General features: G+C 39.9%; 2 protein-coding genes across 2 annotated transcripts in view; both read right to left on the bottom strand.

Annotated features, from left to right (window-relative positions):
• The window catches only part of raver2 (ribonucleoprotein, PTB-binding 2), a 78510-nt gene extending 52659 nt beyond the window's left edge, over window positions 1–25851 (bottom strand). Inside the window, exons 1-2 of the mRNA XM_079671296.1 lie at window positions 25568–25851; window positions 6340–6406 (exon numbers count right to left, since the gene is read on the bottom strand). Coding sequence (XP_079527422.1) covers window positions 6340–6406; window positions 25568–25843 — 343 coding nt within the window. The 5' untranslated portion in view covers window positions 25844–25851. The remainder of the gene's footprint in view (window positions 1–6339; window positions 6407–25567) is intronic.
• A 4992-nt stretch (window positions 25852–30843) lies between these two features.
• On the bottom strand, window positions 30844–66466 carry cachd1 (cache domain containing 1). Its single transcript, XM_079671262.1, has 24 exons — window positions 66366–66466; window positions 60224–60350; window positions 58854–58998; window positions 58307–58523; window positions 58015–58164; window positions 54601–54879; window positions 54089–54238; window positions 51774–51897; window positions 51561–51678; window positions 50286–50454; window positions 50003–50145; window positions 48934–49115; window positions 47792–47902; window positions 46405–46527; window positions 45713–45812; window positions 45480–45596; window positions 44680–44840; window positions 44329–44415; window positions 43196–43312; window positions 42736–42887; window positions 42090–42251; window positions 41129–41206; window positions 40855–40956; window positions 30844–34308 (listed from the first exon to the last, which is right to left on the bottom strand). The coding sequence occupies exons 3-24, from the start codon at window positions 58947–58949 to the stop codon at window positions 34058–34060; spliced, it is 3189 nt and encodes a 1062-aa protein (XP_079527388.1). The 5' UTR covers window positions 58950–58998; window positions 60224–60350; window positions 66366–66466; the 3' UTR covers window positions 30844–34057.
• Between the last annotated feature and the right edge of the window lie 5623 nt (window positions 66467–72089).

The raw sequence follows: 72089 nt of genomic DNA, 5'->3' as shown, positions 1-72089 counted from the left end.
AATGAGTACACATACCTCTGGACTAGTTCTCGGTTGGGACAGGGGGCGTCAAGTGGAAGCGGCTCGGACAACATGGCCGGTGGGATGGATTGAAGCCTGCTGATTCCTCACAGGCTAGCAGACAGCTTTAATCTGCCCGTCTGTGGGTTCATGTGTAATTGTAAACATCTACACATGCTGTGTGCGTGTTTATCTGCCAGCCTGTCTCACTCTATGGCTGAGGTTTCAATTTATTTCAAACTTCTTTGATATTCTGTAGTCAAAAGGTAAAGTTTGCTTAAAGGTCAATAGTCTTTCTGACCTGCATTTGAGAACACTCCAAACTCACATAAGTTAAATGTATTAGCTTATGTGAGTTTGGAGTGTTCAAAGGAGTTTGGGATCATAAATAATAATGAATTGATTAAAATTGATTGATGACACATATCGCTGCATAAGGCCACTGAACTGATGAGATAGAATCTGATAATGAGAAATTAATTATTTAAACTCATTAGGATATGAATGTGCATACAAATATTGTTTGGCTTGCTCTGTAAAAACTAAGACAGGTATCTAAGTATTACAATCAAATTGACTGTGAAACAGCAACATTTATTTGAGGACGTTTGGCTGCAGGGTTGAAAAATGTGGAAAGCCCGAAATTTTAAATCACACATCAATAGAGCTGGACACTGAACACGCCAAATGTGCAGCCAACACAGAATCTGCTCTGATAATGAGAATCCATTCAGCGCTGGCATTCTCACCACAAAGTAATGTGAGCACGGAGGCAGATAATGATGGATGCTTCACTTTTTGAACGTGGGCCAGGGGCCAACTAACAAGCTGCTGGTAAAGTGCCTTGAATTTGCTAATGGTAAGGAAAGGACGCAAGGTAGGAAAGAGGAAAGGGCATGAGGGATTGATAGGCCTGGAGGCAGTAAGATGTGGGAAGGAGGCATAGATCAAAAGGATGCGGAGAGAATTTGTTAATTTTTTAGGGGACATGTTGGCTAAAAAAAAAAGAGCTCAAGAAGAGCAGAGGTGCTCTTGTGTGTGAGTGTGCGGAGGGTGGGTGTTTAAGGAAAATCATCATTAGCCAGGGAGCTGAAGCAACAGCCCGAAGCAAAGCCGCAAATGGAAACACAGAGTCGACCACTCAAACACACACAGCAGGACACGCTTAAACACACACATTAACACAAATATGTGCACTGCAGGACACATAAACACTCCCGTCGGTATGACCTAATAAGTCCAACGGTGGAGGCTGGCTCAGTGAACTCATATGGTCATGAGGTGCAGATGCATGCCAAAGCTGTTCCGAGCAGCACTTTTTAATCAGAGCAGAGGACGGAGACGAGCCAGGAGAGGGTCCACTAACCGGTAACCACACAAACAGTAAGAACAACACCCTAGAGGATGATAAGACCGGGAGAGAATGACAGTTTATCATGGCAATATCTTTCGGCACACCCAGGAGAGTAAATCAAAGGAACAGCAGCAAGATATTGTACCAAGAGCAAAATCATGTTCAATTTCGAATGCCTCCCCACACGGGATTATCTTTGGTGTAATTGTACACCTGCTGTAAATTCCAGGAGAAGTCAGTTTAATACAACCTAAGGAAAAGCCTCATCATTGTTTGCACTACTCAACCTGTGAAAGCAGTTCTACGGCTCTGGAGTCTCTGAAAATACCCCTGATGACGTCATAGTGTTGTCATCAGGGTTATGTTTGGTCAGATTTATATACTACAAATCCATAGCAAACAGCCAGCATTACAAACTAGGGGTAGAGAGAAGGTCAATAAAAATGATGCTATTGGCTACATTATCTCTTTTGTATTCTCCAAAGTGTTGTGCAATAGAACATTTGTAATTATTGTGAAGATCATTCATTGCAGAGGCTAAGTTATTGGCTGAAATATAGCATCATGGTAATATCTGTATTGGCATAATGTTGATCAAAAAGTTCAAAAATGTGTTGAATGCAGTTTAATAAACGACGTAGCCTAGTTTTCCCACTGGAAGGCATTGAATACAGCTCCAACATCTCCTGATCTTCACCAGCTTGGTCACATTTTCTATAAAAACTCCCAAGTAAACACAAACAGAGATACTGAATCTCCAGAGTGACTATCTCGCTGAGCCTTCAGAATATTTTTGAGTCTGGTGCATGCTTGACTGTGTCTTTGGGTCTGCATGTGTGATACACTCAGCTCAGGGAATATGTGTGCATTTTATACCAATTATAAAATAATTAAACAATGTAGCCGTTTCCTCTTGTCCGGGGGAAACATGGCTTTTTTGATCCATACAAGATGCTTTTGATCTATATGAGATGCTTAAAATTAAGCTATTTTATATATCAGCTAGTTTTTTGATTTATCATTTTTTACATACGTGTGCCAAAATGAGCCCGATGACTAGCGTGTTCAAATGTCTGTAATATAATTGAAAATAAATCATCTATAAATATCCAAAGAAAAGAAACAATATTTCCATGTTGAAACCAACATCCTCTAATAAACTATTAATCTCATCAACTTTGAGACATTACAGAAATTGTATTTATCTGATGACACAGAAACATTTTAATCAAAATTCTTTCCACAAAGGTCACAGAGGAACATTTTCAATTCCTTTGAATGAAAATGTACAATGTGCGTTTATTACACAGCCCATAGAAAGATAACAAAAATATATAATAAAACTAATATGGAACCATTTTAATATTCTATGCTAATTTAACTGATCACAGCTACGTTCTGCCTCTCAATAACAAAACACAGCTTCTTTTGTGAGTATTAGGATATGAAATATGCAATAAAGCTTAATTCTTTCTCTATTAACAAAAGACCCTGTAAAACCCATTTTGGGGTTATTGAGCACAGTTTGAATTTCATGGAAGATGATCGAGCATGCTGCATGATTTGCAGGCAAATAATTCCACCTCGTAAAAAATGTAACATATACGGTTAATATTTTATAATCAACCTTGCGGGAAGTGCGAGTGAACCTGGTGACCTTTTGTTTCTGTCGCTTGCTTAAGCTGAACAAATTGCAAGAAAGTCAACTACGTCCTGCAAAACAGATGAATATATTACATAGACGGGCTAAAGCTAACTGTTGGCTAATTCTCTGGTGAGAGCTCTGCAACAATATGAGCTGAAATGGATCTAACTTCCTCTGTTCACACTAGTCTCTCGTTCTGACCTCCTGCTGATACACTGAGCTAAAGTCACTTCATGGTTAGCTTCCTTTCTTCACAAAAAACATACTGGGCTAACCTTTCTCTGCTTGAACCCTGCCCAAAGGCAATGTCTTATATCAACAACTCTTTCTCACCACTGCCAGATAGCTTATCTTAAGCTAGCGTTTATTGTATTGTATTTCCCCCTTTACAAAGTCTTTCAAGTTTCTTTTCATATTCCAGTACATCTGAGTTTCTGATCTTATTTACAGAAAAATAAATGAGGATATGTTGTCAGGGATAATAAGGTGTTTCAGAAGGAACAGGAAAAAGAAGAGCACAAAAGCTACAATGAGAAGGAATAAAATACATAAAACAATGGATATTTTGGTAGCATTCAACAATAATGACTCATGGGATATGTTATTGTTAGATAATAAGAGAATAATCATCATTTAATTCCTGTTTCTGTAAAAGGTATATCAAGTAATAGATTTTGTGTTAATTCCTGTAATGCTGTACGCTTGATCAACAACAGGGATGAGTATATTTCTAAGCCTCTAATGCAATGCTGTGAATCTGAGGAGACATTTTCTGCTTCACAGCTAAAGAAACAACAACTGAAGCAAAGCCTCAAAGACTTGAACGTACGGAAACGAACACTAAATCATAATTTCAGAAATAAACAAAACATGACAGAGCATTTTCAGCTAGAATGGCAGCTTAAAGTTAGAAGTTAAAACATAATTTCTGTATCCGCCACCGGGATGGGATCTGCTCCAAAATGTAATTAATCGGCCATTGCTAAATGCTAACCAAGTTGAGCTTACCACTTTCCATTACTTTTGCCATAATTACATTTTCCATGTTTCAGAGGATTACAATTACTGCTGAGTTAGTGTCCTCACTCAAGTGGAAATAGTCATAACAAATATTGGCATTCTTTCCTTTGATAAACAATGGAAAATATACAGACTGTACAACTAGGGTTCCCAAAAACGTCTGAGAGTCTGGACTTTAAAATATTTCAATTCTGAAGTTGTTATCACTTTAGGCTCATTTACTTAAAAGCGTTTCACAGAGGGCTTCGTTGCATGGTGGTACGGACAGAAAGAAACACAAACATCTTGATTTTGAAGCCGTACGACTTTAAAAGGCAGAAAAGGTGAACGAGACAAAAGAGAGAGGGAGGAAGGAGAGAGTGAGTCAGACTGTAAACACTTGGTCTGGGTGATGTTATACAGCTGCCATGAAAAATGATCCGATGGTGAGCAAGTTCACCACCAAATCACACACACACACACGTTATGACTAAATCAATATGAACAAACAGGCATGTATATATGAGCACAGACACACAAACACCCGGATAAATCACAGAGGTTGAGGTTGCATAGAGGTCTCTGTCTGTTTGTGATAAGTAAAGAGGCGATAAGCCAGGGGTTTACCGGATCAAGAACACACACACACACACACACACACACACACACACACACACACACACACACACACACACACACACACACACACACACACACACACACACACACACACACACACACACACACACACACACACACACACACACACACACACACACACACACACACACACACACACACACACACACACACACACACACACACACACACACACACACACACACACACACACGTTGAATTTGTTTTTAAATGATAAAGTAGAGGTATCCATATTTGATGGAGTTGGAGTCAGAAACTCAAAGGTTTTTTCCACAATGTTGCACCATCTCTTTAAATAAACCTTTCTGCCACCTCCAACTCTCTCTCTCACATGTTTTCTATCACTACACAATGGCTGATCATGCCATAGTGACGGACATCACTGCTACACAGTTGTTCCCAACTGTATCTCTAAAAGTAGAAAGTCATTACTTTAAAAGAAGGAGAAAAGGATTTACTTTACTGAATGAATTCTTTTTCTGGCACTTCAGCTTAAAAAGCAAGCTTTTGGAACATGAAGCTCTCTGTGTTGCTGCTTCTCTCTGTGATATTCAGAGTGTCCCTGTAGTCCCTTTACCCCAAAAGAGAGACATGAAGAGCATTACATAAGAGGGAACCAATGTGGTCCCATCACTATGAGTAAGGGAGGAACATTTGAACTTTCTTTCCCAAACCTTTGATGTCTGGGACGCTGGATTCTGATCCCACTCATCCCACCTCAGCACATCGGAGCCCAACACGCTACCACAGCGGGACTTATTATTAAAGTAACTTGCCTGCCAGTCTGGTGAGGACATGTGTTTCATCATTCTCTCATTTGCTCCTAAAACCCATTAACCTGTTTGACAGACTGGTGCTTTGATATCTCAGCTGTAAATCTCTCTGCTTTCTAAAAGCATTATGTTTCAGGTGCTTGGCTGACTGCACAGACTAAATATAGACAATATTTAAGATTTCCCTGGAAAGGGACACACTCCAGAGACAGGGGGTATGTGTGTGTGTGTGTTCTTGTAATTCAGGACTCATGAGGACCAAATGTACTCAGGAGGTAAGGAGAATAAGGAAAACTCAAGTAATTTAAAATAAGATGATCACTTTTATGTGACTTTTGCTTAAGGATTCAAACTATATTCAACATGTGGCAACTACGGCATAGTGCCAAGACATAACTTAAATAAATAGTGGTAAAGATTACATTTACTATATGTGTGTGTCTGTGCAAAAGTGTACTTGTAAATATGACATATTGCATTATTTGCATTATATAGTTATGAAACAGACACTCGAGTCAAAGTATCTGTCCCTCCACCAGATTGACCCCTCCACTATTTCTACAGTATGTTAAACAAGTGCTTTAGCCATGCCTCACACTTAGATCACTACCAAACTAGTTTCCAAGTAACTATAAATACATACATGTGATGACAGATATGACATAGCAATATATCTAGGCTTTGGTTTACAAGATCATCTGATCTGAACATGAGTGTATACTTGTATTTCTATCATCGTGAGGACCAGTTAGATATTTAACATGCTGGTCCTCTATGCTAGGGTTAGCATTAAGGTTAGTGTACTGTTAGGCATTTGGTTGCAAAGGTTAAAGGGTTAGGGAATTAATCATAAGGGTCCTCACAAGTATAGTAGTAGAAGCATGTATGTGTTTGTGTGTGAGTTTTACCTGTGCCCTTGTTGCGGTCCACAAAGCAGTACTTCAGCTCATATTCTTTCAGGATCTCATGGACTTCCTGGAAAGAGACAGAAAGAGAGAAACACAAGACTTGAGCTTAGAGATCAATAAATCACTGGAAAAACTAAAATTCAAAAACTTGTTAAAAGTGTACAATGGTTATGAAAACATGTTTTAATTAGTCAAGAATAGTGACAAATGACCAAAGTCATGTCTTCAAATTAAATATTTAAATGACTAGTTGGGGTTCTAGATAAGACTAGTTGGGGTTCTATCTTCACAACCTAACGGTAATTGTATGTGATTATTCTAAATTTGTTAGGTAATCTGCAGTTCATCAAGTAACCTGTTTATCAGTTAAAAAATTAGCATTTATATTTAAAGAAAATGTGCATTTAAAAATCAGCACATACCACTCTGTATTGAGTCAGGAGATAAGTCAGAATATCTCATGAGTCTCATCAGTACAACTTTTAACAACAAGACAATTATTATAAACTAACCAACTGTTTTCAATATTTGTATCAGTATGCAAATATTCCTGTGCCAACTTAAGCTTAGATACATTTTATAAAAAAGAATTTTTCTCATCTCAATGATGAAACCTTATTTTTCGTCATTTGAGAAAACTCTTTGATGGGTGACTTCCCCAATGGCAATAATTTGTCTGCAACCAGTAATTATGTTTTTTTTTAAAGTGTAATTTTAAGATGAAAAGCTTTCCGTCTCCTGACTTTTCGTCTTTTAATAAGCGTTGTCCATGATCCTGAAGACAGCTCAGCAAGAGATCCTCACATTCTCTCTCACAGAGTGACTACTGCACATAAGTAACAGACAGCACAAAGTGTTTTTTGTATACAAATATATGCTCCTGTGATATAAGCAACCTTGTGAATCCCTTTACAGTAAAAACCTGTCCAACAGTTCCAGATGTAACAGGAGCACAGTGAGTGTAGGCGCAAGGACTAAGTAATGAGTTACAAAACCCATTCAAACTGTTTTATCCTTCAGAGGGGGAGCACACACGCTACATTCACCATAATCATGTCTGTGTGATGTGGAGACACTCTGTCCCTACTTACTTTGTCTTTCCTTCTTCCGACTACTTTTTATGTTCAGTAATAAGTCAAGGTATTATTTTGTCCAAGCATCTCATGTCGTTTGATAAATAAATAATCCACCAAAGAGTACATTTTCACATTTGATTTAAATGTGATTCAGCTATTCACCCCTCTGCTCACCACACACCACTGTGTTTCTCATGTATCTTAACTGGAAAAAAGCAAAAGCAGTTGATCTCTGCACAAACACCACTTTGACACAATAAAGCACTTCCTACCACTATTTTGTTTTCTTTTGAAGTCTAGAAGCATTCTCTCTACATGTTCAAATAACTTAATCTTAATGAACTTTAATTATGTGAGTTTAGTTTTTTAAAACTTCAGTGCGGCTCATCATTTGAACTGTTAGATTTACTTGCTGCCATTTTACCAAAACATGAGTAAAACCAAGGAGGGGTAATGTAAAAATCGTTGCCAGGCGTCTATGCATAGTCAGAATGATCACCGTCACAATGATCACCGTCACAATGATCACACACACACACACACACACACACACACACACACACACACACACACACACACACACACACACACACACACACACACACACACACACACACACACACACACACACACACACACACACACACACACACACACACACACACACACACACACACACACACACACACACACACACACACACACACACACACACACACACACACACACACACACACACACACACACGGGCCTTAGTGGAGGTCTGATTGCACTTTTGGTTCCATTATGCTGCATCCAGTCTATTAAAGTTTTGAAATTGAATAGATAAATGGGAGTGATTGTCATTTTCAAGAACTGGTTCAGAGCAAATAAATTGGGTTTACAAATGGGCCTGAATGTGAATAAAATAAAATGTGAACTTATTATTATTGAAGAGGATATGGCTGTTTTGTATCCTCAGCTAATGATGCCCACATCCTGAACTTTGATTCACCATAAGCTACTGCGGGATAACCTTGTAATATTCAAATTCAAAGGACACACTGTTGCATTGTAGTTAGGATGCACTCATGGTGATGCATTGATCACCTTTCACCAGAGTGAATGAAAGTTTGACATCAAACTAATCACATATTTTCTACAAATACAAAAAGAAAGGGAAAACATTTCTTTCTTATTTATAAATGTTTCGCTTTTTCTATCTCTCTAAACACCATCATCCACAAGCCCACTCAAAAAAGTGAGCAGGCATGTTCCATATCAGTGTAGGCCATGCGAGGCAGCCCACGCAGAGGGTCAAACTCGCCCGCTCCGTAAATCGGCGCAGGGCGAGCTGCAATCGCTGAGAGGTGCAGAGAGAGAGGGAGAGAAAAAACCGAAAAGAGGTGTTCCGTTTTTGATTTAGCTTCATAACAACTATCTTGCTACAAGGGTAGAAGTAGATGAATCTAAGGAGAGAATTAAAAGAAACCGCCTGAAATCAAAACACTGAAATACAGATCTTAATTTTAAAACATTACTAGCTGAGATCACTCTTTACCATAGTCTCTTGAAAAACAATTGGTAACATATTCCTGTGCGGTCAGAATGTTTCAACCATAGACTGCATATATAAAGGTTTCAACCAATAGATATGGCAGAAATAAAGTAGGTTAGAATAGGTTTAAGAAGAGAGACTTTAAGGAATTAATGAAAATCAAACAACGATTTAGAAGGTTATAGTTTTCCCCAAGTGAGTGTTAAGGGTCTTTACAAACATTACAAAGCAAACACACTTTTGCTATTAGGGATGGAGACAATTTAACAACAAGGCAAATGCAATAAGACTAAATACGATTAAACTATTTAGACCAAAGCAAGCCTGTCCCAAATGTGTAGGGATTCAAGCAAAGTGGTTTTGAACTACATTTGCCAACTAAAGCGCCCTTTCTTCTTTTACATCTGCCTTTTCCGCTGTTACATGCTTCATTTCTATTTTCTTAATGTAAGTGTATCAAATGCACTGATTTCCGGAGGTTCAGAGCTTTACACCTGTATTAATTACAATTCTGACATAAAAGGTAACAGACCGAAAGAAAGTCTAATTTCCTACATGCAAGAAATACTGAAGGAAGAAGCAACAAAACAAGACATTGGTATAAAGTGAAGAAAAAGAAACAAAGAAATTGCTTCCAGCTTTGTTCCCCACTTAATGACAGTTATTGTTTATACTGCACAGGATACAGACACTGACATTGCAGAGTACTTTGAGACAGTCAGCCCGGGTTGAATTAGGCCACTCAGAGTTCATTCTCTCTCTGGTGGCGCTTTATCACTCGTCCCTGTGCTATTCTATACTTAAATCCAGCTGAAAGTTTGTCAGAGCACTGGCCCATTACAAGACACTCAAAGACTATTTTTAGGAATCCTGCTCTTCATCTCAGCCACACAATTTACAAGATGAGCATACCTTGCTGCACAGTTTTATTTATGTATGATAACAGTTTCACACCATTACCTTTTACCTTCCATGCTTTAATGATCTTTCACTTTCACTACGTCCCTTCATGCTGTTCTACGATGCTGCACGCCGATTCATTGACATTCCCGCTACGCTATTTCAACAGCTTCCTAATTAACACTGCCGTAATAGCTAAGCGACGCTCACAAGTGCCCTAAAGCAGCCACTGGGCTCCGTAAATAGACGGTGTGAGCAAACACTCGACTGCAAACACACACTGCAAATCATAAAACACTGATTTTATATTTGAGGGAAATCCAGCTAAATGGCTCTTAACAGAGATGATACAGTTACCATAAACCTTGACTTTAAATCATCATTTCATTAAAAAAAGATACCTGCCCCAATGCATGAGAACTAGACAGTATGTGGGCAGAAGCAGCTGGACAAGCCATTTCCTTTTCTACAGTATGTTCCTCTATGTCAAGCTGTCCTGTAATATATAAGTGTGTTGTTCTGTTCCATGCTGTGCCCTCTGCGTGTCTGAACGCCTTTTGAAGCTGACATTTTCAGCAAGACCAGTCAGTACCCCAGCACCAGCCTCAAGTCCAGGGCCGATTTCTGCACACACACCCACCCACCCACCCCCACCCACCCCCACACACACACACACACACACACACACACACACACACACACACACACACACACACACACACACACACACACACACACACACACACACACACACACACACACACACACACACACACACACACACACACACACACACACACACACACACACACACACACACACACACACACACACACACACACACACACACACACACACACACACACGTTGGTGTACAACACTGCCCTGAGAGGATGAACATGATGAGGAATGTGATAGCAGGCCGGCACCTGACACCTGGTAAGATGGAGCTCATAGGCAGAGATAGTGTAGACTACAGGATTAGGCTTAGTGTGCTTTATATGAAACTGTCTGTAAATAGCTAATAATATTTAAAAACGTGTCTATTCCAGACTGATTAGAAATGTTATAATAAAGAATCATTAAACCTTCACTGAGGATGCATTTTGTTGTGTCATCAGGCATGTTGTTAACATTGGATAGACAATGAAGTGAGACACATTAAAACCTCTTTTTCAACATGTATGCATTGTTTGAAAGAGAAAGAAAACGCAAAGGAATATGCAACCTGCCTTCCTCAGTGAGTTCTACTAGCCTTCTCATTCATTAAATCTCCATCCATCTCTTCTGCTGAGTGCTTATTTGTGGTAAACGAGACATTGAACTGAACTGAACTTTCACTGTCTTCAACAATCACCGGAAGATCTACTTCTTCAAGGAGTACTTACCCACCTAATGAGCTCTTTCTTTCCAACTCTCAGTCTATATGTTTCTCTCAAAAAAGGAATGTGTGCTGCAGCACTAGTTCCTGAAGGCTTCTCTTTGTACCTTTTTGGTACGTTGCTTGGAGGGACGCCCAGAGAAGTACTTTCTAGTCCCGACGCTGCATTGTCAGTCGAGCCATACAATCAAACTAAATTGTGTTTGCAGAAATCATAAACTATTACAACAGTGTTTGGAACAATTATGCAGCCAAGATTTAAAAGAGGAGGTGTGCGTGTTTATGTTGCAGTTTTTATCTCTTCAACTAGGGCTGCAACAAACGACTCATTTGATAATCGATAAATCTATCGATTAATGAAACGATTAATCGATTATACGGATCGTTAAGGTTTGAACTGTACTACTATACTGCTTATCGATCCGGTCCTTTAACGATAGTCTTAACGGTTCTTTTGAAAATAAATAAGGTAAATTAACTAAACAAATTGTGAACAAAATTAACATTGCTTTTTATTTAAATTAAATAAATAATATTTCACATCAAAAGAAACCACAATGTTTTAACAAATCATATTAAATAATCTGATGACAGAACTGTAAACAGAAGGGCTGAAACTTTAACAAAATAAATAACTCAGTTACCTCTAATCATTAACCCATGTTTGAATCAGCTCTGTGTGTTGCTGCTAGCATACATAATACCTGACGTGGAAACGTTATTCGTGGATGGGGCTAGAGAGCTACTAGAAAGTGGATCGCTAGTCCTGGATCATAAGTCCTGGATGGATATCCTCGTGGATTCATCTTCCTATTATACACACATGCATTTCCAAACATTTGGACTACCTATGTTGCAAATGTATTATCTTTTCAATTTACACACGGCATCTATTGCACGTCTGTCTGTCCTGGGAGAGGGATCCCTCCTCTGTTGCTCTCCCTGAGGTTTCTCCCATTTTTCCCTTTAAACTGTGGTTTTTCTCCGGAAGTTTTTCCTTGTACGATGTGAGGGTCTAAGGACAGAGGGTGTCGTATTGTCATACTGATATTCTGTACAAACTGTGAAGTCCACTGAGACAAATGTAACATTTGGGATATTGGGCTATATAAATAAAGATTGATTGATTGAAAGACAGTCGAAGACGGTGCATTTCTCCGTCTGAATGTGGTGCACTTTTGCTAAATGTTTAGACAAAATGCTCGTGTTACCGCCCTTACATGCTAAACTGTTATTGCACTTTTGGTAACGAGCATTGTCCACATCGAGACGGGTTTAACCACACCTTGGAGCGCTTCTCTCCGCCATCTCCTCCATGTGCGTGTGTTGCATGCATGTTGCAGAGCGTGTGTGTAAACTGCCCTGCCCCCTCGCACACAGACGGGGGAGAGAGAGAGAGCTATGGGCATAGATATGTCTCATAATTATTTGTGTGAACATAAAAATAATTTGTTTATAATTATGTGATTTATAAATGTAAAACAACATCCACAAATGCATTTAAAAGATTTGCAAACTCACAAATAAATGTGCAAATGTAAAACGGATCTGCAAATGCACAAAATATTTTTACAAATAAAAAAAAGATCTTTGAATATCTCTAACATTTACAACTTTCGATTAGGGCTGAACGATTAATCGATTTTAAATCGAAATCGCGATTTGAAATGGTGCGATTATCAAATCGCAAAGCCTGCGATTTTTTTTTCAAATGTTTTCTTTTGAAATTGTTTCTTTTTTTTTTCTTTTGTGGCAGTCATCCACACCAGTCAGAAGTGCTGTGCTCCACATGCACCAGCCATTGTTAACCAATCAGAAGTGGCCCATGATAAAAGGTGATAGACAGCTTGATCCAATCACCTGCCAAGTATTTTTGAAAGTGCCTGCCCTTTCCAAATGGCTTCCAATGGAGCTTTCCTAGATGGTTTGGTGAAACAAACCATCTGAGTCAGGTTAGTAATGCTCCATCACATGTTTCTATTACAGGGTGAATCTTAAACTGAAGCTTGACTTTAAAGCAACCCAACGGAAGTTTCATGTAAGTTTAGCTCTTTCACTCGTAGCTCGGGCTGCTAGAGACGGGAGCATGTTGATGCGACCTTCCTCGCCGGAGATATGGCCGCATATTACAATAAACTTCCGTTGGGTCGCTTAAAAACAAATATTGCAAATCGAATTGCAATCGCAATATTTGTCAGAAAAATCGCAATTAGATTTTTTCCCAAAATCGTGCAACACACACACACACACACACACACACACACACACACACACACACACACACACACACACACACACACACACACACACACACACACACACACACACACACACACACACACACACACACACACACACACACACACACACACACACACACACACACACACACACACACACACACACACACACACACACACACACACACACACACACACACACACACACACACACACACACACACACACACACACACACACACACACACACACTTTTCTGTGTGTGTGAGAGAGGATAGAGGGATTAGAGGACAAACACACTCTGCATGGCCTCCTTACCGGCTGTAATCGTGTCCTTGACCTACACATAGAGTGTTATATGTGCTACTGAGAAAGAACAGAGGATGAAGCCCACGTCTACCAGAAAGCAAAATACTACTCCCACACACACACTGCTGTATGGTTTTAAATTATTAGGATTACAATAACCCAGTTGTTTCACATTTATTGAGAAGATATACTAGCTTTTAGTGATTTTAGTGGCCCTGTACTTTAATTAGAAGTGTAAGCTGCTTTAGTTTGTGATGAGGAACACAAACACCTTTGATATTCATCTACAAAACTATTTATTTATTTATATATATATAAATGCTGTCAAAATTATCGCGTTAACGGCGGTAATACATCTTTTTAATTAATTGCGTTAAAAATATTTAACGCATTTAACGCATGTGCAGAATGGCCAGCCCATACATCCCACCAGTGGCAGCGCCAGGGTATGGCTGGGGTAGGCTACACCCATACCAAGAAATGGCTTAGCCCCACCATGAGAAATGATGTTAAAGTAAGCAAAATAAAGTCTGCCAACTCGCGCCGAGAATTACACAGACAGCAGTTAGTAAGATTGATTTCATTAGCCACTTGTCTAGAAATACCGAAGACCAGAACGGTTTTAAAAACATTTGTCATGTAGTGATCGTCTTCTCAATAGAACATCTTTGATAATGTCTTCTGGCCAATCAGAATCAAAATAACGGCGTGGTGTTGTTGCAGGAAGTCCCGACGGAGAATACTTTTGCTGTAGTACTGGGTTGCGTTCCAATAGTCCATTTAGCTTAGGAACCTTCCTAACCAAGTGAAATGACCCGGAAGTACGTCAGTGGCAGCCATGTTAAGTGCCGTTCCAATTCTCCAAATGAAAGGAAAGGAGGTTTCAAACTTCCTTTATAACCTCCTTTAGCTTAGGAACCACTGGACCTCCCTTACCGAAAGGAGAGGAGAAGATTCTGCCCCACAATGCCTTGCAGTCGCAGCATTTGCCGTCACACAACAGTCGGCCGTTCACAGAAACAAACGATTATGACGGAGAAGTTATATCATGAAAGTTACGGTGCTTATTAAGCATTTTAAAACGTATGTGGTAACTTGCCAAAGTGCTTTGTTTTGAACGTTCATCAGTATTATAATCAAAAAGAGAAATATGAACGTTAGTTTTTACTGAAATGATCAAATAAAGTCAACATTTCACTGAGCTGTGTGGAGTTTGTTCAACTTTTAAAAGATGTTTGAATGGTGATAGATGTTAAGGACTAACGTTTATAAATACATTTGTATTTATTTTAAGATATTTTCATACAATCATACGTAATGGGATCATTTGTATTAATGTGGATCGGAGGGAGAGGGTGACGAGCATAAATTTCACTTTCCTTTTTTATTTCAATTACAACTTTGGTCATGAAGAATATGTTTCTCTGTTGTCCACGTTCATAAAGCATAAAACAACAGCATCAGAGCACGGTGCAGAGTCTCTAGATGAGTCCCTCGTTCTTATTAAACATCCATGTAGTCCGTTGTATAGAACACTGTAGTTTCCATAGTTTCACCACAGCAGCTGACGCACACAATGACGTCCGCTGGCGCATCATAAACACGTCAGATAGTGAAAGTGCATTCGGATTCTCTAAAGTACCGCAGTCCCTTCTCCTAAGTCCTTTTGAATTCTCCTATCCACTATCCCTTAACCCCGTGACGTTTCACTCAGAGGTCAAGGAATAAGAGATAGGGTTAGAATTTAGGAGCTGATTTTTTGATTATCGGAACGCAACCCTGGTAGTACGACGTGCACATAACTGGTACGCAGGTACGCGGCAACAATCTGAAATGCTTACCGTCACTTGTGTCACAAAGCGCATTTGCGTACCGACGTACTTGTGAAGCTTTTCCAGAAGGCGGTTAGATCACCGAACGACAGTCGGTCTCCCCCCCCCGTGTTGATAGAAATCAACACGTAATGAAATAAGACCCCACGGTTTGATGATTGATAGGTGTGGGCTGTCTTTCATTTTGACACACAGAGCAATGTTATAATAAACATACATACTGTATGTTAAATGGATATATCCGCCTTCTTTCATATATCTTTCCATTCCCACAACAATATACATAAAGAAATGGCATATTTTGGACATAGTTAGAATGGTGATTAATCATGATTAATTAATTTTTAAGCTGTGATTAATCTGATTAAAAAATGTAATCGTTTGACAGCCCTAATATATATATATATATATATATATATATATATATATATATATATATATACATACATACATATATATATATATATATACATATTTGATGATGCATTAATATAAACAAAAGTCTACCGTGAATGTAGATTTCATGTCAAACCCATTGTGATGAAAACCGTCTAATGGAATCAAACAGGAAATGAAATTGTTGTCGTAAATACTAGCACTCAATCTCATAAAATATCTTAAAGGTCCCATGGCATGGCCATTTCCACTGATCATACTTCCATTGTTGAGGTCTACTAGAATAGATTTAAATTATGCAATTTTCCAAAATCACATTGGTTTCTCATACAGCATCTCTGTATAGTATTCACCAGGTATTCACTCTCTGTCTGAACGGCTTGTTGGAGCTCCTGTCCCCCCCTTCCTGTAAGCCCAGGGTGCTCTGATTTGTCGGGACGTTGCGAGGCTCGTTGCGAGGCTCGCTACTGCTGCGAGCTGCTGCGAGGAGCGGACAGGTTTCCGGGTCGGCGATACAGCGAAACACAGTGAAACTCATCCTGAGCACACACAAACACTCACAGCCAAAGTAAAAACAATAAGTGTGGCTTGATATTGAGTAAGAAAAAGGTTTATAATGCTGTGAGAATGGGTCTGCGGAGAGCATTTCTCCGCGATCCCAACTCGTCTATTACCAGCGTTCAGGGAGCTCTATGCAAGTCAATGGGGACTCCCTGTTACTTAGCCAAGGGATCCTGGTGTGTGAGGTGCGCTGCGGATTGGTCCATTTGGGCCAATCATTTGTTTTTGATTTGGGTATTCAAACATCACAGAACCCAGGAAGAAAACAATGGAAAATGAGAAATGTCCAACGAGGCGTTCTGAGGCAGCATAGACAGGTCTTTTCTGTGTTAGAGTTTTACTCGCTATAGGGTGTACTTTGAAGGTTTATGACTCTGCAGACCGTTTACATGCATAAAAACCGTCATAACACACACAAGGGGACGGGTAATAACCGGAAAAGCATGACATGGGCCCTTTAAACCTTCAACAGCAGCACTCCGCTATAAGCCAACAATGAATTTCATAAAATCACCCTTTTCCCATATTTGGTCCTATTGCTTGGTGTGTGTGTGTGTGTGTGTGTGTGTGTGTGTGTGTGTGTGTGTGTGTGTGTGTGTGTGTGTGTGTGTGTGTGTGTGTGTGTGTGTGTGTGTGTGTGTGTGTGTGTGTGTGTGTGTGGCAGCTCAAACGTCGCACACCACAGATCGTTGGCCTATCACATGCCGGCAAGGAGAGCTTCTAAAAAAACATGCACACTCATATAGAGAGCAGACAACCATCAACAGTGCAGATATCTCTTTTCCTTTCTCTCTCTCTCTCTCTCAACACATTCTCAAAAGTTTTCACACCTTGTATGTTGGTTTAACACCGGCAATTTGCACTGCTTGGATTCCTCATTTTAACAACTTGGTCTAACAAGTCTCTACTTCTGTTCTATTTATCACTTTCTTTTTATCCAGGCTCTCTTCTCCCCTCTTTCTCTTATATCCCTTCCTCCTTCTCATGTCTTTGTGCCTTAAAGGTCCCCTATTATACTCTTTCATCAATACATTATAGTTCTCAGTTATATATAAAACATGTCTCTGCGTGTTTGGCTCGAAATACCAAACAGACCACCCATTGTAGCGTCCCATAATCTCCTCTGTTTCAATCCTGTTTCAAAAGTGCTGATTCTGTGTCTGTTGCTTATATGAAAATAAGGAGCCATTCCCCACGCCCCACTGAAAGATATTTGGTTAAAAATAGGTATGCTCTGATGGCCAATTTTGGGGCCGATCGCCAGAATAAGTATCGGCCGATACCGATCGCCGATCCGATCGAGTGGGTGGGGGCTATGGGGATCTTCCATTTAAAGTGATGTTTAAAACTCAGTTAATGGGGCTCATTCACTGGCACTTCCACAAACAACCAACATAACTAGAGAATGCAATTCCTGAAGAAATTGCTTGTGGGAATGCTGTATGCTGAAAAGCTGACGCTAAACTGCTATGCTGAAATGTAATGTGTAAGAAGAAAGTGAATAATTTAGATTGAAATGATACATGAACACTGGGGGCTTGAATGTGTGATAAGAGAAGAAAATAAAGTAAAAAGGCTTGGAAAAGCAGCAGAATATTTGAACTGCAAACTTTTGAACTAACTCGATGGCGAATGATCTGTCGCCATGCCAACGGCATTTGATGAGATCCCATAATACGCTTAGATGCGTTGATGGCTGCATCGTTACCAAACCTGTGAAATTTTGGGCCGTTTGGAGCATTTTCACTGAAGTTATGTGAAAACTGTGTTTCATGGTGAGCATTGTGTTGCCATGGCAACGGCATTTGAAGAAATCTCAAAACTGTCCCGTAGATGTCTTTACGGCTGGACTGTTAGCACACATGTGAAGTTTGAGCACTTTTTGATCATTTTCATAGGGGTTATAGTGACATCGTCTTTCATGGCGAGGGATACGTTTCCATGGAAATGGCATATGATGACACCCCATAATTGACATAGAGCTGTTGAGGGCTGGACCGTTAACCATTATCTGAAGTCTGGTGCTGTTTTGACCCTTTTCATAGGCGTTACGACAACATCGTGTTTTATGGCGAGGGATGCGTTTCCATGGAAACGGCATATGGTGAGATGTCAGATTTGATGTAGAGCTGTTGAGGCATGGAGAGGTGATATACAGGTGAAGATTGTGGGACGACCGGACCGTGTTCATTGGAGCTACAGCGACATCGTGTTTTATGGCGAGGGATGCGTTTCCATGGAAACGGCATATGATGAAACCCCATAATTGACGTAGAGCTGTTGAGGGCAGGACCATTAATCATTATCTGAAATTTGCTGCTCTGATCATGTCAGTTGGAGTTATGACATCATCGTGTTCCATGACACAGGTGTTTAGATTTGAGCTAACAACGTGTCCAGAGATCAAAGGTTTCCATGGTTATTTGAAGTAATCAGTGAGAGGAGAGCATTTGCATTGTTCTGAATGAGAGATAAACCTCTTACATGTGAACGTTTAGTTGAAGAACCGTAATAGATATTGGTGACATTTCAAAGCATGAAGCATCTCAAGGAACTTGAGCATCTGAAGTGTACTTTTTGTGTACTTTCGGGTTAATAATGTGGCCTTTTTGGAAGATTAACTAAAGGTGTGCGGCTGCTGTGGTGGGGAAAGATGAGGCTGAACTTACAATGGGGTTTAAATGGAGACATGTTGAAAGTTTTTGTCACTTCATGCCCTCAGGAGGCATTTTCTTTAATTATTTTGCTTAATTTTTTTTACATGTTCAAGCTTTTTCAAGTTTCAAGATGTTTTCCTAAGTTTCTCATGAAAAAATATGTCTCAGGAGTGTAGGGTTTGGGAATTATGGCAGGTTTAAAAGAACATATGAAGGCAAAAAGTGTGAAGTGTGTGTTTTGCTCCGCTCACCGTTCCGTCACAGCGGGTGGAGCTGCAGGATGTCTGCTTCACACACGTTGCATACCGCCATTTTATTGCCTTGGTTGGTTATTGGCTAATGGTTAAACAACCCAAAAAAACATTATGACATCACTAAGTGGCCAAAATCTGATCAGCTCATTTTCCAACAGGTTTTTATATAAATGGATCAGGAAAAAAAGAGAGAATCAAAGTGGATTTTGCATAAAAAGTGACCTTTAAAAACTCAATTTCAGGCAAAAAGTTGTGGAGATGTGGATCTTTGTACGACAGAAAGTAGGGAGTTCCTAAAAGTAAATTCCTTATACGATTTCAGGTTGTCCATTTTGATATTTGATAGGGAAGCAGGATGATTTGATAGGAGGAAAGGATAGAACCAGTGGGCTGAGGGAAGCAGGTGGCTCGCCCTGAGACAGGACCGATTTTGCTGTCACCCGGTGTGACCCCTCCTCCCTCCCCCATCCACACCCACCCATCTCTGCTTGGCTCTGGCCCTGAAGCCACAGGGATCAGATTGGAGGTTATGTTCCCCACTGAGCCGGCAGTCACTTCTCTCTTATCAACAGAGCCCTAAAGACATTAGGTCAAAACATCCTTTAAGAATATTCCTTTGTTTTCTTGGGGCTTGCCATTGTTTGATCTTTGTTCATCAGCAGGGTTGTGTTACAGTGGTGTGATTGTGGTCAATTCTAGCTTAGATAAAACAATCTTAAACTATTTTTGTAGCTGGGGGTTGGCAAGACAAACATATTTCTGTTATCTATTTTTGACATTTCACTGTATCTTTGTGACAGTTTAGCTTTGGAATAATGTGAAAATTACACTTTACTGCAACTCCGCAACTGTGAGGATATGTGAGACCGGCAGAGAAGCTCTCAGACATAAAAGCTATATAATGGCTTCTCGCAGTTATTTACACTGTTAGGCGCCAGTGAAAGTACAATGCACATCAACAGGCAGGATGTGGACATGTCTTCTTCTGCTTGGACTACACACAATTTTCCTTTCTTACCAAAATGTATAATCAAAAGAAGCTTCCACTTTCTGGACATAATCTAAATACTGAAGTGTTTTCCCTCATAGAGCTGCCACTGGAAGGGATATTATTTTTCTATCTCCGCCATTATTGTTGGTTACTATGTTCAAGTGTGTCAGGTTTTGAAGTTTGTTTCTTGATTTAAGTATCAAAAGCAGTGAACTCCAGTTATCTGTGTTGTCTGCAGCCTGAATGTCAAGAATCCAGAACCATTGTTAACAAGGAAACCAGCAGGATCCTAAACAGTGTCAAACACCACTCCACCTGCTCCACCTCACACACAAAACAATCACTTAACAGTTACATGTATCGACTTTCAGTTGAGTCACATCATGACCATATGAAAGTATTGCATTAATCAATTTAAAATAAATGTATTGGTAAATAATAATAACCAAGCTATTGGAAAGCTTAATTAATAACAATGTATATTCACGCCTGATATTTATTTAACCATATCATACACACACACACAACACTCTTTCTCTCCAACATCACCAGAGATTTTAAAGCTGAGATGAGCTGAGTTATTGCTCATCTCACCGTTATAGGTTCAACTAAATTATGGCATACAGAAAGTAGATGATTATACTCTATCAACCTGTTGCTTTGTCCTGAATGTACACAGAGTATTCAGGCTGTATTTTAACCGCCTGCGTGCACAAACATCTGCAAAACTTTGCCAAAATAAATGGCTAAATCACAACATCCTGTGTGCACGCTGGTTTGTAAGTGATTAAGGCTGCCCACTGGCAGGAGGGGCAGATTTCATGAACATCTGCTACTGACACACGCACACATAGTGCATATAAAGCGAGAGGAGGGAGTGGGTGCAAAGGCAACAGCTCAGGCACATGCTGCTTTGTGACATTTACATGTATTTGTGTTTACCTGTACTGTACATATGCAATCACAACTGCACACACATATAAACACACACATACACTCAGCGTGATGTTCAAAAAACAAAGCAACATGCACATCTTGCCAAAGGTTTGTGTGTTTTTGAGGAAAGTCAATAATTCAAAAACGTAGCAGAAGTCCTTGGAAGCTAACCTCCCTATGTATACAAACACAAACACACACCCAGCCCACATTTATTTGACCCTCTAGCACATTTGCAAATATCTTTTGAGTCTTTTAGAAATTCCAAGATTCTGGGTGCACAATTGGGGTATGGGCCACATTCTTGCTCAATACTTGGGTTTGACTCTTACTCGAGCATCTTTCAACATAGCTGCTTGCATGAGAGAAATCGATTAGTGATCATATCTAAGAATTGGGTTATGATTCAATGATATTATGGATGGTGTGATGCCCCTGTGGGTTAATCTGGAGAGGGTGTGGCTGTACTGTGTCCAGCCTTGACTGCAGTAACTCAGGGCACCTGGGTCTGATGCCCTGCAGCTATTTAAAGCCTCTGCTCCTCTCTGTCTCTCTCTGCTTTTCCCTACAGGCCCCCAGTTTTGTTGAGTATATGCTGTTGTTAGTTGTTGTTTAGTTGCTTTACTTTTTGCACCTCAACACCCTCACACATACACGTCCATGCAACCCTCGCCCTGCATTTACACTACTGATACCACTGACGTCCAAACCTCATGCTTTACTTATTGTTGCACTTCATTAAATGTGGCTAATTTGAATTGTTTGGTTAAATAAACATATTTTATTAACCGTTGATATGGTGTGTCTCCTCTTTGTTGTGGCCTTTTGAGCCAGGTCATAAAAGATGGCAAAATACCCAGGTTCACTAAGGTGTCCTATTTCTAAAATGTAAAACGATTCAGGTAGCAGCCTCATCAGTCAGTTAAAATGCACCACAACGTGTCAAATTAACATACATTTCTGATTGATGTTGGGACACAATAAATTGCCTAAAGTGATTTGTAAAGTTAAAATGTAGTAAGGTTACCCGATACCTAGCCGGTTTGATTAAGTTGCTAGTAGCATTACAATCTCATTCCAAACTGTAAGAGGTTGACTTGAATTATGGGTAATGTAGGCCAAAAGATCTGAAAGAGAAGTAGGATGCATGATATGTAAAAGACGATATATTTTGTTGCCCTACATGGTCAAAGAATGAAGACAATGAAAGAGCAAAAGAACATTGGTTAACCTGTTATATACAATAACTCTAGTACGATAATAACTTTTTTTTAGGCGAATACTATGGATTGTTTTACAGCAAAACTATTTAGACAAAAATTGCTATAGGAAAACTACTGGCTAAGCAGAATTCCATCTTGGAGACAATTAGGTATACAGTATTTTATAAATCTATTTCATTTACTTTATCTTTCATCCCTCCTTCTTTTCCTCTCCCCCAACTCTTCTATCTTCCTGTCTCTCCTTTCTTATTGCACACTTCCCTTCGTTGTTCCCATCCCCCCACTTCTCTCTGAGATGAGGACTGTCAGCGAGGCCATATATTTGACACAGTGCACCATGGACTCCACACTCGCACCACATATATCCAATCTACAACACAGTATTCACTTATAGGGCAGCGGATCTGAGGGGAGTGGGAGATGGGAGTCGGCTGGGCGTTGTTGAGTCCATCACACATGTTATATAAGACAGTGACAAGGATTTTAAACATACATCTTTAACCATATGGAAAATACTGTACTGTCAACACCAGCTCTATGACTATCACTGGATCCCTGTACACCCCCAAGCAACTACCCAGATCCCTAGTTGGCATTTCAAATAGCGTTTTTGGTTTTAGTTCAACCAACTGTTGAAAAACTACGAGTATTTAATTAAAAAAATGTATTAACCGGAGAAAAAAGCAGCCAGCTCTTACATTTGTCAAGCTGGAAAAATAAAATGTTTCGCATGTGTAATACAAATATGACATATGTGTTTTTGTTATATATTTCTATCTATCGCATTATCAACTAATACATTCAAGCACATCTGATTTACGGACATAAGCTCAGGCTGAAATCATGTGATGGTAAGAACCCTTTTAAAACAGACATTAGTGAACATTTAGAGCGTTTTGAACACACCATTGAAATTAACTATCCACACTACAGCAATGGATTTAATTCTGTTATTGGATGGTTACATTATTGGGTCATGCCGACATGGTAATTCATATTTTCTGCCATGCTCCTGGATCACTGTGTTACCTCCACTTTGTAGCCTGAGCTTCAACTGTTTCACTAGCAGTCAGTTACTCATAGCGTGCTTTTACAGTATGTCAAAGACCCTGAACTACTCCTTTAAATTCATGTGGCACATTCAGCAGGGCATGCTTCATGCAGCTCTGCTCTGCTCAGGCTCACTAAACATATCACACTTGTTCTGACACATGAATAATGTGGAAAATACAAAGAGAGAGGGAGAGAAATACATTCCACTTCCGTTCCTTCACCTGATCCAAGAGACTTTTCCTCTCACTCCCCTGTGTCTCTCAATCGCACAAACACCATGCAGTCACACTATTTCACACTCTCTGTCCTTCCCTTTCACACACACACACACACACACACACACACACACACACACACACACACACACACACACACACACACACACACACACACACACACACACACACACACACACACACACACACACACACACACACACACACACACACACACACACACACACACACACGTCAGGGAACTGGTTCTCCTTGGCAATCTGCCTCTTTCCAAGATTTTTGGGTGCTACAACCCTGAAGAAAAACACCATCAGCTACTTCAACACTCCCTCATGAAGGCTTGCATGCTGACACAAGTGATGAATGTCACTTCGGAGTAGGAGAAACCAAAAAGGTCTTAAGTTATAAACAGTGAAGACACTTTGTGGTGTTTTGACGAGAAACATGCATGCAAAGTTATTGCGTTAAATCCAAACATAAAATGTAAACAGACTGATGTGCTCGGAACGTAACTATTTGACTTAGTTGGATTAGTTGTTACTCTTGTTTACATTAAGAACATACATAACACAGGTGTTAAGGCTGAGTACCTTGACTGTACAAAAGTATATTGTCTGCAGGAAATAAGCTGGAAATTGTGATTGTTATCATGTTGTTCATGAAAATGTATGCTGCAAGAAGATATGGATGAAGGAAAAAGCAAAGTCACAACAGATGCTGCCGGATAAAGGCAAAACATAGTGCATAGCAATGCATTGCTCTGAGAAGTGAAAATATAAAATAATTTGGTGGTAGAAGAAAATGTTAATAAACTATAATGCAAAACTGGTGTCAACAGAAAGTCATCTTGTTTTTCTAGTTATGACCTATATCCTTTATCCTTTAATTGACACACTTGTAATGTTAGATCAGATGCATGGATAAGGTAAAAAGATGGATTAATCTGAGAGGGAAATATGGAAGTTTATGCACAGTAGGCTATCTCTTCTTGTTGCAAGAACAGCAACAGAACGTACTAGCCCCATTCAGCTTTTGAGAGAACCCACAGACATGGTGCGTTGTTTTTCAGTCAATGCAGCTCATCAGAAAACATTGACACAAGCATGTTTGTTTAAGTCACAAATGTTGTAAAGACAACAGTAAAACCAAAATTAGCAGCCACATTTTCCAATGTTGTGAACTGCTATAACTGTGGCCAAACAACAATTGAGCCTCATATTAGATTAGTATGGATCCCTTTGATTACATCAATGAGACAGTATGAATGGAGTTTGAAAATTACAAGCGAGCTTATTAACTCAACAAGAGAGAAAAACATTAAATTAATGAAAAACAGGCTGTTTTCAAAACGATATCGTAAATGTGGGACCTATTTAAATACACGTTTGTATTAATGTTTGTAATAGAGATTTGGCCTTTATACTGTATTCATGAAAAAACATATTAACAATTATTGGGGTAAATAAAGGTCGAAATGGACAGCGTAGAGCTTCAGACAGTTATTATGACCAAACAATAACGTAAGGTACATTTTAAAAGTGCGACGCTCAGTGCAAACTAAATTAATTCGCACAAGCGACGCAAAAAAAAACGAAAACTAAGTGAACCACGCTACTTTTACTTCAGTTTCCCAAACTACCGCGTACCTGGTTAGTGGTGTCAGGCGGCAGATTCTTAATGAGGATTTTCCTCCTGTTGCTCAGCTCCTGGCGAGTTTTGGCCAGCCTCTTCTCGATCTCCTCCGGCTCCAGCTCCGGCAGGTCGCGGAGGCACATCTCAGAGTCCGACGGCTGCGCTGCGGCCGCCGCCTCCTCGTCCTCCGGCTGCCGGGTCTCTGGGCTGTCCATCCCCGGGGAAAGTGTGCTGTCCCCGGCAAGAGAAGAGTGAACGCTCGGCGGCTGGATGGATGACGCTGCCGCCATCTTGGGTAGCTGAGTGAAAAGTGAGTGTGAGGGAAGTGAGTGAGAGAGACAGAGGGGGAGAGAGAGCAGGTGGGAGGTGTGTCCGTAAAAGAGAGAGCCCCCATTGCAAAGAAAAGCTTAATTAATTGAGTCAAGTCAACTTCCCTCAGTAGCCTATGCCTTATTCTTGGAGTAAAAAATTCATTTAATTGTGCATTTCTATATTTCCCGGCGTCATCAACTTGCGAAATGTTCCTTTGGTTTGTTTGGTTGCTAGTTATTCAGTTTTATTGGATGATGTGCAGTTTTTGTAAGAAAACAGTTTACCTGCATTGTATTCCTTTACAATCATTTTGCATTCGTTTAAAGGTAAAATGTGCAGGATGCAGTCAGTTCATGATACAAAATGTTTAAAGGGGCACTTTGCGGCTCACGTGGTGTCATGGTAGTCATGCAGCACCTCGCGGACTCCTGGCGACCCCAACCGTCTGCTGGATGTATGGAAGCCAATTAAGATCCGTTACAATCACCAGCAGTCCATCACACAGTTTGTTCAGTTCGTGTAGATAGTGTTGACACCAGAAGCAGCTTGATTCTTCTGACATGGCATCAATGTTTTACTCCACTTCAATCATGTAATCAACAGGTTTTACAGGAGAGCATACATCAACATCCACATGTTGAATCTTACAAGTCTTTTATGGTGTTTGAACTGTGAACCATACATTAAAGAGAGAAATTAGCTGTTAAATACGAGCACAAGCCTAAGCACTAGGTCTTATTTTAGTTGTGAAGCCCAATTAACACATTGATTGTTTTTGCTCGAATGCTGAAAGAGAGAGAGACATTCACTGTAGAATATCTCTACACCACTATATAGAATTCCTGTTCCCCATGAGCATAATGTGATCATGAATGGCTGTGTTCCTTCCCTCCTTTCTACCCAAGTCATCCAGTGAATGCCAAACTAGCAGCCAACCGAGCCCGCCTGTCTGCCCATCGTGGGTGGAAAGCTGCTCCTGGCAAACACAAAGGGAACAGAGCTCCCTGCCGAGTCAATGCCTATGTAGCTTCCACAGGCTCATGAGTGGCTGATAGGCACGCAAACACACGGTAAACTCACACTCCTGTAGGCCCACAAACATGTCAGCTATTGCACACTTCAAACCACTAAAGGAAATATTTAGAGCGTGATTATGCTGAAGCCTTTAAGAGATGGTGAAATCAAGCTCCTATCATCCAACCTCCATGTTCTCTCTCTCACCATCTGTGTGAAGCGTTTCTTGGCAGATTGCAGTCCAGACACTCACAGTTGTCAGTGGGTGAAAATGATCTCACATTGCCAAGTGGCTGAAGTAGTGGAACTGTCACACACCAGTATATGGACCGTTTGTATGAACGTTTTAATCAAGCTTACGCTCAGTAGAGCCAACTGCTAAATTAAAAGCAAATAAAGGCTGACAAAAGCTCTTTTCAACATGGTGAGGGACGTATTCCACCTCTAAACACTATACCAGTTTTCACTTTATTATTTCCCTTCTGATCTGTGGCAGTCTGTTTTCTCTTAAAACTAATCTGTTTGTTACATGAGCTACAAATCACAAACTAATGTCCTACTGCAAATCAAAACGTGGGAGATGCCCTTGACCAGCATCCATCAATGAATATGCAAGACATGTTTTATGTCTAATTCAAATCTGCTAAAAAAGGAATTTACACATGAAAGGCATTGAGTAGAAGTCCGTTTTTAATCTAACAGCCGCTCATACAATAGGCCTTCTGACAGATTGTGGGACATGAATCATTGAGCAGTGGTTCTCTGAAACGACAGCAAGGACTTGCTTGTCACTCGCACAGGCTGATTTTGGGAACGCATGAATCACTCCACTAAGTGCTAAACAACGTTTCCATGAGAGAACAATTAATTTGTTCTCTTGGTCCCTCTGGAACGAAAGTATCTCGTATTAACACACACTTTAACACACTTTAACACACACACACACACACACACACACACACACACACACACACACACACACACACACACACACACACACACACACACACACACACACACACACACACACACACACACACACACACACACACACACACACACACACACACACACACACGTCAGCCTGCAGCACAGTTAAGTTGCTCAAACTCTGTATCTTTCATAGCCTTGTACCTATGTGCAAGTCAAACCCCGCGATAATGGGCTATGCTTCACAATCCAAGGGAAAAGGAGATGTAAGTCTCTCTCCATGTAAAAACACAAGAGCCATGCTAGTGCTTCAGCGTGTCAGCCAGTGAATCACAGCCTTTTGGAGTGGGTGGGAGTAGAGAGGAGAAAAAGAAAGCGGGGAAAAAGCTTGCCGCTGCTCGCTGGGACTGAGAGTGTGATGGTGTGGGTGGGCAGAGTGGCTGAGCGGGCAGAGCAGGCACCTGGGATGAGCTCAGTAGGCGTGAGGATCGGAAGGGGGGGTTTGAACCCTACATGGAAAAGTGGTTGATTGCGCGTGGGAGTTGACAGAGATCATATACACGTGTGCATATCCAGTATGATAGTGCAGTGTGATTATCGACATCTCGCTCTGTAAATCCTGGACAAATGGATTGTAGGCTCTCCCTACATTCATGAGCTGGTGCTGTGCTCTCATAAATGATCACATATGGAGTCTGGTGGTGTTGCTTCCTTTTTCTTCTAGCATAGAAACGATTAAGGAAATTGTGACCTAGTAAAAATTGCTGACCTGAACCCACAGGAGAACTTAGGTCCCTGCCCAATTCATGTCCTAATTACAATGGTCAGACGCATCCCTGTTCACCAGTGCTTCAGGGAAGTCACTTTTTTGTGGCCAGTAAGTGAATCAGTAATGAGAATTTTGCATATTTTAACATGAATTAACCCTAGCATAACTCTTGTTTCTTTTTTTTGTCCTTCTAAAAGGCCCAGATTTCAGTTTGTAATACTGTAAAGTTGTATATTTGAGCAGAACATCGAATTTCTCAACAAACTCCAAGGAGATTTTGCTGTTAGATTCAAGTTCTGTTAGTCAAATGTTCACATATCTTCAGTAAAACCCACACGATGCGTTAAAAAGCATTGTCTGACATTTTCATGTTCTGATTTTAATGTGCTCTAAATTGCTTTCATGCAAGACTTAAAATGATCATACTGCTTAGATGCATTTGGGAAACTGGTACTCTGGACTGCACAAAATATGCAGCTTGTGCATGTCTGCTGTACTAGTTGGCAGAGGGAAGGCTGACTGAAAAGACCCTAGGGTGCTTGGACTCAAGCTCAGTGCTCTAATTCACAGCGTTTCCCTGGCAGGTAGCAGCAGACAGTTGGGCAGGAAGAGGGAGAAAAGCAGAAATCAAGAGAATAGTGAAAAAGAGACAGACAGGGCCATGTCGAGAGGTATGAATGAATGCAGACAAACTGATAAGGTTTATGGGGCGTTTGGACAGGCGGACTGACAGAGTCATGAGGAAAGAGTTACTTCTCTCCTTCAGCTATCCAAAGTGCTGAACTACTTCCCAGCTGATGCTCATTAAACTGAGACCCCGGCAGGCCCCACTCCATTTTCACCTCAAGGAGAAACTGTTTACTTAGCCTCACTCTATGACCTTCTCTTAAAATAGACAGAGGTAGCCACCTACCCAGTCTATAATTCATTATTCAAATGTGAAATCACAAAAGATACGATCAGATTAAAGGTTTAAAGACTGACCTTGCGAAATCAGATGCAAATAACTCCTTCTATACTACAAACACAACACAAACAAAAAACACACGAGTCCTTTGGTTGTTCCTTATGTTATCAAGAATCCAACTATAATCAACTCTGTGTGCCAATCCGCAGAACAATTATCAAAGTTTGCCAAATATGATCAAATAATACATAAGCTCATTAGTTTGGTCAGAATATGACACAAATTAGAGGAAAGAGAGATTTTACAAAGGATAAGGCCTGCGCCGACTCACTTAGGAACAATAACAGCACACATACACTATAGTTATATACTGTAAATATATTCTGTTCTAAGGTACCATACAAAGAGACAATACTGGTACTGCATACAGAAACCTGAAATTAATTTGGGCTTAGTTGAAACGTTAAGTACACATTAAACCAAAATACATCCATATTTTTTCCTTAATTACAGAACATGTCACCCAGTGGAACAGTATGTCTTATTGATATGTCTGAATAAGCTTAGGGTCTTTTCAAAGGGATTTTATGACAGAAGTAAAAATACAATACCATTCAAAGTAAAAATGGTGCATCTAACTTTGTGACAAAACAAAAGTTAGATACACATTTTGTGGTTAAACATATTTAAATGTGAAATTAACATATTTTACATTTAAATGTTACATTTTAAAGGTTTTTTTCATTCAAATCTACTAGAATATGACATACTATCCCCCCTCCCCCCCTTCTAAAAAAGCTCCCTCTGAAAATGATTGTGACCATGTTGTCTCTCCATCTGTGGTAGATTCCCCGTTCCCCTGGCAGGAAACCCTGTATGTACAGAAAGGCCTCGTAAATAAATAATCCGATCTTCCAGGCACTATGTACTGCTATTCACCCACAAATGGCATGACCTACAGCCAACAGCATGACACACATTGAAAAACACACTCCTTATGGAGTTAACAGATTGTGACTGAAAGCCCTTTTAGCCTGAAATACTTTGAAAGTAGGGGTCAAGTTTCTTAGACAAAAGTTGTGGTGCTTTTGCAAAACCGGACCACATAGTTACTCAAGGTAATTTCATCCTGGATTAACAAACTGCTTTTTGATTTCCAAATTAGCTAGATGAAAATAAACAGGATTATTTGAGCCTGATACTGCCGTATACTGTACCTTACTGTTTAAATGACTGATAACAGCACAGCCACAGTTTACTGTGTAGATTTGTAGATGTATGTATGCATGTAGATTTACCTTATATAAAAAAAGGAGGGCAAAATAATTGAGCAGCACATAAATACAAAAACAGGGAACTTTAAGTGTAAAATTGATTTTATCACATTCATATTGCGATAAATCTCAATTTGATAACTTTACATGATACATGAGGGGGGTGATGTACACATTTTCCTTCAGTACATTATTTAATGCGTTTCAGAGTGTTTTGTATACACACACACACACACACACACAAACACACACACACACACACACACACACACACACTTACTCATTTAAAACAGCTGGTAAATACTGTTTAAAATGTATCCAGAAAAAAATGCCTTTGAAAACAAACTCGATTTGGAAAAAAGAATTTGCCCCAACACACAAACAAATCAAAATATATGCTCTGAAATGCTACAAAACTGCTTCAATGTCTTATTCCACAACAATTATGTACCATGTGAAGTGGTGAGAAGAAAACATTTACCTAACTTGTGTTAAAACAATTGTTTTGAAAAGGTTATAGGTAAAACTTGCTTCAGTAAATGGTCAAATGGTACAGTCGCAGGATAAACCCTTCTGTTATCCCGGTCTTCAGTGGAATATAAACTACATTTTCCATTGCAATTAAATCAAGAACAGTAGAAGCCCACTTTAACACGATTGGGCTATAATAACACCACTTTGCGTTAACCTCTGTTATATCAGGTTTCAAATTATTCAGCACTTTTGCCGCTTGAAGTTTAATGAGCTCACATTAGATGTGCTAATGTATATATTATAATAAAGTGGCAAACATACTCAAGAAACAGTACATGAATATGACTGTTTTAAGTAGCAACAGAAACAGCCCTGAGTCTAAATTATTTTGTGGAGCGATAAGCTTTTTTATAAAACATTATTTAGAAAGGAGATAAAACTTTAAAATCTAGAAGTCTCTCAAACATATAAAGTTTGTGTATAATTTTTCCAAGTACTGACTTCCATCCAATATGGACCTAAACAAATGAATCTAAAAGAACATCCAAGGCATCAAAAATATAGTGAGAAACCATGAACAGACAGTAAAATGTCAAAACCCAATATCTGAGCATCATTTGAAGCATAACTCATGTTTCACCAACATAAAAAAAAAATGGAGTGTACAGGACATCGATAGCTATTTGTGATTCTGTATTTACACTTCACAATGAACCTCTGAAAAACAATAAACATTTTTGACAACAGAAATAAATGGATATCACACTGAGGCTATCTTGACCAGTTGTGTGCACAAAGCACAGATCAGGTCACGTGGCTCTTCGTCAGAATACAAATAAGTGGATTTCTCAATCAGAATAATTTCACCTAAAATTCTCTAATACTATCTTGAAAAATACAATAATGCATTCAATGAAAATGTTCCAGGTTGATAATCATTCTCTCTTCATGCTCTCACACATACACACTCACACACACATGTAACAGTTAAACCAGAGACTTGTAGAAAATACATTTTGAGTGGTTAACCACAGAGGATCTGACAGATGGGTGTAACCTCTGTACAACAACAGCAGCATCTCTCCCTCTTTCACTGTCTTCAATGAGAGGGAGACTCCATCTTGGGCATCACTGGATATTAAGCTTGCTTTGCACCAAATCCAGCACACAACTTAACATACATACAGTATTAGCTCTGCCACAAAGGGGCATAAAGTCATAAAGTTGTGGTTGATTCGGAGGGGGGAGAAGGGGGGGGGGGGGGCAGCTTTCAGTACTGGTTTTTCTACTCAAGCAGACAGAGGGGACAGCAGTCAGTCTCTCTGAATCAGACCTCTGTGAGGATCCCCGATTATCCTCACAAACCAAATCTCCTGCAGGGACTAAAGCTAGGAGGGTGCTAGTTTCTCTTTTCCCTCTTCAATCCCCGATAGGTTTACAAAAACCAGCAAGCTTTGTCTACCTCCTGATACAGAGCACATGTCCAGAATGGCGATGTTCGGCACAGCAAGTCTTACCTTAACAGTAAAGCAAATACTTCCTAAATGTGAGAACAAAAATAAAAATGTGATAGTTAAAAATCACATCTCCAGGGTAAGATTAAAGGATCACTGTTTTTTACCAATTTAAAAATGAATACCAGTTTTTTGTTATAAGGAGAATATCTGATTTAGATTTGAGATACCTGCTCATCCAAAAAGTTCCCTGCTTAAAGAAAACCCAGGCACAACACCAAATAGTAAATGGGATCATCTGGTGGAGAGGATAGCTCAGAATATGCCTTTAGGAAAAGAAAGTTAAGAGAGAAATTGTAATAGATTCCAAATGCGCTTCTGATTTTGCGCCAGGGTCCTGTGAAAAATAAAGAAACAAAACATGTTTTCAAACCGTCTGATATTCTATAATGTCCAAATAAAAATAAAAAGCAAGCCACGTGCTTTTAGGGAAATGCAAGGATAAACTAATGAGCCCTAACTATGATGCATTGTTTATAGGAAGTGGGTTGATAAGCATCACTTATCTTTCTTGTTTGTTATCTGCAGCTGCTTACTCATCTGTCATTGAAAATGTAGCTCCTTAATAAATAGTAGAAAAATATTTTTTTCCTCTTAATTTGTTTTCCTTCTTGTATTCATTTGAATCATTGAAGTTTTTTTTTTCTGGACTTCACAGAGACTCATTATTAATCTTTAAAGAAAACCAACTGTTGAGTGACAATGGGAGATTAAAACTGCAATATTATCCATAATAGCATCTGATATTAGATCCCAGTCTTTGCAAAAATACAGGATTTGTACTCTTCATCTGAGACGTTTTCACCACAAGTAGACTTAGGGGCGAGGCGGGAATTAAGCATTCGGGATAAAGAGTTCAATCGGCATCAAGATTTCATTTGTTAATTGGATTCTCCTCTAGTCCTATACAGTCTTTGCTCTGGCTTGAAAATGAAGAACTCTGTACTCCCTCAAGGATGTTAGGTTCCAGTTGTTTCCTGAATGGCAAATCCCTTCAGAAAACACACAAAGATTCCAGTTTGGGTATTTTTACCAGCCCAGTTCTGGTCATTTGTGAGTTAGGCTGTGTACACTAACCAGATCTTGGACTGGGTTGAAAAAAAGAAGTTGAGATGAGACCATGAGGCTTACACCCATTACACGCTAAACATCCATTCATGGCAGAGATCCCAGCGATCCATAGACGCTGCGAGTCCAGCTTCTCTCTCCCTCCGTCCATCCTGACAGTACCTACTGCGTGCTGTCTATTCAAGCACTAATGTTTTTCTTAAAAATAGTCTTTAATACAAAAATGTCCCTTCCCAGCAGGATCAGCACTCTGCGTCCACACTGTGCACGGTGACTGCCGCCTGCAGGTGGTGTGTGTGCGTGTGCAGCGGGTAGTGGTGTGTGTGCGTGTGCCGGTAAGGGTGAAACTTGTGGCTGAGCAACGCCGCCGTCTGAGGTGGCGTGTCTAGGTCGAGGTCGTCGTCGTGGTTACCGACGTCCACACCTGCCGAGAGCGGGTCGTTGTTCCCAGGTGGATTCTCACTGTCCTCCTGCGGACTCATGGTGCTGTAGCCTGGAGACAAAGAAACATGCAAATGTTGGTATTACTGCAAACTGTTATCCCTCTTACAACTCTTTTCCAAACTAAAACGTATAGATGGTTGGTAAGAATCTTTTCAGTTTGATGCGCCCTGTTGTAGCCCAGGCTTTTCAAACTTTGAATCAGGTCATGTGTAAACTCAACTAATGTTTAGATAAGGCAACATGAAGTTTGTAAAACTGATATTTGTCTCGCATCTACAGACACCTGGTATCAAGCTTTTGCACTCAACAGGTGGACGACAGGATTCAGGTGGGGGGAAAGAATGCAGAAACCTGCGTTTTACATCAATCATTTCAACATGCCTACCAATTGTATTGTATGCATTTCTTTTTGCAGCCATGTGTTGCGGAATGACCCATACATCGATGACCAATAACACAGGAAAACACACCCCTTCCTCTTTAAAGAGGTTGGAACCAGGAAACGTTTTACATTTTTCAGGTGTAGTGAAGTGACTTAAACATATATTATCAAAGTTGTTATGAAAAAATTATTGACTTAACAAATAAGATCAGGGTCATAAGAACTTCAAAAAATGAGAGTTAGGTCATGAGCAACAAATGGTAAAGAAATAAAACCGTAAACCTTCAAAGAAAATTCTAACACTACACTTTTAACCTCAAAGCTACAAAAATAAAACTGATTGAAGAAAAAACCTCACACTTGTACAACGCAACACTATTATATACTAGAGGACACCTTTTTGGTTTGGGCTCTGATACCTCATTCACACCAACGCAACTCCGGTTCAAGCTCCGTGCTAGAGCTTTTCAGGTTCAGAACCGGTTCTTCGGGTTTAGCTCCGGCTCTTTTCACACTGCCCAGAGTCCAACTGGTGCTGCGTCATTGCGTCATCGTTCGCGTCATGACGTAACCGTTTGCGTGCCTGCTTCATAAAGCCAAAGCGCGCGGAAACCCCTCACAGCTGACACCGACGACAACAACAACAATGGCCGATTGTGCTCCAGCTTCTTCTGCACCTCTCCGGAAGACCAGATTCCCAGTAGGTAGCTGGTCTCTTCAGTGGAACACTGCTGCTTGTTAAGTTTCTCCATCGTTGTGTACAAACTGTATAAAACACTGTTTTTTTGTTGTTGTTCAGGAGCTGGTCCTGCCCCTGCCCCCGCCTCGACGTAAGCGTGACGTATGTGGTGCTTTTGTTCTGGCCGGACAATTTTTTGGTGCTCGAAATGAACCGGATTCCGGAGCTAAGAGGCTGCTCCGCTGCGGTGTGAACAGGAAAACCTGGTGCTTTTCAAGCTCCAGCTCCGAACCGGCCCTGAAACACCGTTGGTGTGAATGAGGTATGAGTGAGGGATTCAAAGAAACATAAAGCATGTAACAATTCATGGTTTTCTGTTAAGAATGGCTGCACAGCATTGAACATAAATGGAAAGGAACCATAAAAGAAAGTCCTTCTAGTCATAGATATTCAACACAGACACCTCCATTTGAATTCACAGTACCACACAATGTTTCTGACAGCAGTACAAGCTTTTTGATGGTGCATTGACATCTAAATATCCCCATAGGGCATTTTTCTTCTTGTTTTCAGCTTTCTCATAATTTGAAAAAGAAAAAAACTCCATACATATTTATGACTGCTTTCCTTCACATATTGCACATAAGTTTAGCCTGGGGAGATAGAAAATCAAGCCAACATGGCAGTTATGATGCATTTTGTAATTGGAGCAGTGGGAGGGTGGTACTTTGATAATAGAAAAAGGGATGATGAGGTCAGTGTATAAGTATACAGACCATACATAAAGAGACCGGTACTTTTTTTATAATAAACTTTACTGATAAAGACATTTTAGGTTGTCATACTTTAATTTTTGACAAGTGAGATGACTAATGATGTACTCTTTCAGAAGCTTATTATCACGAATACATTGTATAGGCTCTTGGTCTATTCAGTTTCTTCATAACCCTTTATCTGCCGGGTGGCGTGTATCATCTTAAGGGCCTTAAAATCCACCTGAAACATATTGTCTGACTAAAAACAAATACTTGGTATGTCTGTAAATAAACCTGTTATCCTTAATTCCTTTAGTGTTATCTTTTCCAGGTTCTGTAGCGGCACCAGCAACACGCTGCACGACAGGAACATCAATCTGTTATTGAGCAAATAACCCTGTAAGCCTGCGCGCCTCAAGGTTTATATTTATAGAAAAATCACTGCAATTTTGGATGATGAAATATGAAACCTCCAGAGATACTGCTCAAATTGATTTATGATCCAGTGTGTGAAGCAGTGGGTTTATATGTGTGAGGCATGTAGGGAGAATGCAGTGGCTCGTAGCATGCCTGTCTGTTTGGGTGGCCTCGTCAAATGTATCTCCTAGTTACCTTTTTTATCCTCCAAACATCTAACAGCTATGCATATCATCCCTCAACATTCTTCTCACGGCGTTGGAGGTTCATATAAATAAGCAGGCTATCCCTAGGCAAATTCTTAATAGGTAAAGAACCTAGCAAACTGATCATAAATAAGGTAGCGCTTCTGTAAGGCTGTAGTTAAACACAGTGCTGCTTTGAGATGCATGGTAAATAATCACTATGCTAAGGCTGTTGCTAAAGTAGGCGGTGTGTTGTTTAACATGTCCCTCCCCCTTATTAGTTTTCCATCTTAAAAGGCTCATTAGCACTAAACAAACATTAAAGCAGAGGCTTATGGGAATGTAATACGTTTTTCTAGTTATTCGGTTGTAAGCTAAAGTATTGGACAGATTATTGACCTGATGACGCAGCAAGACGAAAGGTCAGAGGATAGTAAAAGTAAATTTCTCACTAAAAAATACTGTCTGTAATATAATTAAATTAGGAAGTTTGTTCAGAAATGTCTATCTCACACTCTCAGAAGATTAGCCAGGCTTTGATACCCCAAAAGCAGAGGGAGTGATGAGAATAGGGGCAGAGAGAAGTAGAGTCGAACAGAGGGATTAAAGGAAAGGCATGGATGGAGACTTCAAGAGAAGTTCCAGATATGGAAGATGCCAACTTCATCACAATGTATCCCTCTTTTTCCCCAAAGGAAGAGTAAGGGTGTCAGGCAGGCCAACAGCTTATGTCTGCTGTGGACAATTTCCAGCTGCAACAGGTGAGAAAGAAATTCCCTCTTAATGTTGAGAGATGTGGAGAGAAAGGCTAAACAACCATCCTATTTGGTGATATTATAGTTTTAGATGGAGAAGACTCAAGTGTAAATCCTCAAAAGAAATGATGGGCTGTTAAAGACAAAGCACTTGAGTTTATTAAACAAACCAAGTTATTATTTTCTTGTCTAGATTTCAATAAGTAGATCAATACCAATTTTAGCAGGCGGCAAGCTTAATGTAGCATACAGGCTGGGAACAGGCAATAACAGTTAGCATGGCTGTGTCCAAAGGTTAATGCTCTCTTCAACATTATCTATATTGTTAGCTGCAACCCAGTCTCACGGCATTTCGTGTTATAGTCATGAAATACATTTCATCTATTGATTCGTGTTCACCAACACGATTCTCCCCTTTTTTTCGTGTCACACAGAACGATTTGAAAAGCTATGTATTTCTATTGGTAGGATGTTTCGTGCCTGCACCACGTCTTTTTGTCCGGTCGGGTCTTGGCAGACCGGCAGCTGTGTGGTTCATAAAAACATTTTCTTACTCAATATGTTTTTATTTTAAATTGTATAATGTCTGACTTTTTTTGCCGTCCGCGAGGAAAATAAATGAGGCTCTGAAATCTGTGTTTTTTAAATCTTTTTTTCCTTCTAATTTGTTATTATTTGGTGCAGGCACGAAACATACTGCCAATATAGAAATATATTGCTTTTAAAATCGTTCTGTGTCAGAATACTGAAATCTGTATTTTTTAAATCTTTTTTTCCTTCTAATCTGTTATTATTTACATTGCTTTTAAAATCATTCTGGGTGAAACGAAAAAAATGGGAAAATCGTGTTGGTGAACACGAAGCAATAGATTACATGAACACGAAATGCCGTGAGACTGGGTTGGAAAATTTACATTTATGGGTTTTATTACATAAAAAACTAGACCTACTGCGTTTTTTAGCTGGGAGCAGTAAATAGCTAAGCTAAGCTAACAAGCTGCTCAATGTAGCTACAGATTTAGCATAGCCCTATGATTGTTATTATCTTCTAACACAGATGGAAAGTAAGCACATTTTGTATACTACAACTATAAAATATCTAGGCAATGTAAATGTTTTTTTTTTTACAATCTTTAATATAGAAATTGTCAAATATGTGTATCCTCATTAAATATCTTCAATATCACTTAACATTTGACTCGAAAAAACGTATTTATTTAATATTTTTTAACCAAATTATGATATTCTACATACACAAAAAAAACAGAACATTTACAGATATTGACATCTGCCTATTTCCTCTAGACATTCCACTGTATGTAACAAATGCAAGAAAAAACATAAACTATATTTTGCCAGGTTGTTTGAATTAAAGCAGGTGGTGTATGTATTTGTGCAACGAGTATAGTATTCATTCTTGTTTAGTTCTAGCCATTGGCTGTACATTCATATTGCTGTTTGCTCTACCCAACAGCACCCTAGTGCGTCACTCTCTTAAAGACGTAATGCTCATACCCTCAGCTCTGCATAATGAGTGAGTGGATGGTGGTGGGAGGGCACCTTTGACCATGCAGAGAGGAGCCTGAGGAAACTTTAAAGGGTAAACATGTGATTTTATTTAAATTCATGAAGGACCAACATCCCCTCTCCTTTCTTTCAAACGTGTTTCTCTCCGTCCCTGTCCTCTTGCCTTTACATTTCTCTCTTATTTCCCCTCTTTCATCACTTTTGCATCTCTAAATGCCTCGGTCTCAACTAGTCTTTTTGAAATGCCATCCTAAGATATGCAACATATTGAATATTTCCTTTCCATTTTCATAGACTGCTCTTTTCATTAGAACCTTAGAATCACCTTGTTCTGCCATCTTTTATGTGAGGGAGGAATAAAACGTCATTCATTGTTCTGAACTTTGTATTGTAAAAACATGTTGTGCAGTATACAAGGATATGAAAATTCATGTTTATCCGTGTTTGGCATTATCATATAAGCAACACATCATTTGTTGTGCATCATTGTGTTGCATAATGACCAACAATATTTGTTTTATTTAAGGTTTAACAGCTATTCTGTAAGTAACAAGCAGCTGACAATCTCTTTTTGTTTCCTTCTTTCACTTTAACCCACTCTTCTCTTCATTTTCATCTTTGTTCTCTCCGTCATCATCGGTTATGCAACAAGCATTCGAGACACTCATTGCCAGGAAGTGGAGTGATGCCATATGTAGGCGGTAAGAGCCCATGTGGGTGAAAGCTGTCCATCCATGCTCACTGAGTGTCAGACTTACAAGTTCTACAAACGGTTACAGCGAAATATGAGCAACTCTCCCAGAGCTGAAGACGAAAGAAAACCTTGTTCTGAGCTGTGATATAATAAAAAGAACAAGCCAGGAGCTGAACCACTGCCAAAGAGCTGAGAGCTAACCGTGGATTTCAAACTGTAACATTCATTTCAAAATAAAAGGACATACATAAGTCCTAAATAGGATTTTTCCCGAGTGTAGCTACATACTTATTTTGGTTTTATATTCTATAACATATTCTATTAAGATATCCTAATGTTAGAGAACATTTAATCAGTTTGCTGTTCTGTCATACTCCAGGCATAAGTGTGGCAGAAGGTTAAAGAAGGTAACCCAGACTTCTTCGAACATCTTCCAGCTCTTTCTTGGGGATCCTGAGGCGTTCCCAGGCCAGGTGGGATATGACAGCTCTCTGCTGGGTGTCCCCCGGGGTCCCCTCCACAGATGGTGGTGTTCAGAAAGCTTACTGATTAGATTCATAAACCTCAACTTTCTCCCTTTTTTTTTTAATTCTAGAGTCGGAGCTGAGTCTACAGATGAGCCCACATGAATGTATTGACTTCATCATTTTAAAGGAGTAAATATAGCTAAGCTTGTGCTTCCTAGTGCATTTCAGCAATACTTGTACATGTTGGGTTGGTTTTGTAACCAAGGAATGATTCATTTTCCAGAAACCTAGTTTATTTTAGACTGGAGCATCTGTTGTCTAAGAGTAACATGACATGAAGGAAGATACCTCCACGGGGAGCTGATCAGGAGGACGTAGAGGGTTCAAAGTACGCTAAAACTGTATTAAACCTTACTGTACTCAACTTGAGGAGATTTCGTACAAAACAATGACGGACGACGTTGTTGATGCTTCTTGTTTCCACTAAGTGTATACTTTTAAACAACCATGGTGAATTTAACCAGAGTAGTATGCATTTTAAAGTAAATGTTTCAGTTTTGAAAGTAGTTGTGTTTTTGATTTAGCATTACTGACATTGAAAATGCAAGCTATTCATTTATGAAATACGTTTTCCATCCATTCTGATGTATTGTATGACATGCTGAAGGGGTTTTAGTGTTACAACATGTGTGTTTTTTTTTCTGTGAACTCCGTCTCTCCACAATTTTTCTTACCGTGGTCGCTCTCTGTCCCAGATCGACCCCAGTACCTCCGTCTCCGCTCTGGCGTGTGAGTGTGTCGCTCGATTACCGCAGCGATGAATCGAGTATTACTGACTGAAAATGAAGGAAACACACAGCTTAACACTAGGTCCCTCAATAAATCTAATATTTGCAGCATCAAATGAAAGGAAATCCTATAATAACTTTATCTTAAGTATTTATCCCTATTATCAAATGTTCTGCAGCATGTCTTGTTTATATCGATAGGATATCAAACAATACTCACTAATTCCTCTGTCCTCATGGCTGTCTTCATCTCTTTCATCTCTTTCATTATCCAGGTTGGACATTCTCACTGACATTTCTGGAGCAGCATGGAGGTAGAAGAAAAAAGACAAATGCAAGATAAGACTGATGTCACTTTGGAAATTCATATTTGCCAATATTACAAGTATGACAAGAAGAGATTAAATGAGGGCATGGTTTCTTTCTCCAAATATTTTTATATTTAGGAGTTTTCTGTTTGGGGAGAATAACTTCTTGGGTTCGATTGTTCTTTAACCTTGCCTTTGCACACACACACACACACACACACACACACACACACACACACACACACACACACACACACACACACACACACACACACACACACACACACACACACACACACACACACACACACACACACACACACACACACACACACACACACACACACACACACACACACACACACACACACACACACACACACTATCCATCCCAAGTAGTTGGTAGTAGCAACTAGGACTCAAGTCTTTTAATGAGGCTGTAATCGGGTTTGATGTTTTTGTCAATATCGCTGAGTAATCACACAATTCATGCTGTAGCAGCTGCTGCTGCTGCTGCTGCTGCGTGATGATAATGTCAGCTGTTTAATTCCAGCAGCACTTGCCGCCCTGCTTGTTAATCAGGCTGCTTTGAAACTCTGTATCATACTTTGGTATTTAAAAGAACTGTCAGTATGTGAACAGACTAAATGTGGAGAATAAAACAGGGACATTCTCAACCTAACTTGTGGTTGCTTTGGAAGCTTTTGGGCCATTACAACCCAACAAATAGGATGCTGTGGATTTATTTCGTGGTGGTAACAAAAAATAATGTTATATTTTGAAATTTCACTTCAATCTCATTTGACTGACCTATAATGTTCGATTATAACTCTATTTGTGTTTTTTAAGAGATAATCCATCCCTTAGTCCTACCTTGTGCTGCGAGTGGTGACATGTGCTGGTGCGACCGCCTGTGGATCTGGTGTCTGTATGCATACACAGCCAGCACCAACACCATGATGCATCCCATAATGCCCCCGGCAACTGGACCCACAGGGGCGCTCTTGATCATGTTCAAAGAGGCCACCTCCTCATCTAGGGAAAGAAAGAGAAGAAGAAGAAAGGAGAGGAAAGGATAGGCAGACGGTTGTTTCAGGAAATTACAAAGCATTGCAGATGGTTGAAGTGAAAAAAAAACATGCAAATATCAAACAGCTCTGGCTCAGATTTTGCCCAGAATTTTTTAAGCTTCTGTCCTCTCACGATGTGAAACGCTGCAGACAAATAATTGACTGCGATAGGATGGCCAATTTTCATTTTGAATAAACTGATAACAATCCAAGAAAATAACATCTGAAACGAGTCAGTCAATTTTGAATATTGGTTATCATGATCAAGAAATATAAAACCTTTGCTAAAACAAGGACCATTGGATTTGTTTCTTCTTTTGTCTTTGCTTGCCTGTTGCTTTGCTCTGTTGGCTAAGAAGATACACTAGGATACAGTTGGGACACATGTCTCATAACTGTGGACTCTGCAAAAACAGTTTAGGACTCATTTATATCCACAGTTCACTCACCTATCATTCCCATGCCATCTGCGTAGGGACTCTTGGCGCCGACGATTCCCCCGAAACATTCCTTCTGCAGGGCACAGTACGGCTTGTCGATATGCGTCTTACCATCACTGTCCACCATGCACCACTCACAGTCCAAAACGCCGAAGCAATCACTAAAACAGGGCAGAAACAATATAAATAGAAGTGATATTAGTTGGTGGCAAACACTTAAAAGAAGCTATTAAGGAATGTTTTACCAAATGTCTCACCACAGTATTATTAATATTATATATTTCATTCATTTCATTTTTTATTTGTTCCATTCATGGTATGCACAAAGTCAATGTATAACAATTATTTACTAAATCTGTCTCTGTAAACACACCATACCCGAACAAGATTGTGATTTTAGAGCCTTTTTTGGTTTATTCATTATACCAGTTAATGTGTACTGTACATGTGTGTAGATAAGTGTGTATACCTGCTAGTGTATCTCTGGCTACAGCGAGTGTTGATGCACTGAGGCAGCGTCTCATGCAGACTGGGATCAATCACATTCAGACTGACTGGCTCGTGGTGCACCTCACAGCTGGGGTTCCTGCATAAAACAATCATAAAACACAACAGGTACAAATACAGAAAGGTGCAGTTGAATATTCTTTGGAAAAAGTCAAACATTCTGCTGACAGAATCTATCCTAATCCTACATTGAAACATGATTGGACTTTAAAGAAGAAAGCAGATGTTGTACAGTAAAATTGACAATGGAATCAAAGCATGAAGCCTCAAAGGAATGTCTTCAAAGTGTCAATTTATGCTAAGCAGCTTTAAAAAGAAAGAGGAAACATCAATGCTGCTCGACACGAAACAAAGAGAGAAATCTGACAGTGAAAAAATGATAATTGCATGTCTTCCTGAAATAAAAGGAAAAATTGGCATTTGAAACATTAACGTGCTGTCAAAGACTGCTGATGGTTTATGAAAGGAGATGGGTGGAACAAGAGAGGGACAGAGAAAGAGAGAGAGGAGAGACATGAAGGCATGACTAAAAATACAAGAGAGACAGTGACAGTCAAAGAGAAGTAAGGAAGCACCCACAAACATTTACACGGCTCTGAAAATCAATGCAGGAGCACGATATGAGGGTAAACAGGTTTAACACCAAAACTTTGATTTGCTGATTTACTGTGATATCAATGAGGCAATCGTCAAATCATAACAAGCCACAGTTGAAATAGTAACAGGAATATTAAAGAGAATTGCCACCTTGGAAACGTGCATTTGCAGATACTTTACAGATGATTTGGCAAATGTTTCACAAGACACTGAATGAGTCGTGCAATATAATACGGTCAGCAAGTTAAAAAAAGTGAAGCTATATGCGAGAGGGATATTCCCGCACAAACAGAAAAAACATGTGGTACCCATGACACGTTGCACCATGATGTATCTCTCTCTCCCTCTACCACATGTGAAAAGTAACTTCTCTAAAAGCGACCGGCACACATTCGTTGATTAAGGTTCCTTTCCCCTCTAGGACATGACTGAATGTAATTCACAAACATTGTAGAATTTGTTAATATAAATACGATGTAGGATATGGCTCGGACTGACCTGTTTTCAGCATTGGTGAGGTTACCAGTACACTCATTGACCTCCAGGGGGCACTCACATGGACACTCACATTCATTCTGCTCCATTCTGAAAAACACAAGACCAGTCACATGGTCAGTGAGGAAGCTCCATTCATTTTGTTTGTTTTTTAGGTGAAGTAAAAACCAATTGTATTGTAAGCTGAATTTTTGTTAGCTCATGATGCAAATGTAAATACAACCCACACAATCGATATCTACAATATCAGATCTGGATCTTTGGTAAACTCCAGAGGTTTGTCATGTTTGACATTGTTAAACAAACATGCAACACATATAATCTTTTCTTTGAGCGTTTGTAAGGGGCTGAGACCTGTGGCAGTTGAGACAGAGGCGGTCCACGGTGCTGCAGGCACAGAACGCCAGAGAATCACACGTCTCGTTGACGATGCCAGCGAAGGCGTTGGTGCCGGGGATTCGGGTCAGACGGTACTTGGAACAATGGCTCCCATGGACCAGGTTCGTAAGGTCCCCCTATGAGAAACAAATAGGAAGATTAAAAAACACTTCAATAATTACTAATTCCATTATTTATTTATTGTTTGCTAATTTGTACGTTTCTTTTATTCTAAGAATTACAATTAACACTTCAAGCAGTGACTCTCGCTTTTTTATGTTAATTTATTTCCTTAAATTATCTATAACCAGATGCAGCTGGAAAAAAAAAAAACCGCAGTAGGCAACATTGGGAATATGACTTTATAAGTAGCTGCACATGGCATACAAACTAAGCTAAGGAACAGTAACCTTTGAAGAAAGACAAAAACATGGACCGGGAACTGGGGTATTTATCCAATCAATTGAAATGTGTGATAATACACAAAATCTGCTCATGTTCATCTAAAAATGGGCATGAAGGAAATTCATTCAAGTATGACACCTTCATTAATTATAAGCTGTAGAGCTTGAATAGGAATATTATACACCAGGACTCTCTAACTACACAAGACAAACTGAAGCTTTAACAGAATTATACTAAATAAGAATAAATAAGGTGGCAACACAAAGGATCACCAGAGGGGGGCAGTGTTATACTATCACAGAGTATAACTGTCTGACTGTCTTCCTCTGCTTTCAATCAAACATCCAGTTATCTCATGTTAACCGCCTCACCGTGATGCTGGTGTTGAACTTGTAGAAGCGCTGCACGGTGCGGTCACTGAAACTGTTGCACAGGTTTTTCTTCACGAAGTTGGGATGGTTCAGGATGTCGTTAGCCACCAACGGCTCCTGTATTCCATCACAAAAAAAACAGGAGGACAAAATTAGATTTAAAATAATAAAGAAGTAGTTAACTGTGAATAATGTTTTTTTATACTATTATATATTGGTCTCTGGTCCTTTACCTTGTGTGTAATGTGCTGCTGCTCTGCGGGGGCGTGACCTTTGGGGTCAATGAGAGTGGGGTGAGCCACCAGGTACCCTCTGTCCTCCATTATGAAGCACCTTATTTATGTAAGTAAACACATAAATAAATGTAAGTACGGTACAGCAGACATAGTGACCTCGGAAGTCTATTTAAAGACTGTAACTCCAAATTTATACTTTCATTGACCATTTACATTTTTTTTTAAATCCCCTACTTCAACCTGTAAAATACTGCTCCATTCTACTTCCCTCCATTCCTTCAACATTGTGCCAAATACTGCGACTCCCTGCTCTTCCACCCCCTTTAAGCTAATCCTGTTTTATATGGCACCTGAACACAGACAAGAGAGAGAGAAGGAGGAAGTGGGCGGTAGAAGGAAAAAGGGATGAAGAACACAGAAACAAAACAAAAAGGGAGACATAAAAGCCAGAGAAAGTATTTAGGGCTGAGACAGCAGCAACGCCACATCTTCCAGCAGGAATGCCATGATAATCAGCTTATCTCTTCTTCCCTCCCGTTCTTTTTTATCTCCTTCAACCCTTTGCAAGTTGAGTTCTCCACATTTAGATAAAATTCAGAGCAAATGGCAAAAGAAAAGAAGAAATGATCTAAATAAAGAAGTAAGAAGAGAAGATTAAACAACAGACACAACAAACCAACCCTTCCTACCTGATCTTGTTGCCCTTGTCCTGGTTGCAGACTGGCAGCAGGTCCAGTAAGACCTTATAGAAGTAGCGGAGAGTGAAGTCTATGCCCATCACTGCAACTGCATACCCAGGAGCCATCTGAGAGCTGGAGAGAGAGAAGACAGAGAAATGAAGCACACCAGATTTGTTTTAAAGATGTGGGAAAACAGTTTAACTTTGCCTTGAGTTTGTGTTTTTACTCAAAATACCTTTATTACAACACAAATATTTACACATTTTTTACACACCAGCCAAAAACAAATCTAAAACACACACAAAATACATCCCACTCACCTCAAACTCTCTCTTTCAATCTGTGTTTATGCAGACTACAGACTGCGTAGTGTTATGCTCAGTGAGCCGGCCATCCACACACTAAACCTGACTTATCACACACACACACTGATACTGAATGTTTGTGTGTTTATTGCAGTGGCCGTGGTAAACAGTTCCTATTGCGCTGCTGTTAGCGGTGTTCCCGTGCTAAGCTTTATCTTAAACTCACAGAACTAGAAAAACATAAATACTTAAATCTCAGCTGCAGTTAAAGGCTTTTTAAAGCCTCCAACTCAAAGAGGCTGTGTTTAAAACCTTCTACTATAAAAAAAAGTAGCTGAAGCACAGAGACTCTTTACTTGTGGGCACTTTGGTAGAGCATATACTTAAAGACAACTGTGATGGAAACAGAGCATTTGCTTTAGGGACAGTGACATATTTGTACCTTTCTAAAGTGTTTTAAGACCAAGACAACTTGGCCTTATAGCTCTGTTTTTTCTTTTCAAAACTAGTCTCTAACTGCCTGCTGCTATGTACAGTGGGTTTTCAGAGCTTTTTCGCTGAAATCAGCTGCCTGCTGTGGCCAAAAATGACACTATAGGAGTTGTGACAGTGAAACAAAACTGTACAATTTCTGGTTGAACAGCTAAACAATGAGCTGAGACTCAAATACAGGATAATGGCAGATACAATGTTCCTTCAATTCCCACAATGTTATTTTTTCCTGCAGAGGATGGTGTGTTTACTTCTTTTTTGTTTCCTTTTATGATACAAGGTCGCTGAAATGTAAACAACTGATTCGCTAAAATAGTGTACATAACAGTTGGATAAATAGAGAAGAGTTGTAAAGTCGGTGAACTGACTCAGCAATGGAATGTAACACAGAAACTTCTATCTAAAGTTTGCCAGCATTACCTCACATGAGTCAAGTTAGCCTGCAGCAGCAAAACACTTTCAACTCACTTCGAATGAGTACTTTTTTAACCAGATACTTGATACCTGTCCTGTAGGACTTGAATCTTCTAGTGCAGTAACTAAGAAAGCATATGTACTTTTTTGAGATGGTTAAAAATACACTATCTCAATCTTCTTACCTGGAGGCATGGATGGTGTGACTGATAGTGACAACGTAGCCCGCCCCCCCCACATCCAGGTAGGGTCCCGTGAAGGTGACGAGGCCAGGGTTAGCCACAGCATGCTGGTACCTACACATCACACAGGAAGAGGGTTAACTCACAAAGCTGACAAAAGTTGAATGGAACTTTTTTGTGTGAAATTCAAAGAATTAGTGCTGCATTTTTTGGTTCTTCCCTGTATACAAACAACTGTCACTATTTATAAATGATAAAATGTACTCTTACATTTTTTTTATTTGAGAAAAAGTATACTATTTATTGTGCTGATAATCCGACTAACAACCTAACCTTTACCAAAATATTATCACATGACTTAAGTTTTTTAAGTGTTAAGTTAAAACTAAGATCAATGAGAAAATCAGAAATTGCTGGACCATTTTAGGCAAAAAAAGGACGGGCAGTCTGTACACATACTCATTCCCTTTAAAGGTGACCTATCATGCAAAATGCACTTTTGTACGTATTTTATACATGAATATGTGTCCCCGGTGTTCCAGGGAATGCACAAAGTGTCAGAAAACACAACCCTCTCTATTTTCCTCCATACCCAAATCTCTTAAAAATTTGAACACTTCTATGACGTCACAGAAGTGGCGCTACGGCTATTGGGCCAACTCCACCAATCAGGAGGAAACAGCCACGGACATTGCCGTTCGAAAGCACCGGAGACGCTGTAGTACATATGCCAGGCCTGTAGATGGTGCTGTTCTCACAGAATCAGCCCATGCAAAGACAGTGTTAAATTGAGCGAAATGAGGAATGGCTAAAATGCATGATCTGTTTGATATTTTGAAAAATAAAAAGTATAAATATGCCTTATATAGGTATGGTCCTACACTATATTATTTAAATATAGCAGGATAGGTCCACTTTAACTAAACACACACACACACACACACACACACACACACACACACACACACACACACACACACACACACACACACACACACACACACACACACACACACACACACACACACACACACACACACACACACACACACACACACACACACACACACACACACACACACACACACACACACACACACACACACACACACACACACACACACACACACCAAAGTAAGCCTCACCATTGTCTGCGGGTCGGGTCGAAGGCTTTGTCCATCAGTGATCCTGGGTAAATCCGGAGCACCCCACTGGGCGTTGCTATGTAACGGCGCACAATGTAGCAGTTGAGGCTACTCATTTCCATTAGTGTCATCCACTCATCCGTGACGTGACTGGTCGCCATAACCTCGTTCCTGACAGAGGACTGCAGAAGGATGAAGGGAGAAACAGAGAGAGAAGAGGGACAGTGAGGTGAGGAAAAAGAGAGAAAAAGAAGGAGGGTGTAAACACGAAGAAGAGAAAAAGTTGAGCATTTGATAAAGAAGCTTTTTGTCTTAAATCAGGGGTTTGCCTTGAAATTAAATTGGCTTAAAGTTTGCCTCCAATTTACCATTTAACAAAATGGGAAAGAAAGTGAAAGGTTCTCCCCGTTCAAACACCCCTAAACATCAAGTGATTCTATTGTATTCCCGTTTAAGATAGTCATTTGTCATTTTAATATTTCAAAAATCCCAATAGTCAAGGCATAGAACACCAGTATGTAGGAATAAATAGGACTCTATTAGCCCTAAAGCCCTGCTAACACCCAGAAAATTCACATCCCAGTGCCATTTACAGAGAGGCTTTTTAGTTTGAAAGGGGTGATGAGGTCACCGGAGGGGGCCTTTAAGACTAGCCTGGGAAACAGAGCTGGGACTGGGGCTTACAGTTCAAACTTTTACCCCCTAACTCCCCCCAGGATAGGAATGCACACACACTGCCAAAACCACGTGGGGGCTTTTCCTCCTTCTTAAAGGTGCAGAGCTTCATTATAAATGTGTGCATTTTAGGTATAATGTAAGCTGCCTGAAAAGTTGCTTGCCAAATGTTGAAAGAAAGTTGCATTTAAATCGTAACACTAACTATCATGGGACTCATTAATTGTGTTTTTACATCCTTGATGCTGAATGTGAATGTGCGTGTACATGCCTGAAGCCTGACCGCAGGGCTGGACGTGTGCCAGGTGTTTGTGAGGTAAACAACATTAACCCCATGTTTGCCCACTGGCTGGTCTTAGCCTGGAGATATATCTATGTCTATGTCATTAAGTACCTTGAGGCCTGGGTTGGCTATGAGCCTGGTGTTATCACTCAGGTAGGCGGTGTAGTGCTCCACCATGCGCTTTGTTTCCGGCTGACTGAGGTGCTCGTACGGAGAAGAGAAACTTCCAGCTGCCAACATCACCGTGGGAGACTCTGTGAAAGAGACAGAAAAGGTCAAAAAGAGACAGTCAGAGATGGTTATAAATGTCTAAGAGCTGACTATGGATAAAAATAAAGTTTGAAGACTTCTTTTTCACTCCCAAGTTATAATAAATGAGTGTCTTTCTCCTCACCAACTGTGGCAAGCTGTTTGAAGTGCAGGCAGGAGCTGGGCTGAGCCAGCAGGTCTAAGCGATGATACAGCAGCTTGGAGCTGGGCGCTGTGTTCAGGTTCTTCAGATGTTTCACTGGGATCTCCGGCTGCACGTACACGATGCACAGGATGAACGACGTGTCCTGAACCTAGAAGACAGAAGACAGTGGAGGATTAAGGCTGATGATATTATTTACATACTTTCATTTTTAGACTTGTTAATACAATACAAGCAGCTGGGCACTGTGGTTTGTATAGAGGGTGAATAGTGCATTTGCCAATTGTTTGACCTTTTTCAACCATGGTTTTATAACCAATGGGTGTGTGTGTGTATTTCTGGAAGCAGGACAGTGCATGTGGGATTGACCTAAACAACTACAGTACGGTGCCGATGTTCATGTAGTCATCCAGTGCAATAATGTTGAAGGTTTATTAAACTGTTTTTGGTCAAGCAAGTGCTGGCCGCAAATACTTATTAGCAGGATGAGAAAGTTGTTGGTTTTGGTACTTTCATTAAATTAGTTGACATTAGGAAAAAAAAACAGAAGCTTCTGATAACTGGAGAGACAATAGGAGAAAATGACCTTAGCTGCTAGTTTTAAGGAGACATTTTGTCTAAATTCTGGTCACAAGCACAGAGACGTGGTATGCCATAAAAGGATTTCCCGAGACAGTTTTTGTCGTCTGGATTTTTCATTTGTGGCCAATGTCGACATATTGTTGGCTCTTTAAACGTGATTTAAAAAAACAGACAAAGCTGCCAAACTCATGGCAAAATGTGACGTGGCTTAAGTGACTGTATGAAAAAAAACCACAACAATATTTGTATAGGTTCAAAGGGAAATACCTTAATCAAGAGTGATATTTTTGCTAATGCCACATTTCTAAATGTAAAAATACTTGGCATTATGGTATTGCTGTCCTGTTGTCATTTGTTCCAAAACATGACACCTTTGGGCTAGAGAGGGAAAGCATATTTGAGGGTTTTTGGGTGTGGGAGAACTTGGTTTTTATTACAATTTTAGGTGGCAGAGTTTTGCTGGAGACAGAAAGACTGGAGGCATAAATCTCCTCATAAGCATCTTTTGTTTTAACAGTCTTTGTAGCTTTGTTTGGGAACTTTGAAAAACATGTGCTACTTCTAATGTCTTTTTATTTCACATAGCATTAAGGATTAAACTGTGAATGTGAACTGTGAACTCGTCACCAGTGAACACGAGTGTTGAGTCTCTACAAGGTTTATACAAACACCTACCAGTTTCCAGGCGTAGCTGACGTTGTATGCGTCCTTGCTGTTGTCCCGGAGTCGGTTGTGGTGCCAGGACAGAGAGGAGTTGACTGGGACAGAAATGACCTGACTGCCCAAAGGGAGGCTGCAAGAAACATACAGTATTAAACACCAAAACATACGATATGTATGTATTTATCAATGGGTGAATTTCTGTCTTTTGAAGGTAACGTCTCTTACCTGAGGATGTTCTGCCGCACAACAGGGAATGCTGGGATATTCTCGTAGTGGATAATGTCCGTGTGCAGGGGAGGCTCTGTCATCAGGTAGGGCCGTGTGAGAGATGGATGCATCAAGGTGTAACCTGGAAAATTACAAAGCAAGTCATAACATCATTAATTTGTGTTTATACTGAAAAGTAACAACATCCTAAAACGGCCAATGTATGAATATAACATTAAAACAGAGCAGCAGTGTTTTCTTTGGTCACTGTCAAACAAGGCATTCATACACCACAATCAAGTATGCAATCCTTACTATATAACTCTGCAAATTAAGTCATAGTCTCTTTATACACGGTGAAATCCTTGTTGATGCGACAAATAAAATCATGAAAAAGAGTAACTACTAACTAGATTATTGCTTCAAACCCTAAATGTCACTTAAAGTCCAATTGACTTGAATTCTGGCAACTTTAAACATACAACCTGAATGTTAGAAGAGCTCCAAAGCTGTTAAAACTATTCTTTTTCAGGAACCAGAAAGAAAAGTATCTTTAAGATGCTTTGGTAGAACTACTTGTTTGTCAAAGTCCAGTCATATTATAGAGTTGCCTTTTTAGAAAAACATTTGATCAAAACCTTGACATCAAGGACAGATAGTACATTTAAAGTAAATAGAACATATGCCTTTCTACTATTTCGGAGTGAAGAATTACTCTCTTGTTTTTTGCTTGGTGGAGTGTAGTGCTGTAATAAACTCAGCTCTTAGCAGCATCATTTTAGGAGAGCCAAAAAGCCCTCAAGGTACTGGATTGCTGATCCACTCTGAGCGAAGTAAACAAACTAAATCATGTGCTGTTGTTTTTAAGACCATCCTAATACACTGTGAAAGAGGGACTGTGTTGCTTTGTGTCGTGTTTCATTTGCTGTATTAAAAAAGGCATCTCTGTCCTCACACTGCAAACTACAGCACAAGGGCCAGAGTATGTATATAAGTCAAAGAGAGATATATACGTACATTGAAAAGGATAAATGCCTCGCATGCAAAATATTTCCAATTCACTCCTGTGCTATTTTTATTTCCAGGTCCGGAAACCTCTTGTCAGCCGTGTATTTGCCTAATTGTATTTACCTACAGGCTAATTGCCAGCAGACGGTTTGATGCCAGCTAATAACATTACATGGGACTCAGTCGTCAATGTTTTCAGTGTTGCTGCATTAATAAGCACCGTTTCTGTAATAAGCTATAATTGAATGGCATATTTATTAAAATAACAAACATTTAAGAGGGAAAAAAGAGACTCATTGAATAGTGTAGCAGAGGAGCAAAACTCACACAGCTGCAAAAATTCCACTTGCAATAATTATGCTTAATAGTGAGAAAATGATGACGCTAAATAATTACCATTCAGGTGAGTAAACACTTGGTAGTTTGCCCATGTTTTATGATTTGCTCCACGTTCCTCACCTCCCTCATAAGTATTTCCTCTACAGGTCATTCACTACTCCCTCTTTTAAACATGGCACTACCTCTCAGTCCGAAATAACATACACATAATACGTCTGGTTATTGATTTTAAGTTACACATACTTAAAAAATTCCTTTTCTGCTGGCTGGATGTGCAAAAATCTAAAAGAGGGGACATTATCCCAAGTAATATTTGTATTTTTAGTATACTTAAGGGGAATCAATATGTAGCTATAGTGCTATCTAGCAAAACCCTGTCCATTAACGTCCCTGCCCTCCAGGCCTACTGAGCACAACCTGCCAGCTGTCCAGCACCAGCGGATCATCCAAGACCCCCTCAGCTGAGGCCAAAACAAACTGAGACCGGACATGAGCACTACCGCCCTGCGCCGTGGCAACGCACCGAGGCATGAACTGAACAGAGAACAGATTGCCAAAGAAGTGCCAGTGCTACCAAGAAGATGTCAATTACAGATAATGGCTGTGGAGGAACTTGAAAGAGACTAAATCAAATGTAATTCCACTTGTATGCGAGACTAAACACCATAATACACTCTCTCATCCAAACATTTGGACTGTTAATTTAAGGCCAACAAAGATTGATACCTTGAATAGGCACTGGAGTCTGTCACACATGTTGTAGGAAGAACTTTCCTGCTTCTGTTGTTACTGGCTTGGTTTAAATTAAGCAACATGCTATGTGAATGTCTTGTTTGCTGTAGTTCCCATAAGACTTGAACAACTTTATTTAGAGAACAGATTATCAAGATTTAAAGCCATATTTGGGTTACACTGCTCTTCATGTGCCTGAAGTTAGAAAGTAGTCCTGTATTAAATTGATTATTTCCTGTATCTATGTTACTGACCTTTGTTGTCAATGAGAAACGTGTATGAAGCCAGTGAGTCCTGGTAGTATGTGACGTCCTCCAGGATGTAGGCCAGGTTCACGTCCACCCCGACCACGCCCAGGAGCAGGTTACCGAAATAACACGGCCGGCTCACGGTCATAATAAACCCTGGAGAAAGAAGAACAACAATATAAGCAAAGTTCATAAAACACCTCAGATACGTTTAGGAATGTCTCTTTTTTGTCTGTATTAGAGAAAGAGTTCAATAAGTTGGGAAATTAACTTCTTCACTTTGATGAGAAGATCTATACAACTCTCATATCTATACACAAAATACGAGCCTTGATCCAGCAGGCAATTAGCTTAACTTAGCATAAAGACTGGAAGCAGGGGGTAACAGCTAGCTTGGCGGTATTTCCTGACTCCTCCTTTCAAACTGTTTGCAATTGCAACAAATCTGAAGTAGGAAGTTGTAACCTTTGATTTCATGTTTTCAAATCGATCTTAACTTCAGGGTGAGCACCACTCACCGTCTCCCATGGGGTCCGAGTAGGGCAGGCTGAATCGGACCAGGTCGATCATGCGATTGGGCAGGTTGATGTAGAAGCGGCCCACTGTCGTCTCCAGGTTGCTCAGCTGATTTAGCACCATCATGCTTCCCTTCGACACCGGTATCATGGAGGCCGATCCGGACGAGGGCATCCCAGATGAGCGGTCTCGACCTGACCCTCGGTCGACGCCATATTTCCCCGAATTCTGCTCTGCAAGATCCCTCAGGAAGGCCAGCTCCTTCAGGCCTGTTACTCCCTCTGATGGAGGAGGGAGAGAGAGACATTGAGTTTAGGATAGGGAGGCCGAGTCAAATTTGTTTTAATTTAATCAAGCAGGGATATTAGGAACAAATCAGTAACTGACGGCATGGATGCAGGCCTATTGAATAGGGCAACTGTGCAAATGAAAAGAGGAGGGTGTGGTTGAAAAGCTTAGCTTGTCAATAAAGAGTGTATGACTTCAATTCCAACCATACAAAGGCAGCCCACTGTTCTCTTTCCCCTGAAGCTGTAAATAACAAAACGTTCAAGGAGCTGAATAAAGAAATCACACCCCTGCCATTAACAAGGGCAGATACCATCATTGAAACAAGGTGTATTCAGAAAATGAACCTCATGCAGTTCACATGGTCAGGCAGCAAAAGGCTTTCACTGAACATGATCTTATAATCAAAGCTCATACAATACATTGCCACATGGATTTCCCAAACATGTTTGGCATCAGCAACAGAAACATTTCATACATGCAGGCTCCAACTTGTAAACCTGCGTCATGATCTCTATAGCTTTGTTCCTTCAATGCTAGGCATCTGCCAAACAACAATTGTCGCCTGTGAAGCTCAGAGATCATGACATGAGCAAATCCCTCATCGCTTTAAAGAAAATATGCAGCTGAGTCGTTAATGCACTCTTTAAACTCTACATGTCCATGCCTCAAAAGGTCATTTAGAGGACAATGGATAACCATAGCAGGCCCCTTCAGCTGTCACCTGGAACATTTGGCATCCCACAACCTATTGGGAAGGACAGAGCCCTGAGTGTCTGCCAGTATCCAATCATTGAGTGGATTACAGCAGAAACCCTCTTTAATGCCGAGGCTCTGCTGATCTTCACGCTTGGCGACTGACGGGAGTCAATGTCGTCATGGGTGGCAATGTCAAACCACCAGAGAGGAGAACGTTTGCTGACAGCACATGTTCCCAATCTTTATTGTAGGATAGGTATAATGATCCTTATGTAAATAAAATGTTTGATTTTGTAGGTCCATCTCACATTGAAAGATACTATTGTATCTTTGTATACATTTATTCTAAGCAAACACAGTTATGTTGATCACTGAACCTTGAACAGCCCGTCTGTGTTTCAGCTTTCCACAGCACTCCTTAAAACATCACTATGGGAGTAAATCAGTCCTTCATCACCCACTTACTCAATCAGCATGCGCTATAATGGTATAACTACCCATCTACCTAGCTAAGAGGCACGAAAGCAGAAACAGCAGTTGGAGAGTTACGTCAGAGGAGATACATTGATCAGCATATGTGTAATAATATCTAAGTTCTTATAATCAGGGTTCATACACTTTTTCACCAATGATTTTCCATGAACTTTACCTAATTTTCCATGACCAAAACATTTACTCTTTCTCAGCAAAAATGAACACTGAAAATGGTATTTTAACATGGAACAGGAAAATAAGGGCTGCATATAAAACATGTTGTGCCTATCTAAAACAAATCAAATAGTGGGCTTACTAGCTTCTACGCGCTAAAGCAACTCAAATCTCTCACCAGCAAAATACCTTGTCAGTTAAATTACATTTTACGTTCCATTACTATACGATAGAGTATTTATTATCATTATAGTATTACTATTTCGGCGATTAGCTAAAATATAAATTATATTTGATGCAACTTTAGTTACATTTCCATGACTTTTCCAAAACTTTGGGAAAAATATTGTTTTCCATAACTTTTCCAGGGCCTGGAATTTGCATTTTGAATTTCCATGACTTTTCCAGGTTTTTAATGACCGTAAGAACCATATATAATATGTATATTAAAATATGAATACAAATTAGTCCATAATGCAAAAAACAGGGACTGCAATCCAATTAAATCAACAACAAAAAAACGATTTTCTAAATGTCTCGATTAAATATGATTTCAAAGTTAATTTAGTCTGTCTTAACGTAATTGTATGCTATCTGACAGACTATTCAGCAGGCTGCTCGGCCTAGCATACATCGTTTTGGTGAGGATGGTGGACAACTCATTAACACACACAAACTGGACACACACACACAACTGTGCTTTATACTGCAAAGGGACTGCTGATCTCCTTCAACAATCAGCACTTCACATTTGGCAGAGGATGTAGGGAATAAGACACACACACCCACAGTGTGTGCATCAGCGTCAGGAACAAAACAAATGTTTTTTTGGATATGCAATGCTAATAAACTCAGAGGACGGTAGATTTCTGCATCCTTTTCATCATGGGGCTCTTTAAACAGCCAGGGTCCTCTGTCAGACACACACACAGAGTGAGCAGCGTGCCCTTTGAAGTCTCACTCTCTGCTCTCTTAGATGTACCTCATTTCCATTCTCAGATGCAAAAATGATTTGTGTTAATGGTGGACTAATGCAAGCGCAGTGGATGTGAGTGTATGTGTTTTGTGCAGAGGGAGGAGGGAATTAGAGGAGGCAGATGGATAGACAAGGACAATAAAAGAGGAAAAGAAAGCATACACACCGCATCAACACACATGGGGAAAAAAGCCTTTGAGGTTTCTGAGCACCTCTCTTACCTCCTGTCTCTATATTCTTTCAATGCCAAAGAATATAGAGAAAATGCACAGGAAACAAATCCAAGCAAAGCAAAAAAAAGAATGAGAGAATGTGTGAGTAGGACTAAAACTGAATGTTCTTTGATGTATCTATAATTATATGATTTTAGAGCTGGCTGCTGTTCTAAACAACCAAGGCAAAAGTAAAACATTAACAAACAACTAAGTGATGTATGGGAGAACGCAACAGTGTACTGCATTAGGTTTATTTTACATTACGATATATCACGTTCAAATAATGTCAAAATATCTGGTTTTAATAAAAAAGATTGCAAATTGTAAGACAAATTCTGCCCTTATCCTTTTTGTAAGTACAAGCAGGGCCCTGCTGGACCTCATTTGTCCAATAAATCTTAAAATAATACAAATATTGAAATTGGATACAAATTTGAAAAGACATTTTGTTGATTTAAAAGATCAGTTTGCAGCAAAATACTCAGATTCACCTTGACGCAGAATTGTTTATTTTATAGCAGGAAGACAACATCTATTTATCTATTAAAAACCACTGTAAAAAACATCAGCCTTAAATATAAGTGACCTACCGTTCATGAGAGCGTATGTGAGGATCATGACCGAGTTGTTGAGGTGTCGGTTCTCCTCTCTGACCACACTGAGCGTCGCTCTCTTCTCCTGCTCTGACGAATCTCGAGACGTGATACCGGACGACAGGTAGACGATCACCATGTCTGTAGCTGAAAGCAGAAACACAACACACGTCAATTGATATTAGATAACATGACAAGAGCTGATTACGTATTAAATAGCGAGAGCACCGGAGCTGGAATTGACCTCTGAGCACAGACACACATATTCCTAATTTGCAGCGTTTCTTACTGGAGCTGTGTTTGCAGAGACTGCTGGTGTTTCGGAGCAGCTGGAAGGCCTTCTGGAAGCCCGCAGCGTGCTGTGTGGCTGCATCAGACGCCTTGATGTTGGAGATGAAGGTGCTCATCTTCCTCTTGGTCTCGCTGGTGGCCGGAGAGAGCAGACTCTTATAGCACTGGTCCAGGACGCAGGTGCGAACTGTCTCTGCCACTGACAAAATGGAGATCTGGAATGGAGTGATAAAGATGTAAAATGAAGAAAATGTTAAGAGTATTAGTATAGAGTTGTGAAGCATTTCAAAGCACAATATGTCATTGTCTAAGGGTCTCTCAATCATACAATAAGAGGAGCCACAGTCAGGTGGTTTCCATTACAGTCAATGTACTTTGATTCTCTTTTATTATTTATTATTGTTTATCATTCAGTAGGTTATCAGCGGTAGCCAAATGATCTGCATTTAAATGTTTAGGTATATGTGCTTCTCTAAACTTGCCCTAAACATAATGCGTTCTTCCTAATAAAGCAAGGTAAGAGAGATGTATTCCCCTCCTCTAACCTTGTCATGTTCATCGACGGCGTTGAGGATGACCAGTGCCGAGTCCCTGGCGATCTGAAGCTGGGTGTCAGTTACAGACGCTCCGTGGTCCACCATCACCACAATGTGTTTAGACTGGGGACGCACCGCAGACACATACACAGGCCTGCGGAGATACACAAAAATACAAAAACATTGACTACACAGTTAACAAATCCAAGGCAATGAAGACATACTGTTACAGCATTTTTACATCGATAAGAGGTCTCTTGAAAAACCTTCATCATCATGTCAGTTTTATTTTCTTGTCCAGTCCACACTATACAGTTTTCAGGAGAAATCCGCTTCCCTTCTCTGTTTGTGTGGAGGTTAAAAAAAATGTTTTTGTCTTTAATTTGTTGTTATTGCTGAATTATTTAAAAGAAAAAAACATGTTTGAACGACTTGCTACAGCTGTATAACTTTAACGCTTTAACAGTTCTGGAAATGCTTAGTGTTTTTCAATAAAAAACCATTTCCACAGCCTTTTCCAAGCCTTTTTGGATCACAGCGGCATAAAAGGTCAGGCAAAACAACAAACATACTACTTAACAGCTCCTGCAAATTTAAAGCATGACATTATCATTGACCCTGAGTGCAAAAAGATACAATGTGCGCTCACTGTCAGCGTGCAGTTGGTATAAAACTTTTTTAATTATTTAGAGCTATATTTTCAATTTTTGGTGTACAAGTACGTATGTTATCAGCTTGGTGTGATGAAGGGGGCTGGGTGGTCAGCGCCTGTGTGTGTGTGGTCTACTGGACAAGGTGACATTAACACAGGGTGGAGAAGGGGAGTGATGTACTCACAAAGCCTCATTCACTATTCAAGCAAGCCAAGTAACGCCATTTCTCTCATGGCTGCATGCCAGCTCACTGACCCGAACGGCCAGAGAAAGAGAAATCCGAAAAACATGATGTAAAAAAGCTAAACAAAAGTGAGAGGCAGTGCAAAAAAAAAGAAAGAACAGAAAGTAGGAGAGAGACAAAAGAATACAGAAATAGAAGAGAGAACGACACGTCTTTCAGCCGTGGCAACCAAAAAAGCCACAACACTGAAGCTGTGAAATTCCAATAAGCTTTAGTGGTTCAGAGCCACATTCCTGCTAGGGGCATGTGTGGTCAGGGTGTGAGAGGGCGGCACGCAACCAACATGCCCTCTGGGCCACCCCACAGCAACTGACAGAGACGAGAGGGGGGGGGGGGGGGGGGGGGAGGGCAGGAACAAGTTCATGTTTCTTTGTTTTAGATAAGCCAGACTGTTACTTTGCCAAGAGAGTGATATTTGTTGACAAGGTATTTGTGTTTGGCAGTAACTTTGAGCTTGGCAATAAAATGAAGATGGTTTATACCTGCTGCGGTGCTCGTAAGTTCCCTTGCACTGGAACTTGTGGGCAGGGAAGACTGTGAAGATACCCTCCTCTGAGCTGAAGTACTGCCACTTTATCCCCGGGTTGGACTTCAGGTTGTCTGCTAACACTGTAGAGAAAGAGAGGGAACAGCAAACATGTTATTTAAGTGAAGAATAAAGGGGAAGGAGAAAGAAACACAGGGGAGAAAGATAGAGAAAGGAAAACAGGGAGCGAAAGGTAGGGCGCAAGGAAAGAAGGTAAAATAGAAAGTAGATCCCTTTCAACGAAACACACTACAGTAAGAACGTTAAGACCACTGCCATTACCGTTCTTATGTGTATAAAGGATGTACAAATCTATTCTATCTAACAGAGGACAAGAAATTATGTATCTGTCCATCTATCTGTCTATCTTTTTATAATGTACTTTTGAAGTCTTCTATTTCAGGAAGGAGATCTTTTAAGTTCAGGTGTTAACTGGGATTCCTGTTAAAAGAGTGGGTAAGACGAACCACTGATATCTTAGGCTGAATGTGGTGTTTTGGATCAGCGAAGTCCTTTTAAATATGGTATGCAAGAGTGGGTTTTACAAATATACTTGACTTGTAAATGGAAAGGAAATAATGGATTTCTTTTTTTAATTGTCACACATGCAAAGCCCACACAATACAATTTTGAAAAGAACGTACGGAATATGTGATTACAGGACATAATTTCCGACATATTTGGTTAAAATCCCTGTATTATATTGAATGTTAGAAGGGTGTTCTGATAGAAAGAATGGCAACATTTACCTTAGGATTGTTTGTGTTTATTCTCCCAAAACTGCTGCTGTACTGTAAAAGCTAACCAACCATACAAACAAGTTGTTGATCCAATAACTAAACAAATCAGTACTAACATCAGCTAGTAGCAAGGAATCCCATCATGCCCTGACAGTTTACAATCAGTGGAGAGCAGTTACAACTAGTGGCTCCAAAACTGTGTGAGGTTATTGTTGCCTGCCTTTGCATGAACTCAGAGCTGGATCAAGTCTGACAGGAATCTATACCTCATGCATTGTGCAGTGATTGATTCTCTGCTAGCCTGGCTCATCCTGAACAAGCATGCTTTCAACTGAAGTACACACAAGCGTATGTAACTTGTCTACGCTCCCTCTGACGAACAGTTGTGCATTGTTTTCTATTATTGAGCTTTTCACACCTAATTGAGCTCTATTCAAACCTGTCTATTCAGGCATGACAAAACCAGACATACAGTTTACACATGTAAATATATTTCCCAATCCACAAGTCTGGTAGGATATATTAACTCAAGAAAGAAAAAAAACTCTTTAACTACTAGGAAGTATACAGTACACGTCTTTCATTTGGATACCGGAACTCGATCTGTGTCATAACTGTGGGTGCAGGCCGAGCTGAAAATACAGCCTTAACTACGACCTCTGCAGAGACACTGAGCCTGATTATTTGCTCAACACCAACACACAGATTTTTTTTTTTTACTGGGTCACAGAGTCAACAGTTTCTTCACAGAGATCCCATCACAAAGCCAGCAACTTCCTTTCCGCTCACTGCAACACAAAACGGCCTTTCACAAAGGGGGAGGGGGAGCGTGGAGTTATAATATAAACCTTTGGGGGAAACAGAGAGGGAGCAAACAGAGTGTAGCCACCAGAGTAGGCTTTATTTTGGTATCACAAAACAATAATGCAACTGTTGAATCAATTTCTTTCTTAACCCTTAGATGCATAAGTGGGTCTTTTTTGACCCGGTGAGGTGGTGTTCTTGAAGTATCTTTGTAATTACATTTTTTTATCATTTCATATTCCAGCTATTCCTCAACAAACATGTTTTGGATATCATGCCATTCACATTTTAAATTTACATTTTAAGAAATTGTAGTTTTTGTATTAATACCCCAAGCTTCCATAAGTGGGTCAAAAACGGCCCGCAATGCATTTTCTATGGGGTTTCGGTTTTTTTTCAAAATGTAAAAAAAATGTCTAAAATTATAAATAGTGAAAAATGAAATATAAAATATTTCTAGTGTGAACAAAAATATAATACTAAATATTATACAAGTGATTTTTCTTAACCAAAATGACAAAAAAGGCATAAAAACACATATCATTCTAATATGGGTCCTTTTTGACCCACATATGGAAGAGGGTAGGGTCCAGTCACTCGTGCATCTAAGGGTTAAAAACATAAATCAACCATGGCAAATCCAATTATCTTTAGCATAGCAAGTATGCTTGAAGTTTAAAGCATGCAAGTATGCTAAATTAACTAATCTTTCAAATATAGATTAACAATCTAAAACACAGCTTCTCAGGATTCAAACCAAATTGATGTCTTGATATAGGGATATAACATTTTGTCTTGAATCCCTATAGCCACACAAGTGCCACTACTAGGATTTGGTTGGAATTAAATATTTAGTTTCCAATCCAATCCAACATTTGGTGGGATTTAGACAGGTAATGCAATATTTAATTTGTTACTACTAATACATATTCACTGTGGTTTGTGGAGGTCATGTGCAGCTGTACACATTCAACTACTATTTTAACATTTAGCTGACTATGTGTTGTTATTTGGTTGGAGGTTTCCACAGATGGGTTTGATTTCAAATATTTAGCTAATTGAGTTTATGGTCTATGCCAGACTAACCTCCATTTATGCATAGCAGCTGCAGCTAAATATTCTCATCTGTGGTTCTTGGCTTGTTATCATATTGAATTAATCACCTGCTAACGAGAAACTGTCTGACCTTTTCCATCCCTACAGCAATATTACAGCCAAATACTTTTTTTTTTTCAAAAGGAGGGGTGGAAAAATCACATGCCAAATATTCAACAAACATTTAAATCCCAAACAAATTGAATATATAAACAAATAGATACATTGCAGAACTACTGTGGAACTTGCTGTAGCCTAAGTTCCTGGCAAACAACTACTCTTTTGAGACATAGCAGGTCTTTGCACACCTCCATCTGATCCCTGCCCTGTCACTCCATCCATCTCTAAAACCTCATATAAACAGGAAACACTCAGTTGTGTTGACAGTGGAAGAAGGGCTCTGTATACACCTGTCAGGCTACAGTGCTCCACTCTGCCACCAATGTTTAGATCTTCTCAGAAACACATGGACAAGCCAAAAAATAGGACCCAGATTACACCCATTTCCTACAGCCTTAATGATACATTGATCTCTTTCTATACATTAACACACCATATGTACAACTTTTGTGCTAGTAGTGAATGTCCAGATATTGCAGAAACATTTGAAGAATTCCCTCAAAGTGTCACCCAAGTGTAAAATTAAATAAGCTAACATTCCAACATAGTTTCTTGTTATTCCGTCTTTCTCCATGTATGACTGGATAAACAAGACTTAAGAGTCCACAGCCATGCTAGAAGCTCTGTAAGGTTATACTGTGGCGCAAAGGTGCTTGGAGCTCGGGATGTTGATGGTTTTCTGACTTACAAAAAACACAGAACTACTCATGATAATGGGAATGTCAATAGTTTTGCAGGTTATTTGTCATAAACCAAAGTGTCATAATTCGGACGGAGATGGAAACATGATTGTCCTGGCAATCTATCCAATAGTTGTAGAGATAATTCACTCAATAGAAGCACGAACCTCATGCTGCCACTATGGGAAAAAGCCAAAGTGTGAATGATATATCATCTGGGAAACTATAGATATCTGCAAAAATTACAAAGCATTTGCAATTTTTCACATATTTCTGGAGCTCTGTTCCAGTTTGTTTCCTATCTTGACACTTACAAAATCAAATATCTTGGCATTGTGATACAGCTCAATGTGACAAAACTGAGTTTTTCGAAAAAATATATGTTTGTGTAAGTGTGCACATACAGTTTACTTCATGAAAGATATAACTATAAGTTGACATAACATGTCTAAGCCAGGGAAATGAATGAAATTGCACATGATAGGATGAAGGCTGCAAAAAGGAAGAAAATGGATGGACGAAAAAAGATGAAACAGACTAGTCCTATAGTCACACAGCACTCCACCGACTGTCACCTCTCATCTACTTGGCTTTTCACTCCCACCTGCTGGTATCACTATTGATGCCTCCCACATCCACCCTCCCCCCCTTAAAAAAGTAAAATGAAAGATGATGAAAAATACAATCTTGATAAAATTACTCTATATCAATCAGCTCTCGACTTTTCTTTCTTCCCCTTCATTCATCATTCTCTCCCTCTCAATTATCTCTCCCTCCCTTTTTCCCCTCTCTAGCTGCTTGTTTAGGCTGGGCTGAGACAAATGGGAGAGAATGAATACGCTGGGAACATGGGGGTCAAGGAGGGCTGAGTGTGAGGGACAGGGAGAGGAGAGGGGTAACTTGAACTCGCCGTGACTAGCTTGCAAGGAAAATGACACCCAGCCGATGGTGACGTGTTATGAATGGCAGTCATTATGAATGGTTTGCAGAAAGAGGAGCAGAATACTGGTATGTCTGGAAAAAAATAGGAGCGGTTCACCAGAAGAAGAACAAATGATGTTTAAGGTATCCTGTAGATAGGGAAGGGAGGGGGCAAGTTCAATATCCAGGGTTGTATTGAGGAGTAAAGACTTCAGTATATTTCATATGAACTAGTGTCAACAACACACCTAACGTGTGTGTTCAGGAACTGTTTGATGAGCCAACCCTTAATTTTAAATATAGTTATGACTGGAAACAGTCCCTCCAAGATTGTGAAGAATGCTTTAAGGATAATTGCACCCGTAATAATAACTTTTGCAAGCTGGCAAGGCAGATTCTGTTTAATAACTCTTTACATCTAAATTCAATCTTAAAGTGAAACTAAATTCGTCCTTCTATGCAATAAAGCGTTGTCAACAAGTTCTGAAAATCAAATGTTAGGTTTAGGCATTTGAGTAGAAACAGACGTTTTGGTTTCTCAAATGTTAAAGCTTGGTTAGAGAAAACATTGATAAGGGCACAAGCACTGCATGACAATGCTATAGGAAAACACAACATGAAATTAAAAGGAAATGTGTTGGTATTTGAAGCTTGATTTTTATTTGAATTTGGCTGATGGAAGTGTTTCTGAAATAGATTACTTTTGGGGCAGAAAACTGCAGTGCTTGGCACAATAAACAACATCCTTCCAAATTGATTAATTTTGTAGAAACATTTTGGGCATTTGAAAAGTCCTTACTTGAGTACCTTACAGAACTATACTTATTTCTTGTGATCAAACGATCACAAATGGAATGAGCTTCCATTGTTTTTACAATGTGTGCTGGACTGAAGCTAAAGGTTTAAGAGACACAGGGAAAACAGTTCAATATTCCAGGAAAAAGGCAGCCGGGATATGACACAAACGCTTGTAAAACAGCTTGATATTTCTTCTCTGGAAGCAGAGGAAACACACCCCTAACCAGGCCATGGCATCAGAACAGAAAGACCAGCAGAGAAAAGTAGGCTTTCGTCTGCTTTTTATTCGATTTGACCATTTTCTTTAAAATCATGTGCAGGCCGGCCAACATATGTGGTGCAGACACTAGTGGATTTTACATTGGGTATCATAGTGGGTAATATTCTATAAGGTAGCAGTAAGAACAACATCAAATCGCTTTCTCAGGGGATTTTGAGGTTAAATATATGTACTATAATGGCATGTAAAAGCCTCAATTTAGGGGCCATTTGAGTTTAAGTGAGGACAGAAACAAGTCCCTGAACAACAGGATAGTGAAAACATACACTACCTGAAAGAACTGCAGGCAAAGTTCAAAGTCAAACAAAGCGCGTTTGATCTCAGGCTGTAAAAATCATTATAAAATCAAAGCGGAGGGAAAACATGAGAGAGAGAGGAGAGCAGAAAGTGTGAGCGAGGGAGCTCAGAGTAGACCGTAAAAACATCTCTTTAAACACGCAGAGCTAATTATTTCCCTCTCAGATCAATGTCCTCTCTAACATTTCAGAAGATAAGACGAATAGAAAAGATAATACACATTTTTAATTAAACAGTGGTTGTCATGGAAATAGTTGTTAAATTATTCCATAGTAAAAGCACAATGGATGGAAGTTTAAACACAATCTTCGTGCCTGTGTTTCATTTGTTTCAAACAAGTGAGTGTGTGCCAGTCTAACAAACCTGAGTTGAGGTCCCGTCCAGGGTTGAACGCTCGGCTGTTGACATTGGGGGAAAGTCTGTCGCAGCAGATGGTCTTTGAGACGTTGGTATTGAAGTTTCCATCAAACCTAAATCAACAAAAAGAGGCAACATTTGAGAAATGTATAGAGCGTGTCCGACTCATTTGTTTACAGAGAAGCTCTAACTATTCTCACGGCAGCAAAAGATTCACTGCACCAATGCTCTGTTCCTAACAAAACACACAAACTCACAGGTTTGCAAATACCTATATGTTTATGGAAATGTTAACTTATTTGACTGAGATCTACATTTACACAAACAGTATAGAAATGTAGATGAAAACATTAATCCAATTACATGAAACATCTGTTGAAACTAATAGAACCTGCTTGTTGAGCTGAATTGTATCACTGGCTAGATCAGCTGTTGCCCAGACCCCGTATTAAAGTAGGAGTAATTGGCTAGTGAATAATATTTTCCACGGAAAACTACTTACATTTTTCTTTTCTCCAAGCCAAGCTAATACCCAGTTCCCTGAATACATCTGAATGTGATTGTAGAAAATGCCCACTAAATGTGATGATTAAAATCATCTGTCACAGAACCTCAAACCTCAGACTGAACTGGTTATGTACAACAGGACTCGGGAGAAAATATGTGTCTATTGATTAAAACTTTCTTTTAATAAAAGCTTGCTTGCACTGTAGCTGGTTTCTATATTGAGCCCTGTTGTTACAGTTGAGTAATGCAGTGTTGTCCTCGAACAAACACACAAACCTCCAAATGCGTTTAAGAGGTGTCAAAAATGAGACACATGTTGCCATCAACACATCCTTAACACGTGGATCTTCTGCGAACATCTTTACACATATCTTATCAGATTTCATTTACTAATTTGGGCATGAGCAGTGTTATTTTAAAATCTCTTTCATGTGGTTTCCAGAGCTCTATCTTGGCAGTTAAGAGCTGACAAAGGGTAGGAATGCAGAGGAGCAGACTGTTCTGCACTGCACCAAGCCTGGGTGCTTTGATCCTGCCATCCTTCAAAGTACAGCCCCCCCCCTCCCCCCCACACACCATCCTCTGGCTTAACAACATACAGACACACACACATGCACACATAAACACACACACGAGCAACACACTATTTAGCTAGCTCTGCTTGCTTGCAGACCTGGCCTTGGCCCGGTTGGATTGACAGACGCTGTGATGTAAAGGCTGCGTTTGAACTTCACTCATTTGGAGTCCCATAAGGCCGGAGTCATTACTATTCTCCTTCAACCCACTTTGCATAGAAGCAGTGGGCCGGACGCTCAGCACAAATGTGTGCCAGATAAAAAATACATTTGCAGCCGCTTTGAATTCCACATCAAAAACACATGAGAATGAGAGAGCGAGCAGAAATGGAGAAATGGGGGGAGTAGGGCTGCGGTTCTGATCAAACATTTTAATGAGGGCATAACAAAAAATAGTTTTGCAAACAGGCTGACACGAGCCTGATGCAAGCACACAACAACACAAGCCTGATGTTATTTACTGCATATAAAAAATAGAAATCCAAACTCTTTTAACCACATATATATTCCAAACTGAATGCATGGAGATTTAAATAATTAGTCCATTGAATATGCTAGCATATTAATAATGTATTGTAGGTATGCTTGCTTAATTACCATACACCACCTCCCAGAAGAGGTTGTTCACTACGCAGCCATTAGAAATAATCCTGAGGACAATTCAACAGACACACAGCACCAGTAATTGACCTGTGAAAATCCTTGATGAAAAGTACAATTTATTGATGTTTCTTTATATATCCTCTTTGGTTTAATACAGAATGAAACTGAGATATAACTGCAGCATTTCCGAAGAGCCAACATGGGTGTTAAAACAGAAGGAAAAAACAATTTCTTTCAATTTTGGACATAAAAAACTTCACACTGGAGAGAACACATAAAGTCCATAGCAAAAAATGGAACAGGAAACCTCTTCAAGTTAAAGCTGCCCCTGCCGTTTTCAGTGGAGACTAGCCATCCACTGTTTATGAAACCATTATAATAAGATGTACCCTTCTGCAAAAAACCTGTACATCCAAAAAGTAGGCAATCATATGCCATTCCAAAAGCCCAGTGTGTTCAATTACCTTAAAGAGTCTTGCCTTTGTGCAAGCTCCAACGTCAAGAGTAATACCCTTTCTAATGTGTTCGCAATCCCTCCTTGAATAGCAGCGGTGAATCTAGCAACATACTAGCTGGAGAATGGAGAGCGCTTAAAGAAAGCTCTATCTAAACAGCTTTGAATGGTAATATCAATATGGAGAGTGGATTTTGGAATCCTGGTTGGTTTCCGGCAGCTGCTTTCAGTAAGAGCTCTGGTGTTTTAAAATACTGGCCTTCCTCATGTATGTAAATGGAGATGGGCAAAATATTAGCAACACCATTTAAAAATCATGAAATCTAAAGCGCTTGGAAAAAGCCGCTAAAAGTAAGCAAGACTTATTTTCCCTCTCTCACTGGAGGAGAATGCCTTTCTGTTTCTTTTCTTGTGTCCCACTTTGGAGAGATAGATCAGTAAATAGTGGAAATCAATTATCCTCTTTCTTCTTTTTTTATAACTGGTACTTACTTAGTCTTTCTTTTGATCCATCATTGAGATAGAAGTAACAGAAGAGAGACTAACAAAGAGCGTTTTATTTTTGTTTGACTGATCCGTGAGCTGAAAGTATTGTGTATTAGAATATAACTTAAGGGTGTACGTGGGTTGTTGTTTTTTTAGTTGGAATAGGGCTTATGTTGTTAAAATAACTGCATCAAAACATAGCCCAGGAATCGTGTATGACAAGCTGAACCGGTTACCAGTAGGCTATGTCATGGTTTCCATTCGCTACATTGCCTCCTTCATTTAGACTCTCACACTGCTGTGCTGTCCATTCACCTACTAGGGAGAGGGTAAGGGAGGATCAACTAGGATTGTAGTGGGGGTATCATAAAAGACGGATTACAGACTGAGCCAACGGGGCCGGAGCCAAGGGGCTTCTCACAGAGGGCCCCTCAGACCTCAGAGGGTTATCCTTGTACTCGGAGGCCTTTAAATGTACCACAATGCAAAACAAGGTAAAAGTGATATCTGTCTACTCCGGAGAATAAGTTCCCTTTGTTGTATCAACTTTTCAAAATCACTTTTTTTATTAGCAACACGATGACTTCAACTGTTTAGATACAAGTATGTGTTGTTGTGCAAGTATGAAAATAGGCCAGATAGTGCAGACACAAAGTCCTCCTCGCTGCTTATGCTGTCCTTGACTATCAATGGAGGAAGGGAGCAAGGAAATTAAAAACAAAGGACTGGAAGGAAGGTGAAGAGTAGGGGAGTAAATGAAGAAGGGAAACCGACACCGGAAACAGGACTACATCGAAAGTTTAAGGGAGGAACTCACAGGGGAACAAAGGACAGAGGGAAAGAGGAAGAGCTTGACATTAAGAGAGGCATGTGGATAGGGAGAAAGAATAATGTACACCTGTTAAGGTCGCTCAAACAAACCCTCTCTAAACCTGCCTGATGTTCTGTCAGATCCTTTTCTAATGTGCAAACAGAGGTATCAGCGCTGAGCTGACTGAGCAACCAGGAGATCAGCTTGATCTGAAGTAAGAACTCTGAGAAGCTGCTCAATGGAGCCAAATATACTCTTGATCTGGACTGTAAATCTGCCAAGAACTTAGATGGGGAGAATTCCTCTTAAGAAATTGAAGCTCAGTATTAGCACTACGGTGTCTTTCATCTTTATGTTTAATTTATGAGTGGAGGTATTAGGAATTCTGCAATATCATATCTCATTTGACATTAGGATATTATGTTAGGCATCTGGTGTTCTGTTTAGCAACTCAGATCCAGTCTGATGACCCTGTCAACATGATGACAACAAACCAATATACAAAAAGTAAAAAGAACCTGCAATTACTACATTAGATATTAGCAATTCAGATCTGCTTTGTGATATGAGTAACAGACTGTTGAAAGCTGATACTCCTTGATGCCTTCCCTTTCAATCTAGTGTCATCCTTAGCTCATTACCTAAATGCTTAGTCATGGGAAAAACATAACACTTTCAGTGATACTGCTGGTCAAACACTGATGCCTGCAGGCAGCAAGTATAACCCGGCCATCTTTGGGGACATCATGCCATGATGCCATTCCCTTTCTCCCTTTCTCATTTTTCAGCGAGAGTTGTTTGTTTACCTCTTAAAATAACTCTTACTTCATCTTATGAATAGCATTTTACAAGCACAGTCCATTTGCAGCTTATCTCCTCTACAACGTTTGGTGGAATGTGACTATTAAAACGCCATCTGGGCTGCTCCCAAACACACTTCTCACTTTTACAACTGCATATGAGTGGAACTGTTGAAATGAGCACCTGGAGATGATATGTAAACATACAGAAACACACTTACGCCAACGCCAGGAGTCACATCATCTTTCTATTTTCAGGTACAGTCTGTCGTTGGTACTGAGCAGTGATTAAAGCATACCACTGGGTGCTAAGCATGGCCTCGGTGGCCTCCCTGTGAAATGATAGCCTGCTAGCTTGACAGCTAACAGACATGGACACTCTGTGAACCACCTGATCCCCCTCTAAACTGGCTGACCTGACTGAGACCCCTACAAGCAGCTGATGTCTGATACTAATGAAGGACACTCTGAAACAGACACAAAAGATCTGAAATCCTGTCCCAATAGTGGCATGGATTCCTATGCTTTTAATGACTATCAATCGAGATTGGGACTGACGTGCAAGTGACAATCTCTTAGTTAAGGGAAATTGCTCTTTTGGCATGGTCGGCACCTTAACTCCTAGGCTGCCAAGGCTCTCTGTCGGCCAGTAAATCTGTTGCCCACAGCTGTCGAGTACTTGAACTTAAACTATTTGCTAAATGAGTTTACAATGTAACATTTCAGCCTGACTGAAACTGGGTTTTTAGTGCAATTCTTTGGATTTGTCTGTGACCAGTACCTCTAAATAGCAATGCATTATACAGTTGAAAGCAGTTTTATCTTGGATAATACTGGCGTGGCGGCGCAGTAGATAGAGCCTTGGTCTGGGGTTCAGATGGTCACAGGTTCAAACCCCACTGCAGTCAGCATATCGTTGTTTCTGGGCAAGACACTTTACCCCAAAATGCTCCTGTGGGGATTGCCCACAGTATTGAGTTTGTAAGTCGCTTTGGGTAAAAGCGTCTTACAAGTAACGGGTAATGTAATAAAGTAGCAGCAATTGTGTTCTCCCACTTAAAAAGATGAGAGAGGCCTGTAATTTTCCTCCTAGATATACCTCAACTATGAAAGACAAAATGAGGAAAAAAAAAATCCAGAAAATCACATTGTCTGATTTTTAAAGACTTTATTTGCAAATTATGGTGGAAAATAAGTATTTGGTCAATAACAAAAGTTCATCTCAATACTTTGTTATATACCCTTTTGTTGGCAATGACAGAGGTCAAACGTTTTCTGTAAGTCTTCACAAGGTTTTCACACACTGTTGCTGGTATTTTGGCCCATTACTCCATGCAGATCTCCTCTAGAGCAGTGAGGTTTTGGGGCTGTTGCTGGGCAACACTGACTTTCAACTCCCTCCAAAGATTTTCTATGGGGTTGAGATCTGTAGACTGGCTAGGCCACTCCAGGACCTTGAAATGCTTCTTACGAAGCCACTCCTTCGTTGCCCGG

Source organism: Notothenia rossii (genome assembly GCF_949606895.1).
Source record: "Notothenia rossii genome assembly, chromosome: 1".
Classification (NCBI taxonomy): Eukaryota; Metazoa; Chordata; class Actinopteri; order Perciformes; family Nototheniidae; genus Notothenia; species Notothenia rossii.
Note: the sequence above shows the minus strand (reverse complement) of the source record. Positions and strands in the feature narration are given on the sequence as shown.

Bases quoted from the DNA above. Each gene is read 5' to 3' on its own strand.
- cachd1 (XM_079671262.1), bottom strand. From the start codon at position 58,949: ATGGTGGACCACGGAGCGTCTGTAACTGACACCCAGCTTCAGATCGCC. The intron at 49,116-50,002 runs GTACTTAATGAC...ATCCTTCTGCAG, and splicing joins TAGCCAACCCAGGCCTCAAG to TCCTCTGTCAGGAACGAGGT. The intron at 42,888-43,195 runs GTATACACACTT...GCCCTGTTTTAG, and splicing joins AGCCAGAGATACACTAGCAG to TGATTGCTTCGGCGTTTTGG.